Below are 72,089 nucleotides of genomic sequence, written 5' to 3' on the forward strand. Positions count from 1 at the left end.
CATCCAACACCACTGTGCTGGAATTTAAAGCTGGGATCTGACGTACAGTGGTATCCCTCCAACCAGCATTTTATGTAGGTCCACACACTGACATGGAGTACCTGGCATACCAGTACAGTAGCGGCAGATGTGTACAACTGTCAGCTGTCCAACAACGATACGCCCATTCACGCATGTCTCCACGCAAACGATGCTCTATCTGGGAATCGCACCTACATACTAGCTGACCTCCACGGGCCACTCCATTGCACCCGGCACAACATACCCTAGCACTCCTGTGTCCATAATTGCATATCCATAGTTTCTCCAGCACACCCGTGTTGAGTTTCCACGCATAACAGCCATTATACACCTGATATCGCAGCCATGATGCACCTTTACACATTGCCCTCTCCAGAGCGTTGGGGCCCTACACACATTTTGTACCACCTCGTGTATTCACAGGCTCACCATCCATTCATATTTGCACATACGTGCCTTTCCTGGTGTTATGGATTACGAACGGTTTGCGGGTTACAAGTGTAGGTGGTCGCAACATGTACTACATTCCATCTGTTTACAATGTTGACTTGAACTTCAACGATGTTATGGCCACTAGTATAACCTTGCCTCTGGTGTGAATAGCGGTGCTCTACTCACACTTGTGCAGCTTTATCTGACATACGCTGCAAGCACTTTATAATTCCTTACTTGCTCTAGATTCCCTTCACAACTCTTATGTTTGCTTTCGTCCTTCATATATATATATACATATATATATATATATATATATACATGTATATGTATATATATATATATATATATATATAGATATATATGTGCGCGTATATATAGATATATATGTGCGCGTATATATAGATATATATATATATATATATATATATATATATATATATATATATATATATATATATATATATATATATGTATATATATATATATATATATATATATATATATATATGTATATATGTATATAGATATATATGTAGATATATAATTGCATATTTCTGTTATGTCTGTGGATATTTATCTATAACACATCTATCTATATATATATATATATATATATATATATATCTATATAAAAGTTACAGCTGTACAAGACAACATACATTTGCTATGCTAATAGCTGCGTACACCCAGCAGGCACTTGCATCTACTTATTCTGAGTTACATATGTTTACTGGCACTTCTTTGGGATTACATGTGCCTTATTCCTTATGAAAGTACCACTTTGACTGATGGAATCCGGTTAACGGACCCATGCAGACGCAGTCACCTTTACATGTATAAATGTTGGCTTTACAGCACAGAGGCATTCATTACACAATTAATATGTGCTACAGTCATACCTGAACCGGGAATGCCTTTACGTTAGGCGGATGCTCTAACCACTACACTATTGTTGTTCTGGCTCATTTATATGTATACCCATGGTTCATAGGTACTCTGACATACGCCTCACCGCTTCCCTTACACAGCAGGCATCCATTCTCCTGCTGGAAAAACCGCAGTACTACACTTACAACATTCCCTGTTTCCTACTGCTCTGGACCTGTGCTGCATGTCTACTCACGCCAAGGATATTCAGAACTCCTACGCTTATAGTCCTCACACATAGACATGTTTGATTGTCAGGGTGTTTATGTGCTGGTCCGGGTTTAGGCTCGGCTGACTGGTGACTGGAACTGTCCTGGCACTGTTCAAATATCAGAAGTAGCACATGGGCAGATTTAGTCCAGATTTTAACATTCTACCTGTGTTTACAGATGCAGGTGTTTGGGCACCTCTGACCACATTATTAGGTTGGCGCTACATAATTTAGGGCGGGGAGTGGTTCCACTACATAATGCAGTGTGGGGGGGAGTTTCACGTGTTTCCCTTCCCATTTGACTATTTCATTCATTTATAGATACAATGAATATTATTCTGGGCATCAGTTATAAATTCACTACAGGTATGCAATAGTCCTGTCAACAGATGTGACAGTTGGTTGGTGTACTTATGTGTACGGACCTCTGTGATACTCGTGGACTCGTTTCTACAGTGACAGGGACAAGGCAATGACAACTCAGGGACAGTCATGGACACTTCTACCATATTAGTACTATTAACTTGGAACGTGTTGACAGATTCGTAATACTACTAATTTTCTGCAGTTAAATGCATCTATTACTCTTCATTGTTGTAAGTAGTCATTCTCATTCAACACTTTTCCTCCAAAGGTCACTGGCTTTGTGAGTGGTTATGAGGCTGGCCAGTTATTGTGCGAATGCTCTGACCATTGGTAGTGTTGACATTGTCATATGTACAGGTTGGGATATATTCTGGGGACTAGGGTTGCCACCTTTTCAAATGGCCAAGATGGGACATTTTCGGAACACACATCTGATTTTACAGGCCGACACATACCCACGGTCAGTACAAAGGATAGAACTTTACTTTTTTGCCTAAATAACAGCTTATTCTTGTAGCGGTTTAGTTGCTTATTCTGTTTCTTGTAACATTTAGGTATTTTAGATACAGAAATAATTATTTTATGCAACTGTTACGTAACATATGGGACATAATTATGTCCTACCATCTCAGGACATTTGCCATTTTTAATATTTTTTGTCCAGACACAACTGCCCAAAGAGGGACTGTCCCTCGCAAAGTGGGACAGGTGGTAACCCTACTGGGGACACCAGATTGTTTAGGCCAACACATAGCCACAGTCAGTGCAGGTTTAGAACATTCATTAGTTTCCTAGCTGTGAGCCTATACCTTTAGCACTTTTGTTGTTTGCCTGTTTCTTGTATGAATTACATTTATTTTATCCTGATGTGACCGCTTTAGGTAACTGTTACATGCAGTATGGTACATAGTTATTTCCTACAATCACAGGACATTTGGCATTGTATCATTGTTGGTCAGGTCACACCTACACACACAGTAATTGTCCCTCACACAGTGGATCAGGGGGTATCCTGTTTATGTCAATGCCTTCATCACCCTTATACCATGTGCCACTATGCGAATGTGTGCAATATATTCTCTCGCTTATTCGTCTCGGGACACGTGCGTCACGGGCAGGTGTTTGATCCTGGGTAGTAGGTTCTGCATGACCATCTAGGTCTGGACAGTCTCGTGTACCACTACTGCACATTCCAACTTGTGTCCAGATGTCTACAGGACTGGACATCATGTCTTGATACCCATTCTAATGTTTACACAGTTTACTTATCCCATGAGGGATATCCAAAAATCTAACAAGACCGATAATAACAAGACCGATACCGAACATTCTTCTGATGTTATGAAAATGTGCTGGGGGTTTTACATGCAAGGGATACATAGTTTGCAATCCTGAAACTGCCTAGGGTGACACTACCTACTACATATGCGTAGTGGTCACTATGTGTAGATGTGGCTGCGCCAAACTAGTAGGCCAAGTATGGCTGGATTTGGTGGACGTTCAGGTATGGGGGTGGGTTGTGTGCTGTGGAGGGGATGCTGGGTAGTCCATTATGCATCCAGGTGTGTTGCATTTGATATGGCCAGTTCTATCAGGACCAATCTGTGGGTATGTGCCGGTGACATTTCTGTACATTTGTATCGCACACTTTAATATTCATATGTTTGTGGGATTGTGTTCTACAGTCTGGCTTGTCTGGTTGTATTGCAGATGTGTATAAATGTTTTTGTGTTTCTTTCTGCTTCACCCGCTGCTCCGTCATACACCTCCAGTTCACCTATTCTGCATACGACACAGAGTCTCGCCTTTGAGGATTATACCATTACCCACCCCCCACACACACATATTCCTGACACTCCATCCATCACTGCTTTGGTTGATGGCCCATGACACGGTCAAGGTAACACATTGCATACCCTACATATGTCAGGTACCTGTATGGTTGTGTGGACTACCCTGCCATGTTTGACCTTCCACATGCTATACCTCACGCACATAGGTACAGGCCCATACTTAACTTTCATGACATGGTTGGTATACCTGGGTAATACCCGTTCAACTGTGACACATCCTGACAAGTTCGGCTTGGACCGCAGATGTGCGGATTTTGGGCGACTGTTCTAATCATTGGTAGGATGCCACCTTTTCCTATGTCCAGGATGGGATATATTCTGGACACATATCCAATTGTACTGGACAACACATACCCACAGTCAACGCTATGGATAATACTGTTCCTTTCAGCCTACATGTTGCCTTACTGTTGTAGCAGTTTATATGCTCCTGTTTCGTTTACATGCTTATTCTATTTCCTGTCACATATGGTATGTTAAATATGGACATACCTATTGTATGTGACTATTACATGCATTGTGGGATAGAATTCGGTCATACGGTCACTAGATATTTACATTTATCGTGTTTTTTGTTATGGACACATCTGCCCAGCTGGGTACTCTCCCTCACAATATGGGTCAGCTGGTGACCCTGACCATTGGGCTGGATGTACCTATTGGTGGCACGCTAACATATGATGCGTTTCACTTCCACTTGGTATAACTATCTACACTGCATTGGACTATGGGCACACGGTTTTCAATGTCATTTGTTCGAGGGATAGGGACCCGTTATTCCCTACAGTGCATTTGTGTTTGCTTCTTCATTTTGTGTTCGCAGGAACTGTCTTGCATGCTTTGCATATGTTTCAGTATCCATGGAAACTGACAGACGTGATTACTATTGCTTGCAAATTGTTATATGCAAGCATTTTAGGTTGAATGTCGTCAGCTGACATTTCCACGTCTTCGTGCGGCACTTCGACACGTCCTATGTACTCTCGCTCCTTTCCTATGCACGTGGCTGTGGCAGCAGCGCGCCTTCATTAATATGCATTTGGCGCTACTGCACCATATTCATGCCACACGGTCGGCGCAAGCCTAACGCCGGCCTTGCGCCGAGCTTCATGAATCCCAGGGAATGTATCTGCCGATATTTATATTAAAGTAGGACATTATAGGTTCATAGATTCATAAGGTAAGTACTTAGGCTAACTGCCCTTGCAAGCCATTTCAAGCCTAGCCAATTTCCCTTTTTGTGCTGGAATTAATCTATCCCATTTGGTTAGGGATTGACCTTACCCAGCTCATGGTTGATACTTATATATTACCCCTAATGAGAATAACTGGGATCATATCATAGATAATTCAAACCCATGCATGGGATAAAGCATTAGGAGTTGTGTCTGCCCATTAGTAGTACTGAGGGCAGTCCTGGGATAAATTTTCTGTTTCTCATCCGTAGATCCAAGTTTCACTTGAATATGGACAGGAATGAACTTTCTTTTATGTGGATGGATGTCGGTTCCATAGCAGCGGTATCCCCTGTGAGATATACCTGTCCCTCAAAACTGTTCTCTTGATGTTGCGGATGAGGTTTAGAGCCTAGACACCGTATATCTGGAATCATTTGACTTGCTTATGTGCAGTAAATCCATCAGTAACAGGTAGAAGGATGCCTTGTATGCCAGACACAGGTCACCACTTATCAATCTGTAGGATACCGAGTATAGTGACAGGACTTTGACTCCATTCATGTAGGACATGTTGCGGAGTAGGTGGGGGATTATTGGTAGTATCATCATCCTTGCTTCATTCGTTTTCCCAAACAATGTATAAGGCTTCTCAACCATTTTCTTAGGACTATTCCCTTACCTTTTTTCCAGCTTCCTCTAGTTTTCTCCCTATTGTCTCTATTACCGTGTTCCAAAAATAGAGCCCTAGGTACCTGAGGAACACTGCCACTTTCCTCTGCTTCCATTTTCCTAATCTTGCTACATTATCTTTTTGCTGTTGCACCTAAGTCCCACCATTTCTCTAAACTTTTTAAATGTCTCTCTTACGGTTTTGATTGATGCGGCCACAACCTCTGACATTAACATACAGTCATCAGCATATAATACAACTGAGGCATTATCTCCTCCTTTTCTTCAAACATTGCTAAATTATGTCTGACTTTACTGCCATCTCCTAAATCACAAACATGAAGAGGCCTAGTGAAAGCAGACACCACTTGTCTGGTGCCCCTTCCTGTCCTTGCCTCCTCAGGTATTTCTCCATTTATAAGTATTTCAACTTCTATTTCTTTGTATATGGCCTATATCCAATGTATGAACTTTTCCACTACCTACCTTTGCTGCAGTGTCTTCCACAGGAATTCCCACCTCAACATATCTAAGACCTTATGCAGCTCAGAAAGCAGTCCCATCTTTCCCTTCCTGCTTTTGTTCCATGTTGTATATAAATTTTAGCAGGTCCCACCATTTTTTCTGCATTCTTTCCCTTCATGAACCTGTTTTGCTCTGCTTGTATTATTTTTGGCAATACTTCATCAAGTCTTCTTGTCAATACCTTTGCCAAAATCTACACATCTACATTAGTCAAAGAGATAGGCCCATAATTTCCCACTTCTTGCTTTTCTTCTTTTCTTTTAGGCACCACGATTATTCTGGCTGTCCTCATATTTGTGGATATTTTGCCTGAGTCCTATATTCTCTTGCATTTCTCTTCTAGGACCTTTCACATTCCCCTCCCCCCTCCATTTGTAGAGTTCTAGGGGAATCTGTCTGACCTTCCAACTTACTGCTGCTTCATTTTATATGTAGCATTCCTTGTCTTACCTCTTGCCATCTGTGCATTCAGCTCATTTCTTTGCTCATCCTACAGTGCATATATCCCTCTACATTCTTTCCTCGGTTCCATTATGAGACTTCCTTCCCTTCTTGTTGTCTGTAAATCTCCTTATACTATTCATTGATTTTTTTCCCTGATTAGCTCACCTTTTTCTAAGTATTCTGTGTCTCCTTCCTTTATCCTCAGTACCCCTCTTTCTCTCTGCCTGTTTTTTTTTTTGTATTTCTTGGCTTGCTATTTCCATTGTGTCTCCTCTACTATCCACTAGCAGTCCTTGTAGTACCATTGCTGAATTGCTTGCACTGTAATAATTGTATTAATTCCATTCTTTTTCCTTGATCTGTAGTGCTTCCATTCTACTTCAGTTACTTCTGGCTTCCTTTTGTAGCACCTCCAGCTCTCTCTGCAGCTCCTCTATCATCATACTTTCATTCCTTCTGTGTTCATTAGTTTTCCTCTGAGAGTGACCTTGATGCCATTTCACAAGCACTCTTCCAGTTTGCCCCTGCCTTGCAGTGTTTCCTTCTTGTTCTCTACTTCCTACCATTTATAACTAGACCACCTCCACTCCCACCGTACTACTTTCTGTTCCTGCATACACATCTTAAGCCTCACTGCTGCATAACCTGATATGTGTCACTCCCATATTTGGATCTCTTCCATTATTTCCATTAGGTTTTCCTTCCATAAGAACTTATCTAACCTACTAGCTTCAACCATAATGTTTATTGTGAAGATGTATTCCATCTTGGTTGGATACTTTTTCCTCCATATCTCCAGCCATCATCATTATTTCATTTCCTAGGCTAGTTATTGTCTCATCATTTTATTATGTTCCCTCCTTCCATATAAGCTGTCTTTTTCTGGTCCTATGGTGATGCTGCTGTCACTCTTTTATCTCTATTCTGTCTATGTCCAGTTAGCAAAAACATTCTTATAGAATCCTTCTTCATCCCTATTTGGCCATACATTTTTCCTGTAGTCCAATGTGCACATTCCACACTTCTCTGTCAGATAATCCATCTTCCTATCCCACTTTTTATCACTTTATTTGTGGTTAGCTGAAACCCTAGAAGAAATACAGTTTCTACTCCTCTTACCTCCTCCGGTCCTGTTGTCCATTTCTCCCTTTGGAGTATCTTCTCCCCATCTCTAATTTTCACTTTTGTCTCTTGTAATAGAACAGTGTCTTCCTATCCTCTTTACTTTTTCCTGTATTCTCCTTTTTTCTGATAGAATTTGATGAACCTCCAATATTCCACATAATTGCATTCCCCATTGCTGCCATTCCCGATAACCCTTCCTCCAGCCCTACCCTCTGAGTTGAATACTGTGCTCTTTTGGCACTGCCTACACTTGGATCACTTTCCCTATCCCCCACCCCAATCCTCTGTATCCATGCCTTTTGGCTGTTGCATGTGCATGGGTGTGCTGTGAATATGGGGCTTTGGAAGACTTTATCTTGTATCCTTTCAGCTCAACCTGACACTAATACATTGCATGCCAGCCCAGACTGATGTCACAATATTTTTTATACCACAGCATTACCGTTCATTGGTCTCCTCTCCCCACTGTTGCTCATAAGTGAGGTGTAATAGTCCAACATTTTTTCTTTGCAGTCTTACAGCTCTTTACTGTGCTACTTATCATTTCTATTCCTTTATTTTATATTTGTCTGCTGGATGTTCTTTGTGTTACTTTTTTGCTGTTTCCCCCATGCATTCCTTTTCATGGCCCCCGTTGTTATATCAGTTATTATGTATTTCTTGGATATTAAGTTTTTCTTTATTGCAGTTTACTGTAGATCATTAAGTAGTTAAGAAAAATGGGTCTATATCACGTTGTCGAACTCTTAAAAGTTTGAACGTCATATGGTCGACACCATATGATTGAACTTTTAAAAGTTCAAACATTTCAATGGAGATCTCCATACAGTGTGGAATAGGAAGATTTCCCATTTCTGCACTGTAGTGCGATCTCGGAGTTGGTATATTTAAAGAGTGGGGAGTGTGGGGGGGGTGCAGGGTGGCTTGCTTAAACTGTTCAGGTAGGTTTTTTCTTTGGTTTATTTTTTTTATTACATTTTCGAACTTTTAAAAGTTTGATCATATGGTGTCGACCATATGATATTCGAACTTTTAAAAGTTTATGAAATATAGATGCAAGAAAAATATATTGCTTACCTTGGAAGTTTGCCCCATGTCCCCTCTTAAGTGCAATATTCATAATTGTCCTGGCAATTGATTATGTTCCTGCCATTCTCTGTAAAGTTTTGATGTTAATTTTTCCCTAGGACATATTTTGCAAGCTAAAGCTCTTTTTCACTGGATACACTCACCTACTTTTCAGTGGCCATTCCATTCACTTACTGCTTCTCTCTTTCAGTAGTCACATTCATTCCCTCTGTATTCCTGCCTCCTACCTCTTCAGCTCTGCCTTTTATCATAAATGCTTCTGTTTAATTTGTTTACTTTGTTATTTATCCAGCAGTTCAATTCTGACTGGCATGAAACATCTGACATACCGTCCTTCTATCTCATTAGAGCTCTCTACTGTCTGTCTCTATTCCAGCTTTTTTCTCGGTTTTTGTACCTAAATCTTTCTTGGGAGAGGCTTCTCATTCTTCAATATCTTTTATATAATTCTTTCACTTGTTTCCTCTCAATCATCATGTAGCTTTTCTCATCTCCTAGTAGTTGCCTTTGTGATTTGTTTATTTTCTGTTCATCTCTCTCTTACTGCACTTCCTGCTCTTGTCTTCTGCTCTGTAGGGTTTTTAACATCTGACATTACATGTCCTCTCAGTTTCTTTGTGTCACGTCTCCTATATCTAAAGTTGCTTTCCTAATCTTTATCTTGCAGACGATTCAAATTTTTACTGCCAGTATTGTTTAAACATCCTCCATATTGTGTAGCCTGAACAATCCCCCTTCCTGCTGAACTTCTAGAATTGCAGGATATTTCAACCATGTAGCTGTTCCATTCATTCTTTGTTCATTTAATACCTTTAGCATTGCTTTCCCTTTTCTTTAGAGTATTTCTGAGTAATCCTCAACTAGTTTTATGAACACCCTTGAGAATGCAGTAGTTTCAAGTCATCTTTACTTTTTCATATATTTGCAAGTCAGTTGCAAATATTTCAGTCTATGCACAAGCAAATTGCTATCTGAACAAAAATCAGCAAATATTATCCTTCTTCTTAAGGTCACAAATAATTTGTTCCCTATACACCGTAGAGAAATCTCAAACCTAAATTGTGTTGCAAAACTTTTAGAAAAAATGAAATACTCTGTTTCTCACAGATTTGCCACCTTAAGATTTTTCACAACATGGCCACAGACCAGTATTTAAACCACCAAAGCACAATTTCAAGCCGGTGGTCACATTTTCTTAAACATGAACTTGTCCAGCTAGTTGATTGTCGAGGGGATAAAACAAAGCATAGCAACAGTGGTATAAAGTTTTTTTGGTCAATCACAATCTTAGTTTACCACTTGTGTGGATAATTATAATTTAAAGAAAATTACTGAATAAAAAAAAACTTGGAACTAAAATCACCTATAATTTTAGAATTAAGGTAAAAGTGTAATTAATTAATGCAAAGCATTGCATATTGTAAGGTTTATTTTAAAATATATATCTACGTGTTCACACTCAATTCTTGTAAAACATTTTATATTCTATGTAGGCCAGTTTTGGAGTACAGCTCTTCATTTTGTATATATAATAAATGTGTCCTTACTACTCTAGAATGTGTCCAAAGGAAATGTGCAAAAATAGTGATTGTAAGGACTTATGCTAATAGGTTACATTATCTTGGATTGTACTTGGATAGCTATAAATAGTTGATACAAAAATGTGTTTAGCTTTCAGTTCCCTACATAATGATGTCTTAAAGGCAGTACTTAATTTGGAACTCCACCTGCCTATAACTACTCCAAGAGGTGGGCAAATTTCATATAAACTTGAAAGCTATAGAACCATCTTCAGAACAAAGTTTATTACACAATCACTGGATAAATTGTGGAATAAACTCTCAGTGGGAATTAATCTGATGGATCAATTTAAAAATTCATTAGCTACATTGATGGGATCATTTGTATATTTAATAAATTTGAAGTCTGCATTTTTAAAGGCCTTTGCAGGCTCACATGTAGTATAGTGAAACCATGAAATTATGAACTAAAAAAAAATCTTTCTAAGATGACTCAGTGTAAAGAGTAATTATCCTCTCAGCTATGCCCCACATTTTAACTAATATAATCTGTATCAGACTCTGCAGGATTTACTTATACAGTAATATAATTTTCTCTGACTTGCAACTCAAGTATATCAACCTGTCACACGGATAGCACATTCCTGTTTGCTAACAGTTTTAATTGGTTTCTTTTCTTTTTTTAAACAAGAAACATCTTTTTTTAATTATCACTTGTGACATAGTCAATCATACAATTTCTATAAATAAAAACAAACCACATTGACATATTTTTGTTGCAGACATCACACATTGCTTATTATCTATCCAGTCATTGTCAGTCAAACATTAGATAGTTCAGTCAAATCCTGCCTTCTTTTAAACCTCATTCCTCCTTTAAACTGTTATTCTGCATGTATTTATTGTTCCCACAATTCACATTTTTAAGTAATTTTCTCCTCCCCTTTTCTAAAGATCTCATCTTCAGTTGTTTTATCTCTGTCAATAGCTACTACTTCTAGAAAGGGTCTATATTACGTTATCGAATACTCATGTATTCAAAAACATAATAATCGACCCCTAATTGTTGAAACTGTCAAATGTCAAACAACAAAAAAAAGTACAAAAACCCACCCAAACAGACCATTTAAATTCTGTAAGCAGGGGGGAAGCCCCCTGCACCCCCCACACCCCCGCTACTTAAATATACCAACTCTGAGATCGCCATACAGTGCAGACAATGGAAAACTTCCATTTCCGCACTGTACAGAGATCTCCATTGAAAAGTTCGACATTTGACATTTTCAACAATTAGGGGTTGACTATTACGTTTTTGAATACATGAGTTTTCGATAATGTAAGATAGACCCTTCTAGAACATCTGGTTTAAGCTTTGGTTTTCATTTTCTAGTAACTGTTTTTTTTGGAATCCACAATAATTAGACCCAGCAATTCCTTACTATGTCTAGGCAATTCTGATTATGTATCATAGCTAAACAAAAAAAAATAATTTCCTTAGTTATACAAATTTGTTTAAACAGTATTTCTGATAGAATAGTCTGCAAGTAATTTTTAAAGTCTGCCAACTCATTACACTCCTAAAAATATGTTCTCAATTACATCTTTCTTCCCATCACACAACACAAAGATCATAAATCTTCTAGACTTTGATGCATACATGGGAGACATACATATATCTCCCATTGTTTCTTTGTGAATTGCTTATTCAATATCTCTTCTGAATCCTTTCTAAGCTCCTCTGATTGATTTTTATAGTTGTCATGCAATATTTTATATGCTCTACTAATTATCCTTTTTCTAACAGCAGCTTCTGTTCTAGATTCTACCAAAAACTCTACCAGTGCTTGTTCTTTGCTTAGAATTGCCCCATTTCTTTCTCTTTGCCTATACTCTGATAGTAATCCTTGATAGGGAAGGCAATCTCTAGCCTGCAGTGCAAATAAATTATTGGCCTTTTCCCATTCTCTTACCTAGCCCTCTCTACTTATTTGCCCCCAGTTCCTTGGTTCCTTTGCCAGTTTTCTCCAATAAATTCCAGCCCCTTCTTGCCTATTGTCTGTATCCCTAATTGCAGTCATCCCTATCAGCAGAATCTCCTTTCTCCATTCCCATGTTGGCTTAGTTCTTAAAATATTTTCTGCTACTTTATGAATGTAATATTCTGTATGATTATTGTTACTCTCCTTATAAGTCTGCATCCAAAACCCAAGTCTTTCCTTGTTTCTTCAGCTTCCCTCTTGTTACATCATCATCCCTTTCCACTTTCAGTTAGAGATTTCTGCTTGTGCTGTGTATAGGAGCCTTAATTGTGTAGCTCTGAAATACTCCTTTAAATCAGATAATCCCAAACCACCTTGATCTACTGGAAGAATCAACTTATACCACTTGACCCTTGCCATCTTTCTCTCCCAGATAAAATCCTCCACCCCTTTATTAATTATTGTCTACAACTTCACTGGTTGATAAAAATATATCTGACCTGTATATAAGATTATAGGGACTAAAACATTTTGACTGCCTGTATCTTGCTGTCCATAGCCATAAAACAGAGATTCTAGTTTCTCAGTTTTTGCATTATCTTTTGTTTAGTCTCTTCCCACATATACTTAGCTGCCACAACAGAATCCTTTTTAATCCATACTCCGAAATATTTAATTTTATCAAGTACCCATAAATATGGAGATTGCTGAACCAATTTGTGTGTAGGTATATAGTTTACAGCTATTACCTTTGTTTTATCTTCATAAATTTTGCATCCTGAAAATACTTGAAACTGTCTCAAAATGTTTTGCAACACTAAAATGACCTTTTCTGTTTTTATCGGGTATAAAATAATACCATCTGCAAATAAAGCCAACTTTTCTTGACTACTATAAAAATTATATCCTTGAATTTCTGAGTTCCTTATTTTCTTGTTCAATGGTTCTGCCTGGTTACTCTGCTCAAACAGAACTTATCACCCACCCAATTTAATTTTGGCCTCCGACCCCTCATATATCCTCCTAATCAACCTTATAATTCCATCAGTGAATGCAATTGCTTACATTGCCCTGCTCATAAAAATCCCAGCTTACTCTGTTAAATGCTTTCTCTGCATCAAGACCCACCAACAACAGTGGGATTTTATTACATTTGGCTTCCCTTTGGATCATCATTGTTCTATTAATGTTGTCAAATGTTTGCCTCCCCTCCACAAAACCACATTGATCCATATCTATCAATTTTGGCATCTTTGCTATTCTTTTGGCCATTATAGACATAAACACTTTATAATCATGGTTTAGAATTGAAATGGGTCTATATAAAGCTAGATCCGATGGGTCTTTAACATCTTTAGGTATTACAGCCACCACCGCTTTCTTCCAGGATGTTGGTGCTTCTCTTCTTTTTAAATCACTGTTAAACAAACCCTTTGAGATCTTTATCAGTTTTTTCCCTCCTAGCTTCCAAACTTCCACAGGAATACCAGTTATTCTTGGGGACTTTCCTGTAGATTGGTTACACATCACTATTTTATCTCATCTCCTCCTATCCTAACTGTTAGTAATTGAACCTCATCTACCTCTAACCTTGGCATATTTAATTATTCCATAAACATTTCCATTTGTACCTTTTTTGATTTCCATATTTCATTGCTCTCAACAGATTTTCAGTAAATTCCCAAAATATTTCTAGTATCTCTTCAGGATCTCTGGTTATCTTCCTTGTTATGGACTCCCTAAGCTTGGCAACAACCCTTTCTACTTTCTGTTGCCTGAGTTGTTGTGCTAAAAGCTTTTGTTCTATGGAGTTAATTTCAAAACACAGTTCCTTAGCAGCAATCTTGCTAAACTCATACATATTATTGAGATAGTCCCTTTTTTCTGTTTAGTATTCTGCAATTGCTCCTATTCTTGTTCTGTGAGATTCTCCCTATTCTGCACTACTCTAACCTCTGTCAGTCTCTCTAAATAATTCTTGTTACTTCTTAGCCATATCTCTCTTTCTTTTATTTCCACTTGTTTTTAAACTCCACTTTATTTTGACTCCCTAGCTATAGTTTCAGAAGAAATTTATATCACCCCTAATAACTCCCAAATAATTTCTACTACCCATTCCTTAAATGCCTCTCTTTTTAAAAGATAAGTGGAAAAGAGCCAGTGTCTCATTTTTATTTCATTACCCTGAAATTTTTATTTCAGTTATTATTGGCCCGTGATCTGAAATAGGTATTGGATGCATATCAAAACTTTCAGTTAAATGCACATGTTCCTGTGAAATTTAAGTTCTGTCTAGCCTAGCCCAGTTTTTATATCTTGGGGTATAATATGGAAAGTTATTCTGAACTATGACTACTGAATTTACATCAATATTTTGTTCTCTACTGCAATGGCAGTTGATGTGTAACACTGTAATATGACCTACTGGCAGTTGATGATGTGTAACACTGTAATATGACCTACTGCTCTCAGTTACCAGAACTTATATCTCTTTACTTTGTCTATGGCTAGTGTTATGGCTAAAAATGCTCTTTGGGACTAACCCAATGCAATAAACAAATATTTTAAGAGATTCTCTTATTCTATCTATAGGAAGGGGTCTTATATTATTGTATGGGTATTTGGTAGATAGGAGTCTACTTTATGTACCTATTTAATAATGCTATCATCCAAGTGTTTTCCAGTGCTTCTCACAGTGACAGGGATGTCCAGTTTTGTCTTTTTGGCCAGGAATCTGTTTATGATAGAGACTACCAGAAATCCTTCAGATGGTACCTTACCTATGTTCTGTGAGTAGATTTAGTTAATTCCATTTTCCATAACTTAGAATTACTGGAGAATAGATCTCCTGTGCAAAAAATAAATAAATAAAAATAATTCTCAGAACCAACCATCTGATGTCTTATGTTCATATCTGAACCAGGACTATTACAGCACAAAATGGAAGAACCACTACTGTGTAAGCATGTCTGCAAATGGGCTCATGTCTCTCTGTGCTGTGAATTTCAAATTACTGTTAAGAATTTTTATAACTGGTCTAAAGTTAAAGGTGATTTTGAACAGCAGTGAAAATGTAAATGAAAGTATGAACAATCAAAATGGACAATGACAAGAAAAGAACATAGATGATAGCTGGAAGGGATGCTATTTAAAGTAGTCCTTAGGAAGCACTGTTTCACAGACAGGGTGGTGGAGCCCTGTAACAAATATGTGATGAAATGCCATTGCACGCTGCTGATCATCTGAAGGGTTTAATATGTACTGTCACACTATTCTTAGCAAATGTTAATAACCAATGCTTACTGTTGGGAATAATCTCCTTACCTTATTTTATATCAAATTGTACAGTGTTTGAGGCAAATAGTGTGCTACTTTCACAATTAATTTCATTCATAAGTACCTTCCCTTGAACATTTTATTGAAACTGAAAACACCTGACATAAGATCATATAAGAGTGTATCCACAATCCCTCACTTCCTACATTAGTTTATAAGCTACCATTTTGCCATGCTGGATGCAGCAATAAGGGAGTCTTCTGTCCTAGTAAGACAATTTGTCATCTATTTCTCACAGGTGAAACACCCATTCTTCAAAATGTAATACGTGCTGCTTTATTAGTGAAACCATAATGCAAATAAGTTGCTGTGACTCCAACAAAGTATGGTGCTTTTGCTTACCCACAATGATTTGCTTGTGTTTATAAATTATTGCCAATACACTTCACATCTTTTAAGGGTGTGGTTATAAAGAAAAAAAACTAGGTCAACAGTAAAACTAAACCATCAAGGAAATGTCAGAATTGTTGTTTTGTTTTTAAACCACTTGCTGCTTTAACATCAGGAGTATATCTATTCATAAAATTAACTATAAAACACAGCTGTATGAGAAGTATACTTTAAGGATGTACCAGCTGAAAGAGAGAACACGCATGCAGGGGTACAGAAGCAGTTATTGTTTAGTGATTAACAGACGCACTTGGACACTTTAGGACCACAGTTCTTTTTCCAGTGGCACCTTTATAAGATCCTGTGTAGAAACATCCTTTTAAAAGTTGTAAGTGCATAATTAACAAACATAACATGGATTTAAACCATTTTCTCCATGCATGTGTTGCATTCTGTTTATGTCAGTTTCCAAGGTGTGGGAAATCTGTAGATTTGGCTTAAAAGAGTTGACATCTGCCCATGAAGTCTGTTGCTATTTTCAGACCTTCCTGTAATGAACCATGGCTGAGTACCAGCTAGTAAAAGATTAACCAGAGTTATAAACATCTTTAAAGGTCAGTTGTTATAGTACCCTTTTATTTGGACTTCTACTACCCTGGCAGGGATTTCTCCTTCAATAAATACACAGTGTATCCCAGAGTGGTTTTGCAGATGAAATTTGCTTGTTCTTGTTACATACTGTAGCTGTTTCAGTGTGATTTCAAAACTAGCCTGTTTCAATAATAATAATAATAATAATAATAATAATATATGTGTTTGTGTGTGTGTATATATATATATATATATATATATATATATATATATATATATATATATATATATATATATACATATATATATATATAGATATATTTATACATACATGCATACCTTTGCACAGTTTTATATAGTACAAAACAAAAAAACAGTGTTATGTGAATATTTCTGTTAACTTTGTGGGTGTCAGGGGTACTTTTAGCATTTTTTTATCATTTTAAATCCACAGGGGATGATTTAACTATCAGTATTGCTTTACCCAAAATATAAAACAAATTATTATAGCATAAATTGAGTTATCCTTCTTCACATTCAGTTATATTTAAAATTGTTTGAATTTATGTCTCCGAGTATCTGTATATAAGGTTTACATGGATATGCATGGATGCACGTGTGTGTGTGTGTGTGTGTGTGTGTGTGTGTGTGTGTGTGTGTGTGTGTGTGTGTGTGTGTGTGCAGGTGCCTGTACGCAAGTGTCTGCATGTGCAGTATTACTTAAGCAATAATCCATGACTGTGCATGGGTATTGTGACGACCCACCACTGGACCAGTAATCAAGGAACCTCAATCCTCACCACTGGCACCAGTGGGGGACGTACACTGGGAGGATAACAGGTACGCACACAGTATTTCTAGTACAACTCTTTGCATCAAGTGCAATTTCCCTTAAGAGCACACAGAGACCACAGTCAGTTGGGGCTGGTTTCTCCCTCTTTCTCCATATCCCCAATAAGACTTCTCACTGGCTATAGAGTTGAGATCTCAGCTGAGTGGCCAAGCCAAGACTTCCAGCACCCTCTCTGTCTAACCAGTGCTTTGTGTCCCTGCCCAAATAGCTGACACACACACTCTTTCAGATTTAATTACACACACACACACACACACACACACACACACACACACACACACACACACACACCTGGGAAAGGCTGGGACAGGTTTACTAGCTATGGCCCCTTTTATCCAGACTATCAAATAGTTATCATTGCCACCAGCCAATCCCTTATTAGCTACTTTAAGGTCCTTAACAAAGGGTGTCCAATTTTACTGTGTAATATTAATATTGATACAAATGGAAGGAGTGTTTCACACAGTGTCACCAATTAAATATGCAAGTACTCTCAAAACTTAAATATCTCTAGACAGATCAGCCACAATGAAAGGTTTAAATATATTTAATAATAAATAATAGAAGAACAAGAGAATACTCAGTATATAATCACACTGCCATCAGAGTTCAAAATCACAGGAAATATTTAAAGCAACATTGAAGGACAGTCTCAAAAAAATAAGAAATATATCTAAACTAAACTTTGCTATATTCCTGACTATATCTAAGAGAATTATACTGTTCCTTAGTAACTTAATTCATTAGAGCAAGGCAGATGCACGGTGAATGGTTCCTGTTTTTGTCAGGTCCAAAACAGAATACAGAATGCACTCTCTCTCTCAGAAGAGTTCTCAAATTAATATGTCAAATATTACTGCTGAGATGGCTTGCAGAATGGTATCATTTCTTGTGATTTGACTCTATTCCAGGTGAAACCCCCAACTGCTGGAAGTTTGCAGTATTTAGCATCTACCTGTGAAAATGCATAGACCTCAGATATTTGGCAGATGCTGGAAGGCATAAAACAATTGCATTCCTTCATACTTGAAAACTAGTAATTGGTTCACTCTGAAGACAATACAGGAAGCTTCTCAGCATAGACTCTGTGTCTCTGACCTAGCCTATAAAGTAATTTAATTTCAGCAATTTTTCTAAAATTTGCTAGACTGAGGTTAACCTCCTGTATGGAGGAGCTCCTATGGGTTAGGCTTGTAAAGGCTCCAGGGCCATTAGCCTAATACACACCTATGAACCTATGAACCTGTATCCCAGTTTCCAATAGTGCATGAACATTCTGTTCTTTTCCAGTAAGGGACACTGTGGATCCATTTTTTTTAACACAAGCCTTTTGCAAATACCCTTTTCAACACACACATCTGTACCAGCAGTTTGATATACACATGACATGCAGTTCTAATACATTTTTAACATAAGCTTCTTATATAAATCATGTTGATATTCACAAATGACATCTAATTATTTACACAATTCCAGGTATCTGTGCTGGTAGTATCCCCCTTTGTCACAGGTATAACAGGATTTATTTGTGGTTGATGTGGTTTGATCATGGGTAAAGTCCAAGTGATTAAGAAAAGCCAACAATGGGAAAATTTTGATATAGCCACATATAGGAGTGGATCATTACTTTTATACAGTCACATTATTTAAGAAAGAAATTGCTTACCTTTTTTAAATAATGACTTTGTATAATGGCATTTCAGTCTTCTTCCAACTTTTTCCTTGCTTACTGATGTACTGCACATGCATATGAGACTGGCATTCCCACACTTGCAGAGTGTTTCAGTTTCTGTGCCGGAGAAGCAATGGAGAAAAGAGAATCTGTGTTGCTGTTTTTTTTATGTTTAAAAAGTTATGATTTTACGAAGGACTCTGGAGAAATATAAGTATATTTCTCTTTTAGTTTTGCAGAACATACCTGATTTTTCTTATATTTTGCTGTTCCACAGCATATGCCAATAGACAGTCTGGCTGCTCAGTGGTACTTCAGCAAACGGACCTTTTTCTATTGGTATATGATTGTTTTACAATAGGGTCCAATCAGTGTGCTCATTTTTGAATAGCACAAGCAGTCTAATTAATAAAAGAAGAAAAGCATCACACAAGCAGGCCAAGGTGTCCACAGTACAAAAATACCACAAAATCCACCAAGAAAAGCAGCGGAGAAACTAATTAAGTTCTTTTTTAGCGTAGTTAAAATTTAATGTTCGCTATTCGTCCCAAAGACTTCATCAGAAATAATAAAATACACTTCCAAATCACTTTTAAACCATTCAAAAAACATTTGACCAATCAGATCATCTCAATAATAAATCAATTAAATACATAAAAACATTTAAAGACATACTACAAAAAATATACATGGGTGAATGCCCTTCTGTTTTAAATTGTGTCAACTGTGTGGACACTTTGAGATGCACATTTTTTGTAGTATGTCTTTAAATGTTTTTACGTATTTAATTGATTTATTATTGAGATGATCTGATTGGTCAAATGTTTTTTAAATGGTTTAAAAGTAATTTAGAAGTGTATTTTATTATTTCTGATGAAGTCTTTGGGACGAATAGCGAACATTACATTTTAACTATGCTAAAAAAGAACTTTCTTCGCTTCTCCAGTGCTTTTCTTGGTGGATTTTGTGGTTTTAAGCAGTCTAATTACTTTTTTTATTTTTGTATAACTGCTTCTTCTTGATGGTCAGTTTTAGTAGAATGCTGGCATTTCTTATTTAGCGCTTTACTATTCATGTTTTCTAAGCCAGTGCTCCACAATTATTTTGCATTAATGATGTGTTGCTTGTTTTGCTGTTTTTGTAAGTGAACACCACAAATCCTGATAGCTCCATTTTTATGATTAACATAAATGTGCAAAAGTATATTACTCCTGAGATTTGATGATATCAGTATATCACCAGACCTCAAGCATTATGTCATCTTACTTTTCATATTCTTGCTTGCTTTGCCAAATGAACAGTCAGACAACTGTACCTCAGTTCGTCCATATAATGGTATCAGAAAAAGAGGAACAATCTGAATGTGCAACATGATATTATTTACAAAATGCTGTGTAGGTATTACTGTGTAACATGTTTTGTGATTTGCTATTGTTTGATCCAGCATGTACTTGAATTATTATGTACCCATCAGGTCATCTGGAATATTTGTTTCTCTCCATCATTCTTTTTTTTTTTGAGATCATGCACATTATATCTAAACACATTACTCAAGCCATAGGACATGGAGCAAGACCAGTCAAGTGTTGGATGAATGTAAAAAAATGTTAATGAGCCACAGTGCAAAACAGGTTTAGCACTTTCATTCCAATCAGTTGGAACTTCATCAGAACAATTTCAAACAGTTCAGTAACCAAATTTATACTCATATTAACCAATAAAATATCACATAAAAATCACATGACATTAAAAGTACATATGTATAATATAATATTGAATGTTGAAACCATCAGTGTTTAATAATATAGTTTTTTTTTTCAAAATAGAAGCTATGAAGTATCCTTCATTTAAACCTGGTGGAACCATAGCATCTAATCTGATTTGCCATCTTAATTCCTCTGTATTAAGACGTTCATCTACAACCCTCCCTTGTATATCCTTCTTGAACTGTGCAATGACCTGAAACTTGAAATAATGAGATGGATTCACTAAAATGTGTTTATATAATGCACTGATGACTTTTTTATTTTTGATATCATTCTTATGTTCATAAATGCGATCCTTCAGCCGCCTTGAAGTCTTGCCTACATAAAAAGCCAGACATTGGGAACATTGATCTAAATAAACCACATTTGTTGAAGTATAATAATAATGACCTGTTATATTCTTTACCCCGAATATTAAAGCTTTTACCTACAAATATGTCATTACATTGTGCACAATGACTACATTTATATGTGCCCGGTTTAATGGATAAAGTCCTGTGATGTTTCTTATTCTCTAATATCTGCTTAAAAGATCTAGCACTTCTATAAACTATTTTAGGACCACAAACCTAAGCTTTCCAAATTGGTCGAATCCACTGTGAACAATCTCCAGTTTTTATTTATTACATCCACCACAACAGTGCTATCCAATGTGTAGGCAGTAATGAATAATATTGCCATAAAATCTTTAGAAATGTTCCTACTTGTATGATTGTTACATAAATAAGATGAATTATTCAGAATAGGTGATATTATACCCACATTTCTTTTGGCTATAACCTTAATTTGTATATCATGCAAAAAAAATCAGGATACCCTCTCCTTTTGAACATCTCCATCAACTGTTCAGACTCTGTATAAAAGGTATTATCATTAGAAATCATTTTTGCTAGTCTAACTAGCTAGCCTTTTACAACAGATTTTTTCTGATGTGGGTGCCAACTGGAATAATGTAAATAGTTGTTGGAGAACGTTGGTTTATGGTATATTGTGGACACATACCGTTCTTTCACTACATCCTTACTTATAATGTATATATCTAGGAAGGCTATGTTTGAATCATAACTATGAGAAAAGGATAAAAAATCAACTATGCTTTTTATGTAGTTTAAAAATTCAATAGGTTTTTCCTCAGTATCTGTCCATATAATAAAAATATTGTCCAAAAAAAGGGTGTATAAAGACCAACTACTTATATATACACTCTTAAATATGTGTTGGTCTTCCCATTCAACCATAACCAAATTTGCAAATCCAGGGGCACAAGCAGCAAACATTGCCACCCCTGTAACCTGCCTAAAAAACTGTCCTTCAAAAAACAGAAAATTGTTCTTTAGAACACTTTCTATCAATGTGACCAAGTTATACACTCTGTTAGGACTAAACTCACCTGCCTTCAACAACTGCTGCTCAAACCATGGTAAACTCACTTCATGTGGGATAACTGAAAACAAATTATTAACATCAATGGTTACAAGAAATGCATGTGAATTAAAAGGTAAGCCATTCATTAGTTCCAAAAAGTGCCAAGAATCCCTACAAATCTGCTTAACCATTGACACTGTATTTTTATATGCTATATCCAGAAATTTGGCTATGAAACAAGTTTTTGATCTTTTTGCATCAACTATTGGTCTAAAAGGGTGTTGGGTGATGCTTTTATGAAGTTTGGGAATACCAAAAATGTTTGCAACCATCAGTTTGTCAGTTACCATGTATTCATAGTCATCTTTTGCCATGGAACCTTCCAACAATAGGTCAAATAAACTATCTATTTTGGAATATGCAAAGTATCATCCATAAGCAAACCATTCATGATATTTACATAGTCAACCTGATTCATCATTGCTAACCCCCCACCCTTATTGAGTTTCATGACCCTAACCATTTCATCATAAACAATGTTTTTCGACAGGTTAGATATATTATATGAAGGCACTGTAGGTTTTGCTTTTAAAACATCACTAATTTGCATTTCACACACCTTTTCAAAAGTTTGTAACATTTGTTGAATGGGAGGGTCAAAAACACTTGGGCGATACAGTATCTCCTTTCTCATTGTAATATCATTATTAAACCACAACCTTAAGTTTAATTTACAAGTATACATCTTTAAATCTATAATAGTGTTAGTTGTATCTGCCCTCCTAGATGGCACAAAAGTAAGACCTTTAGAAAATAAATCGGCATGAGACATAATCAATTGTTTGTTAGAATAATTATAAATTTAAAAGTTTTGAACTGTGTTATATATAATATTTAACTCCATTTGTTCAGTAACTGACCAGCAGTTCAGTTCATTCAATTGCGATGCTGGTTCCTCCTGTAAGGCTGCTTGGGCCTCACCCCTTGTTTCAAAAATGCCCCGTTCACTTTCCTGTTGGCTGCAGATCTGTTCTGTGAGTACTGTGAGTGAATACACTCTGATCTCCTCACTGTTTCCTGTATTAAAGGGGCAGAACCATTGTTGATTGATGTATTTATCAGTTCTGAGCTAACAGGCTCATTAGCATTATCTTGATTGATGGAATCTCATTGCTTACCACGGTAACCTGGTGGTTTTGGATACGCCCTAGCTTGCCGAAATTCTTTTACATCTCTTTTTAACTTTTCAGTTTGCGTGTAAGCAAATTGTTGCACCAAGTATCCACTTTGCCAAATATATTTATATAATTATCTAGGAATTAAGATGACAATCAGATTAGATGCTATGGTTCTGCCAGGTTTAAATGAAGGACGTTCCATAGCTTCTATTTTGAAAATTAAAAATTATGTTATTAAACATTCATGCTTTTTTGATGTTCAATATTATATTCTACATATGTATGTTTAATGTCATGTGATTTTTATGTGATATTTTATTGGTTAATTTGAGTATAAATTTGGTTACTGGACTGTTTGAAATTGTTCTGATGAAGTTCCAATTGTGTGGAATGAAAGTGCTAAACCTGTTTTTGCACTGTGGCTCAATAAAATTGTTTTACATTCATCCAATGCATGACTGGTCTAGTTCCGTGTCTGACGTTTTATCAGTTCATTTTTGGTCATGGCTACATTACTCAATCCATCCATTTTATAACATTCAATAGTATTAAACAAAATAATTTCACAGCCAAAACAGTTATGGTATTATTGTTGATTGATTGCATCTCCCAGTTGCATTAGCTCTTGCCTTATATAATATGCCAAAAACTTTATATACATAATCTCCCTCTCTATCTTTCACAAACTTTCTTCCCCCTCAAACACTCACTTGCATCTTTTCTCCTACTGTCCCCTTACTCTCTTCTGACCCTCCCCGGAATATATCACATTTCTTTTTAATATTCTAACCAACCATTACATACATTCACCACTGATTGTCTTATGCATTCCCCTATCCTTTTTACCTTAACACTACTGATATTTCCACAATTTCCTTCCCTTTGTAATTTTCCTTTTCACCTACCTTGCCATTAATAGCATACCCCTCCATTCTTCTTTATACCTGCTGCCTTTTGCTTTCTACAAATAAATACTGCATCCATCCTTCTCTTACCTCTCTGTTGTATATCTTATTCTGCATTGCTTTCATAGTTGGGAAATTTTCCTAATTAATAATTGTCTGACACACTTGAATCCTGGCTGCCAACAGCACAGCACAAGAAGAGGAAGAAGAATGCTTTATGCTCAAGTATATTTTCTCCTAGGTCATGGCATTCATCCTTGGTATGCAATGACTTACTTAATTTCATTTAAACTAATAACAGCTGTGCAACAACATGAGACAATGGGTCAGATTAAAAAAACATTCACAGAAGTCAGTGGAATGTGTCACGTTCAGTGCAGATTTTGCAGAAAACCAAGTAATATGCTAATGATTGGTAGTACAGGAATGTACTTGACATAATGCAACAATATCTTGTGGTATTGTGATGTGTAATGATTTAATGTCCAGTTTAATGAAATAGTAATCATATATGATGCAATATCTGTTTTTTAAACTTAACCATCTTTATAAACTTTTCTTCAATAACATTAATTTTAAATTCACTTACAATGTCAAAACAATTCAATTCACAGTGTTACATAATCTTGGTATAACTTAAATCTTACATATGCATGGCCAGAACAAGAAAACCAAGACATCTAACCTAAGCATGTAACTGTAAGTAAAATATAAAAGAGAAAATGTATGGCTTGAATTATATCACCTTAAAATGTTCTGCCTTAAATCAAGATTAACAATTTAGTTCCATGGTTTCATATATATTAAAGGATGTGTGTGATGCCCTATATTTGCACGGCAAAAATTCAATTGAATGAGCCCTTTGTATTGAGTTTCTTAGCCACTCTTTTTATTATATCAACTGAATCCAAAATAAAAAAGGAAGCAGCGTCATAAATTATTTTAAATTATCCTCAGCAAAAATGCTGTTGATTCCAACATAAAGCCTACTTCAGAGACAATACATTTTTCTGTATCTTCGGTATGCCATACACACACACACACACACACACACACACACACACACACACACACACACACACACACACACACACACACCACACTAGTCAGATATCAGACTTTCAATCAAACCTTCAGCCATGAAATCATTAACCATGCCATCAGTTGCTTTGTAAGCTGTATTAACTATTCATTTATTGCATAACTTATGAAAGCTATCACCTGTCAGCAGGTCTAACATACTTTTATAAGAAGCTGATTACTTGGGGAACATTTCAATAAGGTGCACAAGTACAGTCGTGTAAGCAAACTTATCATAACAGTAGATGTTTAAATGATCACTGCTGCAGTAGCCTTAGCTATATTGGTTATATCCTGCATAAAATTTCACGGCACCTTCCATGAGCTGAAACTGTTAACCAGCTTGAGTTGAGCTGTCTAAACACAGGTTTTAATGTCAAGCACTTCAGATATTTCATGCCAACTTGGAGAGGGAGGCTGAGCCATTTGAAGACATACCTAGGAGTAAAAGTATATATATATATATATATATATATATATATATATATATATATATATATATATATATATATATATATGTGTGTATGTATATATATATATATATATATATATATATATATATATATATATATATATATATATATATATATATACACACACACACCTATATACACATCATAGCATATTCAAAAAATAAAAAAGAAGATGGAGTGAGGGAGTGCTTACTGCAGCAGTGATCATTTGAATATCTACTGTCATGATACATTTACTTATACAACTGTACTACCTTACTCATATTTATCAATGCTGCAGTAGCCTTATCTATATGGATAGATTACCCTAGCTTACAACATTTGGGAGGTAGAAGGGGAAGGGCCCAGAAGCCCCTGGAGAATGGTCCTAGCAAAGCCTAATCTAGACATAGAGAAGGAATCACGCTACTAGTGTTTTGTGAAAATATGTTCTAGAATACTTCCAAAATCCAACCTTTTCCAAAAAAACATAGATGAAGCCAAAGCCTTGGTAGAGTAGACCTTGGCCCATGTCTGGAATAGTTTTATTATAGTGAGAATAACAAAAGGTAATAGCCTGAGACACCATTTGGAAATAGACTGTTTTGACACAGGTCATCCATTCTTTTTACATTCACATGAAATAAACAACTGATCCGAAGAACTAAGAGATATATTTCTGTCAAGATAGTACCTGAATTACCTGTGGACATCCAAGGTATGGAGTGCCCTTTTTCCCCAAATTTTTTATTCAGTAAAGAAAACAAGAAGATGGATAGTTCGGTTTAAAGTAGACTTGGATACTGCTTATGTATAAAAGGATTAGGTCTCAAAAAACTATTCCGGTGGAAAAAAAAGATAGGGTTGGCTCAACATAAGAGCTTGCAACTCAGATATTCTTCTTGCAAAGGTCAGAGCAATCAGTAAAACTGTTTTCCATGTTAAGAACCTCGAGTCAACCAGATTACCTGGTTCAAAAAGTTTAGCTTCACAGTAAACAAAAGACAATCAGTAAATAAATAAATATGCCTCAGGTTGTATATTGGTATGTCTCTGAATAATTTAAAAGATAGTTGAAGGAAAATGTCAATTTAAGTAGTTTAAGTAGTTAAGAGGCAAGTAGAAATATAGCATGTTGTTTCACAGGTAGCTAGTTTGCTTTTTCAATGGTTTTGCAGTGGTGTTCATTTCTTGGGGAGAGAGAGTGATGAATCTGCAAATGGCATTTGAAATGCACTGAATAGTAGACATATTTCTTTCAGAAGCTATAGCAATTAGTGGAACACGGTATTCCAGCCCAGCCAGTAAGATACCGTTATCTATGGCATTTCTACAGGGTCTGGATAGGAAACTGGAGATCCTATTAGACTAGAATAGGAGACAGTTGAAAATTTGTGTGTGTGTAGTCAAGGTGGAGTTGGAAATTTAGGAAGGAAACAAACCAAACCCCTAGGTATTTGAATGAAGGGACATTTTCAATAGTGTTATTAAGATGATCAAACATTTTTGAAGTCCTGGAGACAGATGGGAGCTTTTGCCTAGTGCCAAAAAGCATTGCTTTTCTAGAGGTGTTTATTATTTACCCATTGAACAAGGGCATGAAAATCAGCCTGAAATCTGAATTCAAGAGAAGAGAAGAGAAGAGAAAGAATGGTTGAAGTGGAACAGGACAATGTCATCAGCATAGAGCAGGCAAGGAAGATGGGATGAGTCAAAATGAAGTTTGCTAATGCAGACAGAAAAGAGGAGAGATGACAGAATACATCCTTGAGGGACACCTTTCTGCAGAGGGACTGATGTAGAGGTAACTGAACTGACATGAACTGATAAGTGGCAGTTAGAGAAGTAATTTATGAACCAGGGCAGTGAGTTATCACTAAAGCCTATTTCAGTGAGATGGTCTAGGAAAACTGAGTGATCGACAAGATGAAAGGTTCTGGTGAGGTTAATAAAAATTGCTCCAGTAATTAGTCTGTTGTCCAGTACAAGAAGAATGTTATCACTGCGTGTCTAGATAGCTGGGGGTGTACTGTGACCAGACCAAAAGCCATGCTGCTTTTGAGAGAGAGAGAGATGGTGGTACTGATTGATATATTGAGTGAGTTGCAAATAAAATAATTTTCCAGAATCTTTTCTAGGGTAGTGAGAATAGAAATGGGCCAAAAGTTTGATGGATTGAAGGGACTGGGTTTCTTAGGGAGTGGGTTTACAACAGCATTCTTCCAGTTATTAGGCATAATATTAAGTGTAATTCATAGGTCATAGATGTGTTTTAATGGGGATATGATGCTGTCTGTATAGTGGTAAATAAACCATGGGTGAAGGTTGCCAGTACCCTGGAGGGGGGAGGTACTCTTTCAAAAGAGTAATAATACCACAGAATTTTCTAAAGTACAGAAAAGAGCAAAGTGGTTCAGAAGAAATACATTTGTACTTCTGAAGGGGATGAAAACAGCTAATATTAATAATATAATTATTTTGTATAACTAAAAAGCAGAAAAGCTTATGTATTACTCCTTTTATTATTAGATTAACAGAGAATTTGATGGAGTCTGTTTTATTTTTAGGTTGTGTATTTTTCTGTTGTTGTGGAATAATTTTCTACATAAAAACAGCAGGGGTGTTAGTATCTATCACTACTAAACTAACACTGGGTAGTTCCTGTACACCAGTTCAGATTTATTTATTCAGTACTTTATTATGCTGTAATAAGTTGGGAGTTAGACAAATTATTCAGGCTTTTTAGGGGTGGAATAGTTAGTAGAATGTTATAACAATATTAGTAGTTCCAGGAAGTGTTAGTCTAACAGTAGAGTTATAGCAGTATTTGCAACAGACTTACACTATGCACATTTTATTTACGAGTGAATCTTTATGTTTATTACTGAGATCCAACTGTTTTGGGGAGTGAGAAAATGTGGGAAAGTGGTGGTAAGGGCGACAGAGTAGTTTGTGTTAATTTTAGCCTGGTGAGGAGTAAGAGCATAGCCAGGAATCTTTGAAAGTGGACAGGTTCACTGATTCATCAGTTTATAGGTACTGTACTTAGTAGGCCTGCAGCCCAGGAGACCATTAAGGAGCCTAGCCCAAATTCCCAATTGTCCCAAAGCACTGCCTGGCTCGTTCTAGCTCAGACAGTAGGCAAATGAAGGCTGGGGGAATCAAACCCTGTATCACAGGAAGTGGCTTGTTAACAGTTCATAGCCTTAATCCTCTACTGAATCTTAATGTTAGGTGTACTGAGTTCCATAGTTTGGCAATGTAAATGAAATAGAGGGATTCCCTTGCTGAATTATTGGAGTTGTGAGTGGATAGTAAGGCTTTGTTTGCTGAATGTAGGCTTCTGGGGAGATTGGTAGGTATGGAGGATTATTTTTATGCTGAAACACTTGCTCAGTTTATGTACATGGTTGTGGGCTACAACTAGTGTGTAGCTGAGGTGATGACATAGTTTTATACAGTTCAGTTTATTGAGAACAGTGCAGTGATGGGCCATATAAGGGAGGTTAGAGGCAAACTTAGCAATTTTGTTGTAGCATTGTGGTAGCCTGGAGGTTTGGTTAGTATCAAGATTTACAAGTGTAGGTGAGGCATAATGTAATGTTAATAGACAGGCAAATGTAGGATTTTTTCTAGTGGGTTCATTGAGGTGCTCTTTTATGTGGTATAATATTCCAAGTTTATGATGTGTTCATTAACTACTTCTTGTATATGCAGTTCAAATTTTAAATTTTGCCTATAGTCACTCCTATAAGCGTAGCATATGTAACTTATGTGCTGTTTAATAAATTGATGTTGAAGTCCAGGGTTGTTTTTAAGAGAGATTTAGGGGTAATGAGAAGCATATTCTTCTTCAGGATTTAGCAGAAGTTGGGAATTATGTAGCAAAGCTTCAATGGAAGAGAAAGACTCCTGGGCAACTGGTGCTCTGCCAAATTATCATCTACACATATGAATTGAGTCGTCAGAGTATTGAATGAAGGATGCATTCATGGAGGCTTTGAAGAGGTCATTTATAAAAATATTAAATACTAGAGGTACTAATAGATATCAATGGATAACTTTTTCAGGTGAAAGATTGTTTTTGTTGTGATACTGAGGACATTATTTATGCCCTCAGATGTCCCTGCAATAAGTTCTATATAGGGGAGAGCAAAAGAGCCTTTAAGGTGAGATTGTTGGAACATGTAAAGGACATTGCTAGTAATAAGAAAGAAAGTTAAATAGCAGAACATTTTAACCAAACACATGGGGGTATAAGTGAAGGTCTGATGGGGACTGTGTTAGAAAAAATAAATAATTCACTATATGATGACAGAAATATAAAAAGCAAATTACTTTTTAAAGAATCTACATACATTTTAAAAGATGATACTTTATCCCATAAGGGGTTAAATATGGAGTGCAATTGGATATTTTTTATTTAATAATTTTATTGATGTGTAATTAAGATTTAATTATTTAACTGATGGTTGTATTTAGCCAGGTGTATGTGTGTGTAAAGTTGTACTCCTTGAAGGCTTGTGTAGCCAAGACGTCAGATAAATTTTTGTTGGTTTACTGGCTGGTGATTCTTTCTTCAAGCAATTTTTTTCCTGTTGTGATTATTTATAGGTCCTAATAGATATCCTGAAAGAAAGGAGGACAAACTTGAGTGCCACTTTACAGCTTGGTGTCTGTTGGTTAACTATTAAAGGCTAGAGTGTAAGACATCTATATACTATAATTTGTGGACCAGTTTATTATGTTAAGTGTGAAAAGCCTTTGAAATACAGACAAAAAGTGAAAAAAAAACATTTTCTATAATTTGTATTAAGCTTGATAGTACTGACAAATTACAGAAGGGCAGTTGCTATGCTGTGATTTGGTCTAAATTTATGTTGGGTAGGAGAGAAGATATCAATATTTTTCAGGTGCTGAATCAGTTGAGTGTGAAAACAAGTTTTAAAGATTTTGGGGAGGAGATGAAGGATAGAAAATGGCCTGTAGTTTGACACCTCCATAAAGTTGCTTTCTTTATGTAAGGGCTGGATGGCAGATGTTTTTTTTTTTTTTGTGAATATCTGATGCAGCTGCATTCATTTTAAGGTATTCTGAGGGGAGATTATCCTCATTTAGGGGTGAGGATTTTAATTTGAGTAGATTTTTTTGGATGTGGGCATTTTATTTATTTATTTATTTATTGACATTTGATATACAGGGAAAGAAAACATTTTAATAAGATTTCAAAAATACAACAAAAACATCTTCAGTTTAAGCAATTGCAACAAATTAGACATAATATAAAACACCTGTTAAGAATCAGTACAATGTATAGGACAATATTTTAATATTTAGAGAAATTTTAGACAGTTTCTAGAGAAATTAAAAGTAACTTAGTCTAATATAATTAGGAATTGCAATATGAAGTGGGGAAAACAGGCTTATGTTATATTTAGAGAGAAAGTCAGGGAAGAGAATTAGATAGCAGTAAGGAAGTAAGTGAAGATGAATGAAAAGGGACTTGTTCACATTTAGGGATATAGTTTATCCAGGTTTTGAGGAAGAACAGAACTAGATTCTAGCTAGGAAGTCTTTCACAGTGGTTTTGAAAGATGGGAGGGAGGTTATAAACCTGATGGATACAGGTAAGGAGTGAACAATTATTGATACTGATGTCAATGTGCAGATAGATAGGTTAGTATTGCAGTTGGTTTTAATGTGTTTGGAAACACTTTGGATGAAGTGAGTGTTGAAGTCGGTGATAGCTTCTGGGGGAAGGTTTGGGGCTGGAGGCGGTTGTTTGGCTCTGCTGGGGTGTACAAATTTATGTAGGGAGGCCTTAAAAACTTCTTATTTTAGTTAGAGTTTTGGATTGTGAGATAGTATTTTTTTGTCTCTGGTGATTTTACTTTTAGTAATGTTACAAGTTGCTTGAATTTTTGGTGGTTCTGTTGTGTATTTTGTTTTAACCAGGAGATTCAGGGTTTCTCTCTTTTATGAGTCAGTTCCTTAATTGTTTCTGTTAGCCGTGAGGCAGGACATAGTATCTTTACATTCATGAGGACCATTCTATTGAGTATAGTATAAAATAATCTGATTATATTCTTGTGTTGCATAATCTAACAGTATACATTTTAATATGTTTTACTTACATGATCTTAAGGCCAATATGAATGTTTATCAGATTTGGTGGTGTTGCAAACTAAGTTATAATTGTATTGTTTTGGTATACATAAGGGGTGTCTATAGGCATAGGTTGCCAGATGGCCACTATGATTGTCTGAGAGAGTGTCAGTGGGTATAATTTTATTAGGATTGTATGTTAGAATCCAGTCTATTATTGTTGAGTTATTGTCTGATTTTATATACCTAGAAGGTGTAGTAATAAGTTGAGTGATGTAATATAAGCTTATTGAGTATTGAGATGTGCTCATAGTGATTGAATTCAAGTCTGTGTTAAAGTCACCTAAGATAACTGTTTCCTGGTGGATGATACTAACCACAGAGAAAGCATATCCTCAGCTGTAGAGATGTTATTGCCTGGGAGGTGTTTATATAGTGATAAAGCAAATGCTTTCATGGTTGTTAGGTTTGTGGAAGACGATAACTAGATAAGCATTTTTAAACTAAGGAATGTTCAGTTGGTAGGGGGTAAGCCCAGTATGCTATGGTAAAAGTGGCTACCCACCACCCTTTTTATCCTTCCTATCAATGCGTAGTATATGTTAGCTATGAGGAAGTAGTTCCTCATCTCTGGTTCCTGGTTTTAGCCAAGTTTCATTTATTGAGAGGATGTTTGGGGAAGGGTCAGAAATCCATTCATGTAGTTCTGTGAGTTTACTGTGCATACTTCTTAGATGTGTATTTTGAAGTTTTGGGGGAACTTTGCTATGTAGTTTGGAGTGTGAGCAGGTTAATTTGCTTCTTTGACCAGTATGTTATATATTTTTACATGGCATCGTGTGGGTGGCAAGATGTGCATGATGGGTAAACATCTATATATGGGTCACAGTAGTGTGAGTTGTATGTGTAACATTTTTAGGTTGGTAATAAAAGTATAGTTGTATAGTATGGAGGAAATTGGTATTATATACTCATAGGTGTCTTTTGCAAATGTAAAGAAGTAGACAGGTAAGAAGTTGGGAGAAAGGAAAGAGTGGTAGGATGGTAGGTAAGAGTGAGAGACACAATAATGTGGTATTAATTAATAGATTAATGAGCATTATGTGAAATAACTAATAGATTAATGCACACTGTGCATAGTAATTAACAGATTAATGAACACTGTGTGTAGTAATTTATAGATTAATGAGCATTGTATGGTTTGGAGTAGTTTATCTGAAAATAGAGATGATTATATATGATTACTATAAGATTTATGGAGGCTTGGGTTTGTTACAGTGGTTGGAACTTACAGTACATTCTATATCTTTGCATGGTAGTGTGGGTGGGATGTTGCATTATGTTACATTTCTTTGCGTGGTTGGGTGTGTGTGTGTGTGCGTGTGTGTGTGTGTGTGTGTGTGTGTGTGTGTGTGTGTGTGTGTGTGGGATGTTACATTATGTTATATATCTTTGCATGGTATTGTGTGTGGGATATTATAGCATGTTTTATATATATATATATATATATATATATATATATATATATATATATATATATATATATATATATATATTTATTTGCATGGTAGTTTCTCTGGGATGTTACAAGTACATTATATATTTTTGCATGGTAGTGTATGTAGGATGTTACAGTATGTTATATATCTTTGCATGGTAGTGTGGGTGAGATATTGCATTATGTTATATATCTTTGCATGGTAGTGTGGGTGGGATGTTACATTAGGTTACATTTCTTTGCATGGTAGTTTGTGTGGGATGCTACAGTATGTTATTTCTTTTCATGGTAGTGTGTGTGGGGGATGTTACATTATGTTATATATCTTTGCATGGTAGTGTGTGGGATATTATAGTAAGTTATATATATTTTTGCATGGTAGTTTCTCTGGGATGTTACAAGTACATTATATATGTTTTGCATGGTAGTGTGTGTGGGATGTTGCAGTATGTTATATATCTTTGTGTGGTAGTGTGGGTGGGATGTTGCATTATGTTATATATCTTTGCATGGTAGTGTGTGTGGGATATTATAGTATGTTATATATATATTTGCATGGTAGTTTCTCTGGGATGTTACAAGTACATTATATATTTTTGCATGCTAGTGTGTGTGGGATGTTACAGTATGTTATATATATCTTTGCATGGTAGTGTGGGTGGGATGTTGCATTATGTTATATATATTTCCATGGTAGTGTGTGGGGGATGTTATAGTATATTATATAGCCTAGCATGGTAGTGTGTATGGGATGTTGCAGTATGTTATATATCTTTGCATGGTAGTGTAGTTGGGATGTTACAGTATGTTATATATCTTTGCATGGTAGTGTGTGTGGGATGTTACAGTATGTTATATATCTTTGCATGGTAGTGTGGGTGGGATGTTGCATTATGTTATATATCTTTCCATGGTAGTGTGTGGGGGATGTTAGAGTATATTATATAGCCTTGCATGGTAGTGTGTGTGAGATGTTAGAGTATATTATATAGCCTTGCATGGTAGTGTGTGTGGGATGTTACGGTATGTTATATATCTTTGCATGGTAGTGTGGGTGGGATGTTACAGTATGTTATATATCTTTGCATGATAGTGTGTGGGGGATGTTATAGTCCATTATATACCTTTGCATGGTAATGTGTGTGTGGGATGCTACAGTATGTTATACATCTTTCCACTGTAGTGTGTGTGTGTGTGTGTAGGATGTTATGTTATATTATATATATTTGCATGGTAGTTTGTGTGACATATTATAGTATGTTATATATGACTGCATGTTAGTTTCTCTGGGTTGTTACAAGTACATTATATATTTTTGCATGGTAGTGTGTGTGGGATGTTACAGCATGTTTTTTATTTGCATGGTAATGTGTGAGGGATGTTACAGTATTCTATATATCTTTGCATTGTAGTTTCTCTGGGATGTTAGAGTATATTATATATTTTGTATGGTAGTGTGTGTGGGATGTTACATTATGTTATATATCTTTCCATGATAGTGTGTGTGGGATGTAACAATATGTTATATATATTTGCATAGTAGCATGTGTGTGGGATGTTATAGTATATTACGTATGTTACATTATGTTATATATCTTTGCATGATAGTGTGTGTGTGTGTGGGATGTTACAGTATGTTATATATGTTTGCATAGTAGTGTGTGTGTGTGGGATGTTACAGTATGTTATATATCTTTGCATAGTAATGCGTAGGATATTACAGAATGTTATATATCTTTGCATGGTAGTTTCTCTGGGATGTTACAGTACATTACATATCTTTGCATGGTAGTTTCTGTGGGATGTTGCATTATGTTATATATACCAATTAACAAGCCAACAAGGTGGATAATTCCCAATAAGGTCCAGACAAAATGTCGTACTGTAAATAACACTTTAATTCAAAAAAAAAAATGGTCAAGAGCTTTCATTCCCCAAAGGAACTTCTTCAGAACCATTTTACAAAATAAAACCATCAGTTAAATTGCATTTAAAATCATCATATGACTTACTCACTCGATATTCCCTTAAAGAAACAGTAACATTTCACAGAACAGATCATAAAATCATTGTTTTTTCTTTAAAACAGGCAAGATAGATATATGTTCATTAATACCAGGCAAAGTTGTTACATTCAGCCTTAGTTGCCATTTAAGTTCACATTCCTTTACCCTATTCTCCCAAAAACCTCCCTTGCCATCCCTTTTAACTTTTTCCAGAATGTCAAATAAGAATTTTGAGTCATAGCCACAATATTTTGTATGCTTATATAAATCATTGTTCTCATCTTTGTTTTTAATGTAATACAAGTGCTCGTATATACTTTTACGTAAACTTCTAACAGTTTTTCCAATGTAGAAATCATTACATTTGGAGCAAGTTGCAATCTATAGAAGACCAGGACTGCCACAATTTCCTCTGTCCAACCTAATACACTGTTCCAAATTACCTACAGACACTGTTTTGTTTTGTAAGATGTGGCTACAGTAATTACCATTCGCATTTGTTGGATGTTCAAAACAGTTTCTCAAATTCCACCCTGTTTTATACACAAAAGTAGGATTTTGACCTAAAATGTCAAGTGTCTCAGCACTAATTCTAAACCTTACCCAATTTTTTGTTATAATGTCTCTCAAGGTAGTGGAATCCCCACTGTATTGTAAAATCATAGAATTTGGAAATGAAATGTCAACAGGAATAGTTTTTTACTGTATTTTCTTCATTAGCCAACAAAGGGGTGTACTTGTTACCCCATTGACGTAAAATATTTTTCCAATATCAAATAACAAACTCTCTGGACATCCCCTTTCTTTGAACATAGTAATCAAATTTCTTAACTCTATTTTGAATAAGGAACTATATGAACACATACTTGCTGTGCATACAGTCTGCCCTTTTACTATGTTCTTTTTAATATAGAAAGGATGCTGACTTCTGTAGTCTAGGTAACTATTAAAAAATGTTGGTTTTCTGTAACATTTGTTGTACCTTTTTGCACAAACAGGCATGGTTCAAATCCTGGGAGTGGTATTAAGCTGTATGCATAATCTCACCCAAGAATATGTGAATATGTGTAGAAACAGTGAGGTATTGTTAATACAAATTTCTCCACAGGTCTGCCAGGTAAGGAAAGGTATGAATTAGCTGTAAGAAGGCTGTAATTATACAATGTGTACAACAACCACTGCCCAACCCCAAGGCTGCAAATGACAGCAAGGTAAGTGCATACACCAAGTAGTCTCCTCCAAGAAATGTCCCTCAAGTGTCACACTGTCACAGCTAGAGGTCACTGGCGCCAACACCCAGGATGACCAATAGAAATCAAGGCAGAGTATGGCAGTAGCGCACACACACACACACACACACACACACACACACACACACACACACACACACACACACACACACACACACTCACACACACACACACACACACACACACACACACTATGGGTGCACATATGTAACCTTGACTATGTGAATATGGGTAAAAACAGTCAGGTAGGGTTAACAGAAATTTCCTCCACAGGTCTGTCAGGTACGAATAGTTATAAATTAGCTGTCAGAAGGCTGTAATTATACACTGTGTACAAACATACCACTGCCCAAACCAAGGCCATAGGGCGATGTAAAGTGAGGTAATACCTGGAGGGTAATGATTAGAGCAATGATCATTAAAGTTGTGAGCAACTGAAGCCTATACACATGTTAATTGACATCTCTCTCTCTCCCCCACCCTATCTGCACCAATAATCGAAACACATAATTCAACGGGTATGTTTTTCACCAAACCTACTGTTGGGACATGTGTCCTATTGTTCTACAAATATTTAAATTTTTGATTTTAATGTTCCCTGTTCAAATACTATCTTTGATGGCCTGTTACTATCAATGTAACCTGCATGCTGTTATAATCCTCACTGTGGTTCCATATATGCATGTGTTCTGTTTGCTATGCAACTGTTTCAAATCTGTTGTTTTGGATTAATGGGAACACCCATGTATGCTGTTACAACTTATCTTGGAATGTGTTGTTCATGACTAATCAACATATGTTGTAAAACTTCAACACTACAGCACATCTGGGAAGGGTGATCCCAGCAGATCCACCTGTCCAGCTTCAACTGGCCATGGCACCAGGCCCCAGCACATCTAGGACCCAACCTGGGACCTACTCATCTACTGGTCCTGCACCACCTTCGGGTGGAACCACCTCAGGGGATGGGGTCTGCCCCCCCGGGAGCTGGCGCGGACAGGACACCGTCACCCCTAGTCAGGTCCAGGGATTGGTGCATAGCAAGTTTTGAAAGGAGTTTAGAGACCAGCTACACCAGCTTGAAGGCTGCATGGCACATCTTGAGAGTCAGCCTGCCCCTCCTGCTCATCCCCCAGCGCAGCCACCTTTGGGGCCGTGAAGGTGCAATGGTGACTGCCCATGGGTGGGGACCTCAGTCCCACTGTATTCATTTGGAGGCTCGTGGGCATTCGATTCCCAACCACCCTCCCCGCCCAAGATGTTTACCCCCACATGTGTCATATATCACCCCTGTCTGCTGTCTTGTCTGTTTTGCCTGTCTTCCTACCCAAATTACCTCCCCAAATATACCTACTATCCTTCCGCAACATCCCACTCTCACCTTATAAAAAAAAAAGGCAATCTGTTCCCAAAACAAAATGTCGCCCCATACATAGCTGTCCATTTCACACACATGTCCACTGGATACATGTAATCTGGTCTAATTGGCTTAACAACACATTTCTGTTCTCCTAACTCCTCTCTCAGGGGTTTGAGTGTCCAGATTCACCTCCACATTCTGTACAAATGCACAGCTGCTGTATCAGAAATGGACAGCTATGGACCTTCCCTACACCCATCCTGCACATCCCTAGCTATCTTTGATATTGTTTTTCTCTCTGCATGTCCCCTTTTTCACCACTTTCCTATCACCCCTTTTTTTACTTTTCTTTTAAAGAAATTAGTGCAGGGGTAAGCAGGATTAAGCTGCAGTAAGTGGCAGTAAGTGAGTTTGCCTAATGCTAAGAGATGCCTACACAGGTTAAGCAGTTTCCCATTTAACCATGGATTGGCATCACTTACCATCACGCAAATCCGCTTATAACTGATTAAAACTCCCTTAATCACCCTGTCTCCATCAGCCACTGTTCTGCCCAGCAACAAAATAATCAGCCCTGCCAAGCCTTCAACCCAGGACCCTGTACACTATAGAGAGAGCAATGTACCCCTACAGCATATGAGCTGTAATAAAAAATGCTGCTTTTTCAAAAATATCATTCAGTACAGGTATAGAATAGTAGGGAACAAACACTGTGAAATCAGTTATGTTTAGTATATATAAATATACACATATAGATGTGTATGGTGATACAGAAATATGAAAAAGTATATACATCAGCTATATGGAGTTATACATATAAAACAAATGCGTATAGAATATATATATATATATATATATATATATATATATATATATATATAGTTATAGTTATCTAAATATATGTATAGATATCAAAAAAGGAATATATATATATATATATATATATATATATATATATATATATATATCAGTATAGCTATACACACACACACACACACACACACACACACACACATATATATATATATATATATATATATATATATATATATATATGTATATATATGGTTTACTATCATAATGTCGAAATTTAAAATAAAATGTGTACGTATTTGCGAATTGTTTCACCGAACGTACACATTTTTGTATGGCCCTAATGTTGAAAACAAGTGTTAATTGTCGAAAATGTCACTCGCGACATTTCCGACAATCAACAGCACTCCCACCTGTCCCGTAACTCCCTACCTAACTAGCCTACACTCACAGTTATGCAGGGGGGCAAGCCCCCCTGCACCCCCCTGTGGAGGGCTGCGCCCCCCACAGCCCCCCTAACTTAATATTCCAACTCCAAGATCGTACTACAGTGAGGAAAGGGATGTATTTCCCTAACCGCACTGTACTGCGATCCCCTTACATGAGCGAGCGTTATAATTGTGAATGCACAGTCCATTCGCAATGATAACGTTCGCTCACATAACCTGCCGAACTATGAAGTATTCGAACATGTGTTACCATTGTCGGAGATCTGGTATGTCAGCGATGTGGTCTCGGTGATCTGTTCTTCAGGTAAGTGTTCTTTCATAGAACTGATAAGTTTATATATATATATATATATATATATATATATATATATATATATATATATATATATACATACATATATGCTCATAACTTGTAGTGGAGTCATACCCAACACCATATCTCTCCACCTCTTAGTGCATGAATTCTGGACAAAGCCTGTAAAAATGGGGGGACAATGGGCCAAGACCAAGGATATAATGTATGTACTGCAGTTATAAATGTAGAATGTTGCTACAGTAATAGGGATGCATCAGCATACATGTTCAGAAGGATGTGAGTTCTGCGACTGAAATGTATGTCATCATTTACTGACAGAAATCCTCACAGCATCACAGTGATTTACAACAGAAATTAAAATAATGATTCTGTGAAACAGAACAGAAATATAAGCAATAAACCTGGACAGTCTGAAACAATCTGGCCAGTCGAGAGGTATGCTCATAACCCCTTAATGCAACAAATTTGGGCCAAGCCTGACAAAGGGGGGAGGGTAAAGCCATGAAACTGGGAACATGTCCCAAATACTGGCGTAGATAAGGTGGCACAGTTGATGCAGTAACACACTCCTGTCTGTTGTAACATATATTGCCAGGAATAGCCCAAATCCAAAACCAAATTACTCCCCACTATTATCAAACACAAATCCCCTGAATCTGGATAAAGTAACCAACGATAAAAGTATAATGTTCCAAAAAAGCCACCAACTCATTGGAATACACACAGCAAAACACTTTAGTAAAAATAGTAAAAATATATAAAACATGTGAGCACTTTCACAGAGTCCTCTGTGCTTCCTCAGACATACTACAGTAACTGCTGCTCTTGTTTAAATAATGATACATCTGTGTCAAGTCAAATCAGTAGACAGTATCTTGAAATAAAAATTAAAAAGACATACACTATATAAACAATCAAATTATAAAAATAGTGGACTAAAAATGTATGTAAAAAACTGTAAAAGCTTGCTCTATAAAGTTAAATAGTGTTAAAACTGTAGATATGTTAAAAGATGTGACTGAACATAATCATCAATGTTTCAAAGCCCTGCTCCTGAGAAAAGGTTTCAGTGAAACCTTACTATTTAGTCCAGGTGGTCTGTCAGCCTGAAATCTAATTATCCATTCTAGTTCTGAGGCTTCGGTCTTATTGTTCATGTTCCCACCTCTTTTATTTTCTTGTATAATGTGTAACACTAGAAATTTGAAGGTGTGTGTTGCTCCCTCCTTTATAACATGCACTTGTCTCTTTTTTATTTTTAATGTCCCGTACATGTTCTAGGACTCTATCTTTGAGCAACCAATTAGTTTTGCCTACATAGTAGGCTGTGCATTTTGTACAGAGACCAAAATATACAACATTCTTACTATGACAGTCTGTATAAAAGCGTGTATCAATGCTGAACTTTCTAGTCGGGTGTGTATACTGCCCCCCTCCAAACATGAAGGGGCAGGCTGTACACCTTCTACATGGAGAGGTACCTAGCCTATCAGACCTTGCATAGTGGTCTCCATCTAACTTCTTGTAGCACAACTGTCTTTTTAATGACATGTTGTTTTTAAAGGTAAAAGATGGCGTAGCCCCTATAACACCTTCTAGTTCATCCACATTTAACAATATGCCCCAATTATTTTTAATTTTATCACAGACTGTGCTGATATTACTTGCAAATGTTAATGGAATACATAATACATCATTCTCTAGGTTCCTGGTTACTGTGGTACTGGTGGCATAGTTACTCTGGTTATCCTGGCTGATTCTCATCCTGTCATAATAGGGCTTGTACCTCTCTCTTCTCTCATTCCAAGCCACTTTAATTTGTTTGTCTATATCTCTGGCTTTATATCCCCTTATCCCCTTTCAATAAATTTATGTTTTAACAGGGTAAGTGCCTGAGACAAACTATCATCATCATTATATAGCCTCATGCATCTAACTATCTATCCTCTGATCACATTGGTTTTAGTGTAGTTAGGATGCATACTACTACTATGTAGGACATTGTTCTTTCTAATGGGTTTCCTATACATGGAGGTATGAACATAATTGAGTGTGTCTCTTGTAACGTTTACATCTAAAAGCTCTATTTCTCTGTTTGAGTATTTGTATGTGAAATTCAAGAAGGGAGTAATGGTATTAATGAAATTTAAAAATTGCTGCAAATTATCTTCGTTATCATGCCACAACAGAAAAATTCACCAAGTCTGCTGTCTGGGCAGGAACAAAACTCAAACCTCTGTTCAATAAAGTTCTCTGTGCTTCAGTCAAAGAGATTTCATTTCTTTGACTGAAGCACAGAAAACTTTATTGAACAGAGGACTTGGTGAATGTGTTAAAAGAACTGAAGCTATTTGGCAGGACACTGACTTTAAAAACTATTTTCAAGGTGGATCCAATGAATATAATGTTTTTAAAAAAAACAGTACTTTTGTTCCTCCCAGCAATTTTGGGATTGATTTATTCATTGATTTGTGTGAAAAACAACTAAGGAATGTGCTCAGTAATGAAGCTACTAATGTTTTTTATAATTTATCTAAATGTGAACAGCAAGCGTTAAATGATTTAAAATGCTTTAAAAGTGTTGAAATACACCCAGCAGATAAAGGTGGAGGAATTGTTATTTTAGATAGAGATAAATATATTGCAAGTATGTTAGTACATTTAAGTAACACCGATACCTATTGTGAGATTTCTGCAACTCATGTTAAAGCCATTACAGATAGACTGCAAGTTTTTTTGTTTGATATGTTAATAACAGGCATGATTTCTGAGCCACTTTTTGAATACTTCAATACAGAGTACCCAGTGACTCCAATTATGTATGGCCTACCAAAAGTCCATAAAAACATGGAAAGTCCACCCATGCAACCTATAGTATCTAGTCGGGGGTGGGCGACAGAACCACTGTCGATATATGTTGAGGAAAACCTGCATCCTATACTTAAGGAATGTACTACTGTCTTATTGGACACTAAAGATTTTTTGAGAGACCTAAGTGCACATTTGGAGGGTATAGATGACCAATGTTGGCTTGTTACTCTTGACACAGAGTCCCTTTTTACAGTTATTCTCCATTCTGGGGGTATAGATAATGTAAGGGAACTACTCAATAGAAAAGGGCTAGAAAATACCAAAATTCGACTCGTGTACCCTACTTGAGATCATCCTAGAAAATAATATCTTTGTATTTGGTGACAAGTTTTATATACAGAAGGTTGGCATGACTATGGGCACTGCCTGTGCCAATAGCTATGCCAACCTAGCACTTGTACAATGGGAAACTGAGAATATTTTGACAGGCAATGTGTTTACTAAGTCTATTATATGGCACAAGCGTTTTGTTGACGATATTTTTCTGTTGTGGCATGATAACGAAGATAATTTGCAGCAATTTTTAAATTTCATTAATACCATTACTCCCTTCTTGAATTTCACATACAAATACTCAAACAGAGAAATAGAGCTTTTAGATGTAAAGGTTACAAGAGACACACTCAATTACGTTCATACCTCCAGGGATAGGAAACCCATTAGAAAGAACAATGTCCTACATAGTAGTAGTATGCATCCTAACTACACTAAAACCAATGTGATCAGAGGATAGATAGTTAGATGCATGAGGCTATATAATGATGATGATAGTTTGCCTCAGGCACTTACCCTGTTAAAACATGAATTTATTGAAAGGGGATATAAAGCCAGAGATATAGACAAACAAATTAAAGTGGCTTGGAATGAGAGAACAGAGATGTATAAGCCCTATTATGACAGGATGAGAATCAGCCAGGATAACCAAAGTAACTATGTCACCAGTACCACAGTAACCAGGAACCTAGAGAATTATGTATTACATATTCCATTAACATTTGCAAGTAATATCAGTACAGTCTGTGATAAAATTAAAAATAATTGGGGCATATTGTTAAATGTGGATGAACTAGAAGGTGTTATAGGGGCTTCACCATCTTTTACCTTTAAAAACATGTCATTAAAAAGACAGTTGTGCTACAAGAAGTTAGATGGAGACCACTATGCAAGGTCTGATAGGCTAGGTACCTTTCCGTGTAGAAGGTGTACAGCCTGCCCCTTCATATTTGGAGGGGGGCAGTATACACACCCGACTAGAAAGTTCAGCACTGATACACGCTTTTATATAGACTGTCATAGTAAGAATGTTGTATATTTTGGTCTCTGTACAAAATGCCCAGCCTAATATGTAGGCAAAACTAATTGGTTGCTCAAAGGTAGAGTCCTAGAACATGTAAGGGACATTAAAAATAAAAAAGAGACAAGTGTGTTAGCGATGCATGTTATAAAGGAGGGAACCACACACACCTTCATATTTCTAGTGTTACACATTATACAAGAAAATAAAAGAGGTGGAAACATGAACAATAAGACCGAAGCCTCAGAACAAGAATGGATAATTAGATTTCAGGCTGACAGACCACCTGGACTAAATACTAAGGTTTCACTGAAACCTTTTCTCAGGAACAGGGCTTTGAAACACTGATTATTATGTTCAGTCACATCTTTTAACATATATTACAGTTTTAACACTATTTAACTTTATAGAGCAAGCTTTTACAGTTTTTTACATACATTTTTAGTCCACTATTTTTATGATTTGATTGTTTATATAGTGTATGTCTTTTTAATTTTTATTTCAAGATACTGTCAACTGATTGGATTTGACACAGATGTATTATTATTTAAACAAGAGCAGCAGTTACTGTAGTATGTCTGAGGAAGCAGAGAGGACTCTGTGAAAGCGCTCACATGTTTTCTATATTTTTACTATTTTTATTAAAGTGTGTTTTGCCATGTGTATTCCAACGAGTTGGTGGCTTTATTGGAACATTATACTCCCCACTATTTACTGACATAAATCTTCACATCATCTCACTGTGTCAGACCTATACAACACATATGGGGGCCAGGCAACAGTACATCTGATAAATATTTGGACATAACATCACAGTAGGAAAACTACACTGAGCTGCTAGGCATGTCACCAAGTACTGTCTAAACTACAGACAGACTGACACAACACTAACCCAATTTTGCTATGGGGGAATGCACATGTAATTGCAAATATATCAAGCACTACAGGGATGTAACAGCACTGACAAACAGCTACCAGTGTGAAAGTGCATACCCATAACCAGTCTCACCCGCACCACATTCAAAGTGACATACTGGTAAGCCATATAAACAGTAGAGTATATGGACTGTGTCAACAAAATCACCAGCATGTTTTCCACTTGCACACTACCCCTAGATATACTGGCCCAATTCACAGTGTGGTCTGATGCCTGACTATGGTATGGGACATGTGTCAGTCTGCCCCTACAAACATATACAGCTGATAGAGCATCAGAAACTGGATTTAGCATGCAGAGTCAGATAGAAAAGGACCAATAACACTTACATCTACCTCCCCTCCCTATACAGGCCAAATAACACATTCACAGTACACTGCTACACAACCCTGACAATCTGTCAGCAATTGCCGGAAATACACAGTCCTCTCAACTGTACAGAGTCCCACAGAACGTCCAGGATTTGTTCTCATATATAAGGCCTCCTACACATAACATGTCTGACAGTCTGATACATCACTGTGATGATATCAGGAATTAAGTCACTATATAATGATATACTATACCTATCCACCTCTTACAGCATGATATCTGGACAAAGCCTGGCATACTTGGGGGGCAGAGGCCCAAACACAGGGGCATTATTGACATATTGCTGTTATAAACTGAGAAAGTTGTTGGTGTAACAGGGTTGTTGTAACATATTTGCTCTGATGGATATGAAGTCAGAAACACATATGGATGTTACCATTTACTGACTGCAATCCTCAGAGTATGCTACTAAATTTCCAAAAAATGTGCTAGTAACACACCAAATATAAGAGTCCAAACTCTGGCCAGTCTGCCGATAGTCCTACAGGTGAGAGTTATGTCAACCACATAACACTATCAGACTTAAATTCACACAGAACAGCCATATCCACACAAACCCTGTCAAACAAGCATTACTTCAACTGTATATCAGCAATTCTTACATTCTGTCCCTATGTCTGTAACATTCTCCCCCAGTTTGTTGGGCTGTCTCCACAGTATTTGTTGTAAGAGGTATTTCCAACTACCCTCTGTGATGCTGTTTGTCACACACCTCCATGAAGTCCTCCTCACAGGCAAGGAAAAGGGGCAATACCCACATGAAGTACTCAGTTATAGGAGTGTGTTTCCATGCTATTGAGTATGGGAATGATACCACAGTTGTTTGACATGCAATTAGCAAGTGGGCAACTTGGTGCACAGGCCATCAGCTGTTCATGAGCATTACCTACAAAAGACAAGCTGCTGCCTATACAAAACAGATGTATATCCTACATCTGTCTCAGAGAGAGAGAGACACACACACACAGACACAAACAAACAGACATACAGACACACACACACACACACACACACACACACACACACACACACACACACACACACACACACACACACACACTAAAACTGATGGACTATACCAACTGAACCAAAAAAATGCAGGTATGTCAAACAGTTAAGCATGTAATGGAATGTAGCAGGGGGTATGTAAATTTGGAAAATAGGAAGTTCAAACAATATTATGTCTCAACAATACATGCTGTGCTGATATATTGCTGAGCAGAACCTATGGCCATAGCATCTGTGTCTGTCTGCAGTGACATAGAACACAGGTCAGAGCCCTGAGTCACCCCAGAAAAGGATGGCTCACATATAACCACTACTTACTGTGACACTGCTAGGGCAGCTACTTGGATGTTGCAGATATCCATATGTTAATTTTCAATACAAATATGATATACATGTTTGTCTCAGACATGTGATGGAGCTATACAAGGTATTTGCATACTGAAATACTGTCGCAGATCTGTATGTTGAACTGCAATGTGATATACTGAGCTCATACCATTTAACTGTCCAATGTTATGCACACTGGTCATATGTGTGCCTCATATTTGTAGTTATGTCATCAAGAGTTGTGTTATGTCTGGCAAATAATTGTAAATCTCTGAACACTGACATTACAACATCACCTTCTCTTTCTTTTGGCTGTAACCGTTAGTGGTCACCACAGCAGATCATCTGTCTCCATGTCTTCCAATCCTCTGCATCTTGCTCTGTCACACCAACCACCTGCATGTCCACTATCACCACATACATACACCTTATCTCAGGCCTTCTTCTTTTCCTCTTACCTGGCAGCGTCATCCTTTCCCAAATATAGTCAGCATACCTCCTCATCACATGTCCAAACCAAAATAATCCTGCCACTCTCTAGCTTTGTCTCCAAGCTGTCCATCCTGGGCTGACTCCCTAACATACATATTACTAATCCTGTCCACCCTCATCACACCCAGTGCAAATCTTAACATCATTAACACTGCTACATCCAGTTCTGACTCGTGACTCTTTTTTCAATGTCAATGTCTCCAACCCATATAACATAGCTGATCTCACTACCCTCTTGCAGACCTTCCCTATCACTCTTAATTGTACTCGTCTGTCACAAATCACATCTGACACTCTTCTCCACCACCCACATCCTGCTTGTGCTCTCATCTTCACTTCTCCCCCACACTCGCCATTACTCTTAATTGTTGTTCACAAGTATTTACACCTATCCACCTTTGCAAACTGTACGCCCTGCATCCTCATCATTCCTCTATCCTTCCACCTATTCGCACACATATATTCTGTCTTAGTCCTGCTGACCATCATTCCTCCCCTCTCTAGACCGTACCTCCACCTCTCCACGGTCTCCTCAACCTGTTCCCCACTCTTACTACAGACCACAATGTCATCTGCAAAATCCACAGTCTACGGGGACTCTTGTCTGATCATGTCTGTCAACCTGTCCATCGCCACAATAAGAAAGGGCTCATAACTGACCCTGATGTTCTCCCACCTCCACCTTAAATGCACCTGTCACTCCCGATGCAGAACTTACTGCTGTCACACTAGCCTTGCACATATCCTGTAGCATTCATACGGATTCCTCCACCACTCCTGACCACCTCATACAATACCACAACTCCTCTCTAGGCATCCTGTCATATGGTGTCTCTAAGTCCACAAAGACAAAACACAGCTACTTCCGACCTTTGTATGTTCCCATCAACACTCTCAGAACAAAAATCACATCTGTACTGCTCTTTCCTGGCAAGAAACCATACTGCTGATCAGTAATCCTCACCTCTCTTCTTAACCTAGCTTCCACCACCCTTTACCATTACCTCATGCTGTGACAGATCAATGTTATCCCTCTGTAGTTACTACAGATCTGCACACCCCCTTATTCTCATAATCAGTACCCAAACACATTTTATCCACTTCTCACACATCCTCACACTTTCCAACATTACAGTAAACAATCCAGTTAAAAAAACCACTGCCATTTGGCATAAACACCTCCATGCTTCCACAGGTATGTCATCTGGACCAATAGCCTTTCCTTTCGTAAACGTCTTTGTAACTATCCTTACTTCCCCCTTGATAATCTGTTGCACATCCTGATTCACCATACACACATCATCCAACCTTCTCTCTCTCTCATTCTCTTCATTCAACAGACCAAAAACTGTTTCCACCTCCTCGACACACTCTCCTCGCTTGTGAGTACACTTTCACCATTATCCTTTATCAGACTTATTTGCTGCACATCCTTCCTAGCTACATGCCTCTGTCCAGCCAATTGGTACAGGTCCTATTCTCCATCCTTGGTGTCCAACCTTACATACAACCCTTCAGTTGCCCCATCCTCAGCCTTTGTCACCACTCTCTTTGCCATTCACTCCATCTCCCTATACACCTGTCTACTTTCTTCATGTGTCTGACAATCCCACTTCTCCTTGGCCAACATCTTTCTCTGTATACTCCCCTGTACTTCCTCATCCAACACTAGGTCTCCTTGCCCTCCTTCCTCTTTGTAGATGTCACACCAAGCCTGGTTCTACTCATCTCCCTTACTAGCTCAGATGTAGTTACCCAGATATTTGCTAAGTCTTCACTGCCACCCACTGACTGTCTTAACTCTTCCCTGAACTCAACCTCACAATAATCCTTTCTCAGTATCCACCATTTGAGCCGTGGTGCTACCCTCACACTCCTCCCCCTTTTTTTGATCACCAACGTCATCCCACAGACCAAGTCCATGCTGCCTAACTACAATTTCCCCATTCACCACTTTACAGTTACCAATCCCCTTCAAACAATCCCACCTGCATAGGAGATAATCCACTCATGTGCATCTTCCTCCCCTCTTGTATGTCACCCTATGCCCCTTGGTCTTTTAAAACTATGTATTCACCACAGCCCTGTCCAACCTCTGTTGCAAACTCCATCACCTTCTCACCTTCTGCATTCCTTTGCTTAACACCATACCTACCCATCACTTCTGCATCCCCTATGTCCCCTTCACCAATATGCCCATTGAAATCTGCTCCAATCACCACTCTCTCACCCTTGGGTATTCTCATCACCACTTCATCCAACCACACCAAAGTACATCTGTGTCATCCATCACACATGCAATTAGCAAAGCATATGCACTAACAACTGTCATCATTACACCATCAATTCCCAGCCTCCTAAACATCACTCTACACGGCACTCTTATCACCTCCACAAACATTTTTGGCATAATTTTCCTTCAGGTTAACCTCTACACCAGTTCCCCTCCCATACACACCATGATAGAACTATTTGTACTCAACTCCAATACACACAACTATAGACCCCTTCCATCTGGTCTCTGGCACACACAATATATCCACCTTTCCTCTGTCCAGCATATCAGCTTGCTCTGATACCACTCATACTCACAACATTAACAGTTCCTACCCTCACTACCACACCCCTAGCCTTTCTCCTCTCTGCCTGCCATATGAGCATCAGACATCCTCCAGGGTATGTCTGTGAATGCAAAGGCTACTCCATTGTCAAACGACATATGTGTGTTGCAGCAATATAAAGAAAGTGTCACTAATTGTGGTCCATAGCCCACCATGTATGTGCAGTGTCCTCCAGATGTCATACCCTAACAGGTTGACATGACTGACTGAGCAGCAAGACTGTAATTACAGTGTGCCACACTGACAAAGAAGAGAAATGTATAGCAGGTATTACCTGTACATATGTATGTATAGGTAAGTGTACCTGGATGCCTCATAACAACTGACATGGGATGCAAAATGTCAGGTAAATATCATGTTTTTGTACATCCAATGGAGGTGCACTTCTACAGCTACTGGTTGTGGCATTGCCCTGTCACAGACATGGGTAGTATAATAAGCATGAGTATCACATTGAAATTGTAGAGCTGGCGAACTGTGTTCTGACCCTGTGTCCATCCCTACTACAAACAGATATATGACCACCCACATAGCTGTAAGGCCTCAGCAATACCTTACTTGAAAAATCTGTCTCCACCAAAGTAGAGAAAACCCCTTTGCTGGACAGCAGCAATGCACAAAGCACATAATGTGATGCTATATTGGCTGTACTGAGCAAAGTAGGAGCAGGCACCAACTGAGCAGCATGCCAACTTTCTCTGAATGAGCATATTAGGTCACAAGTGGATTACTGTAAGGCTAACTATGAGTACAAATTGGACACTTCCACTAAGGGCAATCAGAAGGCCATCTTCACATATGGCTGCAGTCTCAGAGGCAACAACCCAAGTCACCCTGTAATGGTCGTCAATCACAGCACAAACATACACACCATAGCTACAGCCAACCTGCTGCAGACTGGTTTAGGGCAAACATCACCCCCCCCGATCACCATCAGTATAGGTGGGTATGCACAGCACACCACCCCTCCTCTCATCATCATGGATCAGGTGAAAACTGCCTAAACAAAGTTAACAAAAGCAAGTCCCCTTGGGGCCTGATAACATTCCTGTCTGCATCCTACATGAACCCAGGCATATGCTTCCAGCTCTATTACACACTGTGTCCAAGCAAAGCCTGAGCTCCACTGACATCCCATCTGCAAGGACCACAGCCACTGTCATCTCTCTACACAAACATGAATGATGAATGGTGGTTTATGCAATGTACTGGCCCCCTCTGGGGAGAACATGACACATCAGGACCAGGAGTACAATGCATATTCATATAGTGCTGCCAGGTACAGGGGTATAATGTGTTTGTAAGTGGTGGCTAATGATAGTCCATATTCATATGCTGCCTCTGTAAGGAACTCTGGGCAATGTCTTAGGTCCTGTGATGTGTTTCCCTGTTTATGTCCTCCAGGTTCCATGCAGTGGCAACTGCCTTACTCCAATGCAGAGAAAGCAGCCATCACAGAAGCTGTAATCTTAAACTATACCATTCTGGCCATAGCCAGCAAAATCTGCAGAAGCAGACTGCCCTGTGGGATGAGCTCATCCACACAGTGAACATTTTGGGGCACCATAGATGCACATATGATCAGGTCAGGCATAGAGCAACTAACCTGATACGTTGTGCCCGGCAAAGGGCTGCTGCTGTAATGAGGGATTGTACTGCTACCAGTGGGGGGCCAGCCATACAGGCCCCAATTATGGTGACAGAGGAGCTCCTTGCCAACCTTGGGGTAGCCCCCACACATACTCAAACACGGGAAACAGCACTTGTGGAGATGGGTGGCACCCAGGCAACAGGCGAGGAGCCTCCAGGTAAGGCCAAAGTGCACATCAATGTAATGAGGTAGCACTTAAACTGTCTTCTATAGAGTCTCTAGATGCGTATGTCAGTGCAAAATGGATTAGTGGGTGGGGTGTAGTAATGCACACAAGTGCACATCTATGGTGAAGAACAGCAAATTGTGTAATATCATAGTATGTACTGTACCTGTGCAGAAACGTAGCATTCATCTTGTACCAATGCTTAATGTGAATCTGCTGACAATACCTCTCCCTCACAACTACATAGGTCCCTCTGGTCTGCACATGGGACCGCAGCCTGAAGCCAGTAAGTATGGGATTTTCCTGTTGTGGCTCACCAGTACCCCAGGCATGCTAAAGTTAATGCATGTGACCATGCACACAACTGTTACACTCAGCCATTTGGCAATATCTGCATGTTCACTTGTGGTGGTGTTTACTGCATTGCATCATGGTGATCATTACAGGGGCCTATTTGCAGGAACTATCACACATCTGTAGCATCCCTCACAACCTGTCATTGCAGGACATCTGGACAAAGACTAACAAAATGGGGGGACAAAGGCCCAAAACTAGGGTCATATTGTATAAATTAGTGGTATACAGTGCATATAAATGATGCACACACCTGTTAGATTGCCAGGTATTTGTGATATACAAAAATGAGAGCACAATAGACAAGTTCAAAATTCTGCCAATCTTTCATGTGATCTATAACCTGTACAATTCAATTGTAAAGCAAACAAATCTGTTAGGGGAACAATACTGACACATAACAATAGTACAACAACCTGGATGCATATGTGTGCACAGGCTGAAGCTAGTACTGTGTTGAGGCAGCTTTCAATATAACTACAGCAGTACATCTTATTGGGTACACACCTGCCATCAATTACGGAGAGTCTTTTATTAACAGCAAATAACGGTCAGCTGTCCTACCAGGATTATTCTAACATATACCCAGTTGTCTGCTAGAGCAACAGCCATGGTTCACATAGTGCTGATGAAGCTGCTAAGGGACCACATGATTGAGATGTATCAGCCTGGAGAAGGGTACCAAAACATTTCCACAGCATTGCACATATCATGGAACACAGTGCAGACAGTCAACAGAAAGTGATGAAAATATGGGGCTACAGACGTTGCCAAGGAGTGGACATCCCGCCAAAGTTTATGAGAATACAAGACCAAAACTGGCCAGGGAGGCTTTCAGGAGCCCTACAGCAACAGTGAAGGAGAAGCAGGAATCTACGGCAAGTACTGGGTGTGTACTGTATGTCACAACAAGCTTCCATCTTTCTCCATATGTCTTGCCTATAGAGTAGGGTTGTAAGATGGCAGAAGTTCCACACACCAAACAATATCCAGGCCTGGTGAAAGTCTGAAAACAATGCATCAGGTCTCCAAAAAGCAAGTGGAAAAAAGTGTTAAGGTAATATGGGACCATGGTTGAACTCTTCCCACAATTCTGATAGTTGTGTTTGGCACATCACCACAACAACACCACCCCATGGTGAAGCATGATGATGGCAGTGTCCTGCTTTGGGGTTGCTGTTCACAAGCTGGAACTGGGGCTGTAGCCAAGTTAGAGGGGATTATGAACAGTTCCAAACACCAGTCCCTTGTGGCTCCAATCCTTCTGGTGTCTGCCACATAGCTGTGGATGGTGAGGAATTCCACCTTTCCACAAAACAATGGCCCAAACCAGACATCCAAATCAACAAAAGGATGGCCTCACCAGAACACATGCAATGTTCTGCACTGGTCAAGTCAGACCCCACACCTACGTCCAATAGGATATATGCAGAGTGACCTGAAGAGGGCAGTGCACATGGGATGCCCCTGTAATCTGACATAGTTGGAGGTGTTTTGCAAGGGAGAGTGTGCAAGCATTGGCAAGTCAAGATGTGCCATGCTGATAGACACCTTCCCAAGAGGGCTGCATGCTGTGATTAAATCAAAAGGTGCTTTAACAGAGTATTACTTTAAGGGTGTGCACACTCATGCAACCAGCCTATTGTACCTATTTCAGTTACCAGATGTTACCTGTAACTGATGTGATTGTTCTTCAGTTGGATTGCACAGGTTAAATGTCATATGAAATGATGGCAATGTTATGACCTGATTTCCTGAGGTCTCATGTGATATATCACAAAAACCTGACATGTTAACAGGTGTGTGTACTTACTATATCCACTGAAAGCTTTGGAAGTTGTTTGAGTAACCAGCTTTGTTTTAACATACATGTACTGCAGGCTATGCAGTCTGCACCTCAAATTTGGACATTAATTAGTGGCACTAATCCACAGATCAACCCAGTAGTGCATCAAACAAACACAGGCATTATGAGGAACAGATCAAACATATGAGCTACCCATGTAGACATTCAGCAAAACCATGTACAGCTGGGAGGTATGCTGTGTAGAGTTGTCACAGTGCTATATAGGTGAACAGCAATAATTTACGTGGGTGCAGTGTGTGCTAGATGAAGGGCCATCACCTACTGACACCACCCACATATCCCGGAGGTGTATATTAGTAGTAAACAATGAACCACAGAGGAGATGAAGAGCGAAAAAAACACAACTAGTAACCAACCAAGTTTCGCTCTAGAGAAGCCAAATAAGGGTCCATAGACTTGAAACAACGAAGTTGAATAAAACAACTTTAATAACACACCAGTCTAATGCTATACTCCAAAAAAATGCGTTTTCGAATATCTTCGTCAGAACCAAAAACATACATCCTACTACATACCAAATGCTCTCCTTTTATAACCATCATAATGAACCAATTAATGCAATAACACAATAAAACAATAATCCAATTAAACAATTAAACAGTAACTTGATGTCATTGCCCACAGTTTACTTATCCTAAAAAGGCAGATATGAAGTACATTTGGTTCAAAAAATACTTGTATAAAAATACTTGTATAAAAAACATTACTTTAAAAAACATTGTTTTTAAAAAATAACTGATAAAAATTGGATGCATTGAATTTGTGTAAAATTAAATATAAATACCAAACAATTTAATACAAAAAAAATTGAATAAACCATCTAAAAATAAAAAGTTATTGTTACAATAACTGTTACATTGAGCACCATCTAATGAACAAAGATGGTATTGTGATTCATAATTTGGCTGCCCTTAGTTTGAGAACAGGGAGAAGAGAAATCATGTCATTGAGACCAGGATTTGTGTTGGCCTCCAGTATAATCTGCCAATAAAGTTCCTTATATTCCAGCTTAGTTTCCCACATACCACCCCTAACTTCTTTGGGAACCACTTCCAAAACAAAAAAAGAGGAAAGAGGCTTGTTGGCATGTCTGGGTATGTCGAAATAATGCATTGTTTCCATTACATTTTCTAATTTCATAAAGGTGTTCATAAATTCTAGACTTTAACTTCCTTTCTGTCTTTCCCACATAAAAGGAATGACAGAATTGGCAAGTAGCAATGTATACAACACCGCAGGTGTTGCAGTTAGAGTATGTGTTAGCAACAATCTGCCTATCTCTGCTGGGAAGATGAATACTGGTAGTATTGGCAATATACTGACATTGCGTACAAGAACCACACTTGAATGTTCCAACCTTACCCATTCTAGAATTGTGGTTCAGCCTACTCCCAAATTCAAACATGTTCTTAAAATTAAAATCTTTCCTATATGTAAACCTTAAAGGTTCCTTATGTATGTGTTCCAAATCAGTGAACTGTTTAAACCTATCCTATTCTCTTGTAATGGTCTGTTTTATAATGTAGGAATCTCCAGTATAATCCATGACATATGCTTTTTCCCAACAATTGATAATATTTTTGTTGGTAGTTGAACTAACCTCCTCCATACCCAAAATAGGTGCAAATCTGGACTTTCTCCCCTCTAATACCTCCTTAAACAGCCCTCTAACCAACTCTTGTGGATAACCCCTCTCTCTGAACAAATCCACAATAAAACCAGATTCATTGACAAAGTCTAGGTTGTTGGAGGTCATACGACTACACCTCACCAGTTGCCCTTTAAGGAGATTCTTTTTTTGTAAAAAGGGGTGACCGCTGGAGAAATGTAAATAGGAATTCGAAAAAGTCTTTTTCCGATGAATTTTAGATTTGAAAGAGTTGTTGAACTTGGTTAAAGAAACATCTACTTTAAGGGTGTGCACACTCATGCAACCAGCCTATTGTACCTATTTCAGTTACCAGATGTTACCTGTAACTGATGTGATTGTTCTTCAGTTGGATTGCACAGGTTAAATGTCATATGGAATGATGGCAATGTTATGACCTGATTTCCTGAGGTCTCATGTGATATATCACAAAAACCTGACATGTTAACAGGTGTGTGTACACTTACTATATCCACTGAAAGCTTTGGAAGTTGTTTGAGTAACCAGCTTTGTTTTAACATACATGTACTGCAGGCTATGCAGTCTGCACCTCAAATTTGGACATTAATTAGTGGCACTAATCCACAGATCAACCCAGTAGTGCATCAAACAAACACAGGCGTTATGAGGAACAGACCAAACATATGAGCTACCCATGTAGACATTCAGCAAAACCATGTACAGCCGGGAGGTATGCTGTGTAGAGTTGTCACAGTGCTATATAGGTGAACAGCAATAATTTACATGGGTGCAGTGTGTGCTAGATGAAGGGCCATCACCTACTGACACCACCCACATATCCCAGAGGTGTATATTAGTAGTAACCATAATTTGAAAGGGCTGCACTGCATGAGGCTGAGCGTCTGTCCAGAGTGTGTATGTTATTGTCTGTTGACTATGTGTCATGAATGCCCCCAGCTGGCTAATGTGAGGTCTGTGTAATGCCTTTAAGGCCCCTGCACCAACAAACCTTATAGTGCCAGTAGTAATTTATATATGTTGTTTTTCCCTCACAGGTGGACATGGTGGCTACAGTCCCTCCTGCTGTGATACTGATGTCAGTGTCTCTGAAGACTCTTACCATGATGATACTCATATTGAGGCACAGGTGGAATTGTCAGGGGCTGAATCTGTGCCATTGGTTGGCATTCCACTATTGTCAACCCCATCCCCGCACACAGTCACAATGCCCACACATACCCTGTCACCAGTGGCCACAGATAATGGACAGTTGGCAGGTGGTGGTATGAAACAGGCTACTGTGGTGACTATGGCAAGTGAGGGTGCAGGCACTAGGCATAGCCAGAGTGCTGGTGAGGTCCCACACAGGCAGATGGGCAGGGGTGCCTAGAGGAGGATTGCAGCCCTTTATGCCCCTGTTGCAAGTGTCACAGCAGCAGTCACCAAATGCATGTTTCACGCTGTAATGGGGGCACAGGCACATAATGAACGTAATACCAGACATACGCACAGGGTCATGGATGAGCACATCCCTGTTGTCCATGGCGATATTCGTGAACTCACTGCAGTTATCCGTGAGCATAATGAGGTCATGGATAGATGGTGGGGAGATAACTTGGTACTCCTCAACCGTGGAGTATCTGTGCATGAGCATTTGGCGGATGATGGCCAGAAGCCACGTAGATGTAGGGCAGCACCACGATCAGCTGAGGGTCTACGTAGCCATGCACAATCACGTTCCCATACTGGTAGTACCACCAGCACTACTGTAGGGGGTGTGCTGTCCATGCCACGATGCAGCAGGCCATGGGCACATGATCCTAGCTGGTCCCAACAGGGATGCGGATCCAGCAGGCAGCAGTCACCAGTGGGGAATAGTACTGCATGTGGTCTCAGCCCTAGTGATGCAGGTGATACCCTTGGCAGGACCAATTCCCATGTCCATGGCCAGAGATGGTGAACTGTACACCCTGCCATGTACGGCCCACAGCTGTCCAAAATACCCTTGTGTAGTGCACCCACATGGCATGAATGTGTGCATACAAACACACACATCACCATGAGACAAGTCATCTCTACACACACACACACACACACACACACACACACACACACACACACACACACACACACACACACACACACACACACACACACACACACACACACACACATACACACACACACACACCCCTGCAGAGTCCATTTAATGAACACCCCCAAACACACACACATGATGTCAACTGTAGGCCCAGCCTAGGCTTCTGGCAACCCCAAACAACACCCTGTGCATATGATGATGCCTGTGCCACATCCATGCCATCCATACTATAGATGCAGGGACATGCTAATATGGGTCTTATGCACAGGGTGACTTTAGTAGAATGTAACTATTTAATGCTGTGTAAAGTGCTGTCATCTGGCATTTGTAATGGGTACACATCAGAGTGTGCTTGTACCTTTTCAGCCATGATGCATTATTGGTGTTAGTAACACTAAGCAAATGTGTTCTCACATGCAGTATTCTGTTTGTGTTCCAGGAGTATGTGTGTCAGCAGGATGTGGCCCAGCAGACATCACCAGCGAGGGGTATGGCAGTGTTGTAACACATCGACCATGTCATTGCCAAGGTACAACTGTATCTGTACACATTTCCCAGGTCTGTGTAACAGTTCTTGCATGTGCCTCATAGCTTATAGGGCTGAAGGGTTGCATCTCAGTCTATGGTGGTTGACATCAGCTCTAGTAGAGTGGACAATGGTAAGTGTAGTGAGTGGAACACACCTCAGATTGCTAACTCCCTCAACCCCAGAGGATATTGTGCCAACCAAACACACAGAGAATACTGTTCACACACAGACACACACACACACACACACACACACACACACACACACACACACACACACACACACAAACACACACACAAACTCATGCATGAACAGGATCACAGTTGCTGGTTTATGTTTGGAACCCCTACCCATCAAGCTGTGGTACCACACTGTTGTGTGGTTATTGCAGGTTGCACAGGACTACTAGTGTGATGAGTGTTACAAGATACCTGTAAAGTGAATAACATCACGTGGCCTTGTTGGGTATGGCAAAGGTGGCTGTACTGGGTGTAAGAGTACTCATAATAGTGTCACATACAAGTCTACACACTCACAACCACTGCTATACACACCAATGCGCGCACACACACACACACACACACACACACACACACACACACACACACACACACACACACACTTGCCAGTACTGACATTAGCAGACCAACCTATCTTGTTATTCATATCATACTATTCCATACTGTTGCACAGGGCTTATAAGGCTGAAGAATGTCTAACAAATACCACTACAGTTGATGCGAACAGTGGACATCATACAGTAGACCTAGGAATGTGTACTGTGAGTACCATGGCATAAAATATGAAACCATGCCCATCCAATGGATGTTGTTCTTACATAAACACACAAGATATGCTTCTCTCACACACATTTGCCAGGACTGAGATTATAACCCCTACCTATCTATTTATTGTTACTACATTGTTATGCATTTATCACACGCTCCATGGAGGTTATGGGGTGACCCTTGTCCAAAGGTACTTTTAAGGTGACGGACATCACCAGGCCTTGCAAATTATGACAATAGGTGATGTACTGGGTAAGAGGGCCACAAAATACTGTAACCTACACATATACACACTTACAATAATACACACACACACACACACACACACACACACACACACACACACACACACACACACACACACACACACACACACACACACACACACACACACACACTTGCCAGGACTCATAGTGGAACCCCTAGCTATGTAGCTATTTGTATTATAGTGTTATGCAGTTACCGCAGACATCACAGAGCTTATAGGTTGGGGAGTGTCACAAGGTACCTATATAGTGAATAACATCTACAGCACTTGTAAGGTATTGCAATGGTAGTTGTACTGGGTAAGATGGACACACCAACTACTTTCATCCACATGTTTACACACTCACAAACACTTTTATACACTCTAATGCATGCACACACATTTGACAGTAGTGAGATCCATAGATTCAAAGATTCATAGGTGTGTACATGGCAAATGGCCATTGAGGCTTTACAAGGCTAGCCCATGGGAATACACTGGCATCATGCTCCCTGACGATACTCCCCAGTGTGTCTACTCAGTATAGTCATTGGCGTGATCACCAGAGTGGGTATTCTATTCCCCATCTACTCCTCCTAATATCACTTGAAGAGGGCCAGTGATGTGCTCTGCTTGACATGTATGTGATGTCTATTCCATAGTGTGGCCAATCTTTGGGTTGTGAACCTGTCCCTCCAGCATGTCCTGTTGATTGTGAGGATGAGGTTGAGGTATCTAGGGCATGTTGTGTGGACAGATTGTTTTTTTTTTTATGTAACATTCCTTACAGGGTTGGGTCAGACATGGCTGTGTATGTCAGGCAGAGGTCGCACCTAAGTAGCCAATAAGAGACAGAGATTGATTGGACTTGTTAGAGTCTGTCCATATGGGGCAACTGTGTAGTACCTAAGATCCTCTTTGTGAGGTACATTAACAGCCTCTCCTGTTGTTGCTAGTGTCCAGTGGGGTACATGGCAAATGGGCCATAGTACACATTGATTGGCCTACTGAGGGGAGAGTACAGGGAAACACTGTCCTTTTACTTCCCGGATTCAACACCCTTAGTCAGGAGAAGTGACACATGGAAGGACTTCCGGAAGACAGTAGCACTGTGGTGGTCAACAGAGAGCTCACTGTCAACCTGTGTTCCCAGTTCCCTTATGCCAACATGAGTGTTTAGTGGGCTACCATCAATATATTACTTTATGGGAACCAGGTCATACCCAAAGGGGATGGTGGCACATCATCTGGCATTGAGCTTATGTCCAGGGTTCTGACAACAGTCATAGGTCTCAGAGAGACCTTTGTGAAGGATGTCAACCTCACATGGGGGGGTAATAATAGCACCCAGATTGTAGTCATCTGCAAACATTGTCAGCCAGGGCGCCTTTGTATTGGGCTGATCCTCAGAGGTGTGGATCCCAAACATGAGGGGACCCAGGTCCACAACCTGTGGGACTCCACTCACGACTGTTCAGCAGTCTGACATGGAGTCCACTGCTTTCACACTGTGGGTTCTATTTGTGAACCATTTACCTGAGTGTGTTTTGTATGATTCTTGAGTGGGGAGTGATATCCAAGGATTAGATGGGCTGCCTATCTTATCTATCATAATGTCACATAGTTATTGCACATGGCACAATGCTTATAGGAATGAAGAGTGTCTACAGGTCCCTCTACAGTGGATGACAACTGTGGGCCTTGTAATGTGGACACTGGGACATGTACAGGGTGGGCAACAGCACAAAGTAGCAAAACCTACCCCCTAATGGATATGGTTCTCACACAAACACAACACCCCCCACAGACAGGATACTGTTCTTGCACACACAAACTTGCCAGGACTGAGATTAAACCCCCTACCTATTTATTGCTGCTACAGTGTTACACATTTATCTCACATGGCACAGAGCTTATAGGGTGAAGATTGTCCACAGGTACTTCTAAGGTGAGGAATATCACCAGCCCTTGTAAAGTATGGCAATGGGTGATGTACTGGGTGAGAGAGGCAATGAAATATTTTAAACTACACATATACACACTTACACACACACATTTGCCAGAACTAGTATTAGAACTCCTACCTAACTAGTTATTTGAGCTCATAGGGCTGAGGCCTGATGAAAGGGACTTCTAAGGTGACTGTTATCTGCAGGACTGCTAAAATAGGGCAATGGGAAGTGGACTGGGTTTGAATGGACACAAAAGCTTTAACTTCTAAACACACACTTTTACATTTGCCAGGACTGAGATTAGGACTCCTACCTAACTACTTATTTGTATTATAGTGTTACACAGTTATCACCTGCATCACAGAGCTTATAAGGTTGAGGCTTGATGAAAAGGACTTCTAAGGTGACTGTTATCTGCAGGACTGCTAAAGTAAGGCAATGGGGAGTATACTGGATTTGACTGGACCCAAAAGCTTTAACTTATAAATACACACACATACTTTTACATTTCACAGCACTGAAATCAGAATTCCTACCTAACTAGTTATTTGTACTATAGTGTTACACAGTTATCGCACACACCACAGAGCTTATAGGGCTGAAGGCTGATGAAAGGGACTTCTAAGGTGACTGTTATCTGCAGGATTGCTAAAGTAGGGTAATGGGGAGTGTACTGGGTTTGAATGGACCCAAAAGCTTTAACTTACAAACACACACACACACTTTTACATTTGATAGGACTGAGATTAGAAGTCATACCTAGCTAGTTATTTGTACTACAGCGTTACGCACTTATCACATGCTCCACAGAGCTTACAGGGCTGATGCTTGACGAAAGGGACTTCTTAGGTGACTGATATCTGCAGGAATGCTAAAGTAGGGCAATGAGAAGTGTACTGGGCTTGAATGGACCACAAATCTTTAACTTATAAACACACACTTTTACAGTTGCCAGGACTGAGATTAGAACTCCTACCTAACTAGTTATTTGTGGTATAGTGTTACACAATTATCGTACGTGCCACAGAGCAAGCATATAGGGCTAAAACCTGATGAAAGGGACTTCTAAGGTGACTGTTATTTGCAGGACTGCTAAAGCAGGGCAATGGGGAGTGTACTGAGTTTGAATGGACCCAAAAGCTTCAACTTATAAACACACATGCACACTTTTACATTTGCCAGAACTGAGATGAGAACTCCTACCTAACTAGTTACTTACACTATAGTTTTACGCAGTTATTGTGCATGCCACAGAGCTTATAGGACTAAGGTCTGACAAAAAAGACTTCTAAGGTGACTGATATCTGCAGGACTGCTAAAGTAGGGGAATAGGAAGTGTACTTGGTTTGAATTGACCCAAAATCTTTAACTTATAAACACACACACACACACACACACACACACACACACACACACACACACACACACACACACACACACACACACACACACTTTCACATTTGGCAGGGCTGAGATTAGAACTCCTACCTAACTAGTTATTTGTACTATAGTGCTGCACAGTTATCACATGCCACAGAACTTATAGGGCAGAGGCCTGACGAAAGGGACTTCTAAGGTGACTGATATCTGCAGGACTGCTAAAGTAGGGCAATGGGAAGTGTACTGGGTTTGAAGTGACCCAAAATCTTTGACTTATAAACACACACACACACACACACACTTTTACATTTGCCAGGACTGAGATTAGAACTCCTACCTAACTAGTTATTTGTACTATAGTGTTATGCAGTTATCACATGTGCCACAGAGCTTATAAGGCATGAGGTTTGACAAAAGGGATTTCTATAGTGACAGACATCTACAGGACTGTTAAAGGAGGGCAATGGAAGTACACTGGGTGGGAAAGGCCTATTAATTCCTAGATCCTACTGATAATTCTCTAAGTGTATGAGCATGTCCAGTGTGACCTTTTATAGTAAATGTGGGACTCCATTCCAGGGATTGTTGTACTCCAGTCTGGTTTATTTTGTACTACAGCCATACCTCTCAACCTGTTGGTGCAGGATATCTGGAGATAGCCTATCAAAATAGGGAGACAATGCACCTGATTGTGGCTATTTCTCTAAGTAATATATGGGTTGCTAGGGTTACAGGGTTTGTTTTAGCAGACATCTGACATATATGACATTTAACACTGTCATGTATTATTTCAGTACCTCATGACATACCTCCTCAGATCATCACAGTGATTTACCAGAGAAATACAGGATGGATGATGCACACACCAATAGTATGGGACAAATGCTCTGCATTCTTGCACAATCCAGCCTATTGAGAGTTGTGCTTACAACCAGTTGACTGCTGAAGCTGTGGAAATGGTCCAGCACCTTGATGATACAGTACAATGATGTAATCTCTGGGCATTTCTATTCTGGCATGGTCTGATTTCCAGTCCACAGTTGGGTAATATAAGTCAGGCAAGATCAGGGTGACAGGCAGACTTCAGATAGATTTGTAAGGGATAAGATATGTGGGGGGGGGTCCTGGGTCAGATATGCATAGGGGTCTTTTCAAAGGTTGACTGCACTTGGTGGGTCTTGTGTCTGTCAGACTGTTTACCAGCCTGGAGGTGTGTGTGTGTCTCACATATATGTATGGCCCACCTCATTTTGCTTGGCTGGTCACATTTTGGGGTCAGGATGTTGCATAGGATGAGTGATCAGGGAAGGGTGTGTTACTCCCCATGGCTGTTGGCCAGGGTTCTGTGGGTGCAGACATGTCACCATCTTCCAAGGTTAGGACTGCCTGCAGTGAGTGCATTCACATGTTTAGACTCCTAGCCATGCCTGATGACTGTACAGAGTATCACAGAATGTCCAGATTCATGACTCATATATCTGGTTGGTTACCCAAATGAGTGTGGTTTTCAAGGAAAAGTGTTTTACAAGTCATTCAGGGTTAATGTCAGATATTACTGACAGTTGACATTGCAGTTTCAGACTTCATACCCTTCAAACATTCTATGCTAATACAATCATTCCATCAACTTTCTAACATTATTATAGCAGTATTTCAATGGTGTCCTTCTCATTGAACCTTTAGCAGTTAGCAGCATAGCCTTTCTTTGCATTTTGTAGATATGTTATGTTGGTGTTATGGACCCAATGACAGTCCCTAGCAGGGCACTGTGGGTGAGGCATGGGCATTTGCCAGAGGTCTGTAGGCCAGGTGTGACAGATGCAGGCCATCTGTAGCAAGGCAGTGCATTCTGATGATCATATGTTCCCAGGCTGCCAGCAGTGGACACCCCTGGGATGGCACCAGTACATTGACTGGGTGTTACTGACAATTGCTTTCTGTTCATGTTGAGCTATCACTCTAGCTGACAGCTGGATGCTGCTTAAGGCTAGGGACATGTTACTGCATTTCTATGGGACTATGGGTGGGGGGATGACACATCTGTACACAATACACATTTGCAGAGACTGTGCTGATATTTGCTTAACATTTTGGCCCCATTTAGCATAGTGGTGTGTCCTATCTTTGAGACTACAGGCATAACAGTATCAACCACAGTTCAGATTGTTCTGGCATAAACATTTTTAATTTCAGACTTCTTACCTTTCAGAGCCATACTGCCACTGCCAGACCTGCTGTGATATCACTGTGTAAGTCTGTAGGTGGGAATTTCATGGATGTCACCATGTGTGGGCTTTTGTCAGACATTTCTGTATGGTTTTCTACAGCTGATCTGCTGGGTGAGGCTGAGGGTGAGTATAGGACCCCGACTCTGACATCCATGCATGTGACCTATGACCCCACAGTTATTTGGCTCACCATATATACTGCAGTGGTATTTGCAAACAAGGATGGTATTGCATAGTGTGGGTAAGCTAGTACTGGGCATACACTTCCTGCTGTCCCCCAGAGCTGTTAGTTGTCTGCTGCTATCCCAGTAAGCCATCCCATTCTCTTGCATGCTTGCATCAATACCATAGATATGCTATCAGAACATTCTACTCCTTTATTGTTAAGAAGACTGACTTACCTTGTGCCTGAGGCAGTTGTGAGGATGGTGCTTGAAGGCTGACTATGTCGGATGCACACAGTACACTGCCTATACATGGTAAGGTATAGGTGGTGTGATGTTTGGCATCCATTTTACTGTGGGTGTGAGTCAGAGAGAGATCTCAGTCCCTCAGGCCCTACAGTGTCAGTGTATGTGCTATGTGTTGCATCTTTGCCAAGGAAAGGACATACTGGGCATGCCTCCATCTGCCTACAGGGGCAGGCTCAGGATGTTCCTTCTCCGAGTCCCTCTGTGCCTGTGGGAGACCTTGGCAATGGTGGGGGGCTGTGTGGCCCTTCCCCGTTTTGTTCCTGCTGCAGCTGTTTCCACCAGATCATATTGTGTAGCATGGCACATACTATGAACATGCGTGCACATGTGGCTGGAAAGTACTGCAAGGTTCCACCAGATATGTCAAGCCAGTGGAACCATGACTTGTGCATCACAAACACACGCTCTATAGTGATCCTAGTTTGTGCGTGTGCCTCATTATGGTGTTCTTTTGTGGGTGTGTGTGCATTTCTGATGGGTGTCATCAGCCACAGCTTCAGTACATAGCCAGAATCCCCCACCAGCTGGCCATATGGGATGTCCCCACTGGCAAATGTCTGGTACAGCTGTGACGAATGCCAGATGTGGGAGTCATGATAACTTCCAGTGCTGCCAGCACACACATTCATGATAATGCCCTTGGCATTGCACATGACATGGTAGTTGGAGTGGAACCCCTTGTGGTTTCAATAGACCCTACCCTGATCACTGGGTGGTGCTTTGTTGTGGATGGGCGTGCACTCTGTGGCAGCCTGTACCTCCAGGTATTCTGCTACATGGTGGAAGAGATGCATATTGATAGTCCTCTCCTTACTGGTGCTGGGGAAGTAAATGTGCTCAGTGACATGTGGTCACATATCATCCAGGAACTGGTGGAGTATCCTGGACACAGATGCCTATGAGACCCCATGATATCCCCAGTTGGTCTTTGGAAAGTACTTGTACCTAGTATTCTTAAGGATACACATACATTTGTATCCACTCGAATGGGTTCCCCTCTGTTGGTTCTGGGTCTGAGGCGAGACTGCCACAGCTCAAGAAGTTGCTGAAGTATGTCTCTGTATTCCCTGTAGTGCTCTACTATCTCCAGATCATGTAGCCCCTGGCAGGTTACTCTGAGTCTGAACATTCTTCTCCTCTTCGGTCTGAGTTGGTTGTCACCATTATCTTCCTCAGCACCCTTGACCTGTTGCACATACTGATAGATCAAAGTGACAGCAGCCCCTATCATTTTTGCTAGTTTTGTCAGTTAAAATTACCCCATATGTGTACACCTATGGTGCAGAGTTTCAGGGAAAAAAACAGATTGGAAGGTGTTTGCATATTTTATAGTGGTGTGCTGCAGATGCTGCCTGTGTGATTGGCTGACTTTGAGACATTCCACCTGCCAGCTATTGTACTTGTGTTTGAGTGGCTGTATTTTGATGTTTTCCTTTTTTTTTTCTTTTCCGCATTCCCATCTCTGCCCCTTTTAAGCCACGAGGAGCAGCGCGCAAACCTGCTACCTAAATGTAAACATTGCTGCTATTTCTGTTTTTTTTAAGACCCAGTGCAAGTAGTGCACACTCTTTTAGCTAAGGTAAACAAATTTTAGCAGAAATGGCCATCTCTGGACTGAACACACTCTTCATTTCATGGTGTAAGACATTACAGCCTCAGACACACCCTTGCTTGGCTGTGCTTAGCTAAGTGCAAACCCGGGCAACGGAGCTCCAATGTGCTTACAGCAAGCATGACACACCCCCTTTTCATGTTAGCTGCTCCTCCTGCCTACACTATCCTGTTCTAACACCTACATGGTTAGTTGCAGTGTGTGGACTTATAATATTTTGTGATTCAGTAAATTTCCCCTCATTTGCATACCCCACTGCCTTAGTCCATAGTTACTGCTCTGATATGGAGTCTTTCCCCTTGACAACCAGTGTTCCCTGCTAATGTTTTGATTCTGCATTTCATTGACTATAATGGCAAAATGCAGATTTCCCCTAAAATTGAGTTTTTACATTTTTTTTTATTTTTAGCACAATCCCGTTTGCCCGCCGCTGCCCTATGCTTAAACGGACGAGATTGACCCCCCAAAAATTTAGATTTTTTATTAAATTAAACACTTTCCCATGCCAATGGCCATATATTTGGCCATTGGCATGCCTAAAGTTTATAATACATGCTTTTATTTGAGCTGTCATGCATCCATTTTGCTATTTGCAGAAATGTGTTTGGTTAGTAACCGAACACATTTCTGCAACTAGCACTGTTCCTGCATGGATGCCAGCCTGCTTTCTGAATCACTAATTAACCTCATTTGCATGTTTTTCACCAGCAAATGAGGTAACTAGCATTCTGCCTGGCTTTCCTTGCTGGAACAGTGTCGGCAGGATCGTGCATGTCAGATCAGCTGTTTCCTGAATCACTCGGCGGCCATATTCCGTGCAGGGGCGGCTACACTGTTCCTGCATGGAAACTTTAGTTTAATGAATCCCAGGGACTATTTCTTATTTTTTGGTGTCTTATAGGGTTGACAGTATATCGTAGTCATATTCTTCACTGTTTACCATCACCATCCCATCCCCTTTTGTGAGGCTTCATTATTCACACTGTGTCGTTGTGTCTTAGATCTTTTAACAAGTACATTTCTTCCTTACTAAGATTATAAATTTTCTTTTTAGGTGTTTCATAATACTGATATATATCTTGCATACAACATTTCTCATAGTTCCCTATCAGACGGTGCACAGGTGGGTTAAATGTACTTTTCTTTTTCATAATATTGTTTTGTGTTAAGTTCAGTGGGTTATTGCTGTCTTTAAAAACATTTTGAGGTCTAATTTTCTTGTGAAAAGTTTGAATTCAGTTAAGGTATCAGCTAAGTCTGCTTTATTAGCTGGTACAAACTTTAAAACTTTTTTAAAAAGTGTAAAGTGTGTCTGTATTAGGGGAATGTCAGTATAGTTAAAAATATTGAAATCTTTAAAACTCATCATTTTTCCCCCAAAGGCAGTAATAATACTTTCCGTCTGTACATTAACTGGTAGTTCATTTACTGGTTCTTGCCCCAGTAACCTTTGTTCCCCCTTGTTCTTGTGTTTGTCCCAATGTCAGGTTGAACTAAAACAAAAATTCTGTTTATTCTTATTTCTGTTAGAAATTCTTTCTGACCTTCTCAGTTCCGTTTGTTCCCCATCAAATACCTCATCATCTTCATGATTATTCCTAGCAAAACTTTTCCTGTTGCCTCTCTGATTCCAATAATTAAAGCCTCCTGTTGCTCCATTAACACTCTGTTTATCTTCAAATATATGTTGTTGCCTACAGGTAGACAATTAGGACTTGGGAAGTGGGTATGCTAAATTATTGTTGTATTCTTCCTCATCCCTTTCCAGCTTCTTGTTTTTTTTTCATATTAACGCTCACTTGTTTTTTTACCCTGTCAAACATATTATCATATTCCTCACCATACATTTCTAAGTTACCATCCAAGTACAGCATTGTTTAATTCATTAGCTTTGTCCAAAAGTTCATTTATATGTTTGTCATTTAACCTAATGATAAACTAAATTAATTCAATTCCATGTCTAACATGGCGAAAAGTTCATCCAGTTCTGTTTGCCCTAGCATTAAACCATTAGGAAACTTAAACATTCAAAGTTCTCTAGAGACTCTTTTCCTTTTAACACACTCTGATAAAAAAGCTTTATTGCACTGTAAATTACATGCTTTCATAAGAACAGTCAACAGTTCACCTTCTCACGAATGATTTTGTTTGTACTCACAGTTCTAGTGTTAAAAGTCAATTCTGTGTCCAACCAGTTTTGAAAATGGCTCTGTGGCTCATTCTGGATGTTTTGCACTGTCCTCTGCCCACAGGAAATGGATTCCTGAGAAGCCAACTCCAAAACATTCTGTTCTGGTCTTACAGTCCTATTTAAAATTTCATCATTAAAATGCGATGTTTGTGATGTCAGCATCACATTTGCAAAGGCTGTTGGGAGTTGTAGTCCATCTAAAGATGCTTGCAACTGGCTTAGCTGCTGAGAGAAGAGTTTAAGAGCCTACGTAAGCTCTTTTTAATTTCCAACCTCCTCATTTCGATGGATGGGGCTAGCTAGGGGATGTTCTTGTTGTGAACTTGCCCCTATCACTTCCATGGTTGAAAAACACTGTAATCCTTGTAGTAATTGTGAAAACTAGTAACTTGCTGTAGTATAGTAGTCCGACCCGAGAATCACCACCAACACACTGAAAACCAACTCAAGAACCAAACAACAGTGTGTACCTGAAAGCAAAAATAAACTTATACCAATTAACAAGCCAACAAGGTGGATAATTCCCATTGAGGTCCAGACAAAATGTCTTAGTATAAATAACACTTTAATTCAAAAACAAAAAAATGTTTGGTTCTTCATTATGTTATATATCTTTGCATGGTAGTGTTTGTGGGATGTTATAGTATGTTATATATCTTTGCATGGTAGCCTCTCTGGAATGTTACAGTATGTTATATATGCATGGTAGTGTGTGTGGGATGTTGCTGTATGTTATATACCTTTACACAGTAGTGTGTGTGTGGGATGTTGCATTATGTTATATATCTTTGCATGGTAGTTTCTCTGGGATGTTACATTATATATGTTTCCATGTTAGTGTATGTGTGATGTTATATATCTTTGCATGGTAGTGTATGTGTGATGTTACAGCTTGGTAAATACCTTTGCATGGTAGTGTATGTGGGATTTTACAGTATGTTATATATCTTTGCATGGTAGTATGTAGGGGATGTTATAGTATGTCATATATGTTTGATTGGTAGTGTGTGTTGGATGTTACAGTATGTTATATATCTTTGCATGGTAATGTATGTAGGATGTTAAAGTATGTTGTATATCTTTGTGTGTTACTGTATGCAAGCAAGATTAAGAGAATGTTGTTGCTGTGATGATGTAGTATGGTGTGGTTTGTAACTGAAGGGGTTCAACAAAGTGAGCAAATTCAGTAGCAGTGATTTGTACTGAAAATGTAGTTCTGGTGGTGGATGGGGAATTGGGAATGGACGGATAGGAAAGCGGGTCATGCTTCCAGTGTTATGCAGAGTCATTTGGTCTGCAGAGGCACAGAACCTATGACTCACTGACTCAGGATTCAGGTCAAGTAAGTTAAGCAACACTTGAGTTGTGTATCACAAAAAAAATTACATATCTCATAGTTAATATAGAGTTAATGCTGTTCTCCTGCAAATTAATTTATGTGAAAAAGGAAATTCTATCACACACACACACACACACACACACACACACACACACACACACACACACACACAGATGAGAGTTAAGAGCCATGGTGTAGAAGTTAGAAAATGTAAAGTGTCATTAGGGGTAGAATGAATGAATAAGAACACGCAAGTACCCCACAACTGGGAAGCAGAGTTTAGCAAATATTTCCCTATAGAGGAGAATGAAAATCGCTGACTTAATGCAGCAGTTAAGCTTGCTTGTGTCTGTAGTACTGAGTTCAGTATGTAACTGAGCTAGAGGTCAGTTGTAAAAGTCAGTAGCTGACAACTGATGTAAGCAGCTACTCTCTGCTACAATGAGGGAAGGCTGTTGCAGTTCACAGAATATCACACTGCTTCAATTTTTCCTTAAAGTTACATGCATTAGAACCCCTGTGGAGATACAGATATATGACAAATGAACCCGAACGCAAGCAAATCCAGTGTTATATCAGCTGAGTCTAACATGAAAATAGAAATCGCTGGAAACCAAGGCAGAGTGAGATGAAATCCTTTAATAATTTCAAACAATTTTCCAGGTACACAGCGTGAACTAAAATCTTTTAATGATCCCAAGCAATTTCTAGATCCGTAGTATAACTTAACAGATTTTATAGTGCACAGCAGGTTTGTTCCCCTTTAAATACGCTTAGCTGGATAAGCAACTTTCTGTGGAGGTATTTATAAGTGTAACAAATACTGTGTGTGCAAACATATTGTGAATAGATTTGCTAAAATAAATGGTATGAGATTTTTCCAAAAGAAAAGTTTTGTTGTAACATGTGTATATGTTAAAATGCCCTTGCAATTTATTTTATCTGGGAGAAAGTTGGATATCTTTTAAAATTAGCCTGCAGGAGCATGTTAGGGACATTAAAAATGATAAAATTGAAAGTCCCTTGAGTGCTCATTTTCAAAACATTTACCATAGTGACCCATCGTTGTTGAAAGGTTGTATATTGGAACAAATACACTTGGGGATGGGGGAATATGGTGATTTTTAAAGACAAATTATTGTATAAGGAAACTTTGTACACCTTAAAATATGATGCATTTTATAGCTAGGGGGTTAAATGGTGAATGTAATTGGAAGTATATGATTTAATGTGTGCTACATATTTTAATTGTTTAATGATGTGTAATTGTTTAATTATTTAATTGATGGGTATATATTCTTATACACAGCGATTTAATACTATCTTGCACCAACAAATTAATCCTCTCCTTGATGGAACTGTTAACTTACATACAAATAATGTAACAACTGATTTCAATACACTTGAGGCTTTTAACAAAGACTATCGGTCATTAGAGAATGCTCTTTACAAATACAAGCATCTGCAGTGGCAGCGATTTCATTTAGAAGCCTCACTTGAATTGCATGTTGCACCTAGAGGGCTTAGGGTATTGACGATGCCTTCCTATGGCTCTACCTACCCTGAACTCCTAAGACGTTGGCAGCTACTTCATTTGGAATGTAGTGAAAAATATATGAAATTACTAATAGAGTTCTTCAGACCTGAAGAGGTGGAGATTGCTAAACTAATGGAGAGCGTGCAAGACACTATCTACAATAACTACTCTATTTATATAATTGGTGTTAAGATGGATAAACTATTTGAAGATATAATAGCTTATGATAAAAGACTGTCTATGGTTAAAGCCATAAAGATTCAATGTGATAAACTGGATTTTGAGAACGGGCAAGTCTTTTCTTGGTCTAGGGACAGACCAATGAACAGCACAAATACGTCACGCTCGACAGGAAGTGGGCGGGCTTCTGAGGCTACTCACAGAGCGTTCTCTCAGAGAGAACATGCAACAACAGGTTTATGCTCTATCTGCGACTACTGGCTTGAAGCCACCTAACCGCGAAATGGTAAATAATG

Source organism: Protopterus annectens, chromosome 3.part0, assembly GCF_019279795.1.
Source record: "Protopterus annectens isolate FY-2018-M chromosome 3.part0, PAN1.0, whole genome shotgun sequence".
NCBI classification, from domain to species: Eukaryota; Metazoa; Chordata; order Ceratodontiformes; family Protopteridae; genus Protopterus; species Protopterus annectens.